This window comes from Salvia splendens, chromosome 2 (genome assembly GCF_004379255.2).
Source record: "Salvia splendens isolate huo1 chromosome 2, SspV2, whole genome shotgun sequence".
Classification (NCBI taxonomy): Eukaryota; Viridiplantae; Streptophyta; class Magnoliopsida; order Lamiales; family Lamiaceae; genus Salvia; species Salvia splendens.
Window position 1 is genome coordinate 20,009,708 of NC_056033.1, and position 72,089 is coordinate 20,081,796.

The 72,089-nt window shown below is 37.4% G+C and overlaps 4 protein-coding genes and 2 long non-coding RNA genes across 22 annotated transcripts; 5 read left to right on the forward strand and 1 right to left on the reverse strand.

Moving 5' to 3' along the window:
* The first annotated feature begins 11,339 nt into the window (after positions 1-11,339).
* Positions 11,340-15,629, forward strand: LOC121762870. 2 transcript variants are annotated; one of them, XM_042158884.1, is made up of 7 exons: positions 11,340-11,724; positions 11,897-11,953; positions 13,335-14,107; positions 14,282-15,118; positions 15,196-15,357; positions 15,440-15,514; positions 15,604-15,629. In XM_042158884.1, the coding sequence occupies exons 2-5, from the start codon at positions 11,905-11,907 to the stop codon at positions 15,241-15,243; spliced, it is 1,707 nt and encodes a 568-aa protein (XP_042014818.1). In that variant the 5' UTR covers positions 11,340-11,724; positions 11,897-11,904; the 3' UTR covers positions 15,244-15,357; positions 15,440-15,514; positions 15,604-15,629. The 2 variants fall into 2 exon arrangements, with proteins under 2 accessions (XP_042014818.1, XP_042014826.1); XM_042158892.1 differs by having other exon boundaries at positions 15,445-15,514.
* A 43-nt stretch (positions 15,630-15,672) lies between these two features.
* On the forward strand, positions 15,673-18,479 carry LOC121775554. The gene is made up of 6 exons (XM_042172645.1): positions 15,673-15,765; positions 17,003-17,125; positions 17,215-17,400; positions 17,483-17,605; positions 17,755-17,898; positions 17,987-18,479. Exons 1-6 carry the CDS (start codon positions 15,673-15,675, stop codon positions 18,236-18,238), a joined length of 921 nt encoding a protein of 306 aa, XP_042028579.1. The 3' UTR covers positions 18,239-18,479.
* A 2,702-nt stretch (positions 18,480-21,181) lies between these two features.
* Positions 21,182-25,315, reverse strand: LOC121768137 (protein FAR1-RELATED SEQUENCE 5-like). Of its 3 annotated transcripts, none has more exons than XM_042164516.1 (4): positions 24,950-25,315; positions 23,763-24,835; positions 22,477-23,210; positions 21,182-22,264 (listed from the first exon to the last, which is right to left on the reverse strand). In XM_042164516.1, exons 3-4 carry the CDS (start codon positions 22,998-23,000, stop codon positions 21,253-21,255), a joined length of 1,536 nt encoding a protein of 511 aa, XP_042020450.1. In that variant the 5' UTR covers positions 23,001-23,210; positions 23,763-24,835; positions 24,950-25,315; the 3' UTR covers positions 21,182-21,252. The 3 variants fall into 3 exon arrangements, 2 of the variants coding, with proteins under 2 accessions (XP_042020450.1, XP_042020458.1); XM_042164524.1 differs by having other exon boundaries at positions 22,477-23,238; XR_006043292.1 differs by lacking the exons at positions 21,182-22,264; positions 22,477-23,210 and adding an exon at positions 23,297-23,449.
* A 2,275-nt stretch (positions 25,316-27,590) lies between these two features.
* Positions 27,591-36,840, forward strand: LOC121790958. 13 transcript variants are annotated; one of them, XR_006048433.1, is made up of 14 exons: positions 27,591-27,729; positions 27,987-28,212; positions 29,822-29,917; positions 29,996-30,065; positions 30,323-30,386; positions 30,568-30,639; positions 30,868-30,911; positions 31,115-31,180; positions 33,512-33,665; positions 34,397-34,557; positions 35,383-35,506; positions 35,620-35,711; positions 35,800-35,895; positions 36,483-36,840. It is a non-coding gene; the product is annotated as an uncharacterized LOC121790958 (long non-coding RNA). The 13 variants fall into 13 exon arrangements; XR_006048435.1 differs by lacking the exon at positions 33,512-33,665 and having other exon boundaries at positions 30,568-30,643; XR_006048442.1 differs by lacking the exon at positions 33,512-33,665 and having other exon boundaries at positions 30,568-30,643; positions 31,115-31,125.
* A 78-nt stretch (positions 36,841-36,918) lies between these two features.
* LOC121765674 lies at positions 36,919-39,997 on the forward strand. Of its 2 annotated transcripts, XR_006042851.1 has the most exons (6): positions 36,919-37,291; positions 37,667-38,042; positions 38,273-38,424; positions 38,538-38,717; positions 39,270-39,364; positions 39,737-39,997. It is a non-coding gene; the product is annotated as an uncharacterized LOC121765674 (long non-coding RNA). The 2 variants fall into 2 exon arrangements; XR_006042850.1 differs by having other exon boundaries at positions 36,919-38,042.
* Positions 39,998-46,006: 6,009 nt separating this feature from the next.
* On the forward strand, positions 46,007-48,554 carry LOC121771231 (protein FAR1-RELATED SEQUENCE 5-like). Its single transcript, XM_042168011.1, has 2 exons — positions 46,007-46,728; positions 46,937-48,554. The coding sequence occupies exons 1-2, from the start codon at positions 46,322-46,324 to the stop codon at positions 47,055-47,057; spliced, it is 528 nt and encodes a 175-aa protein (XP_042023945.1). The 5' UTR covers positions 46,007-46,321; the 3' UTR covers positions 47,058-48,554.
* Positions 48,555-72,089: the final 23,535 nt, after the last annotated feature.

Consider the following 72,089-nt stretch of genomic DNA (forward strand, 5'->3'; position numbering starts at 1 on the left):
ATATATAATGAATTCCACTAACTGCATATATCATGAATGTTGGATATTTATAGGCAAAATTGATAGATATTGATGGATTTGGTGGTTGGAGAAATTTAGGGAAGATGGAGATATTGAAAAAAAAATATACCCCAAAATGAAAGGAAAAAGGCGGACGTTACAATCTACGGAACTTAACAAAAATTTCGTCCTGAAATTTGCTTACGTCCTTCGGATATAGAATTTCTCCATCATCTTGTCTTCCAATTTCCAAACACCTTCCGCATATTGTCTAATTAACAACTATAGTTGAAAATTGTATCTTCATAATATTCCTTGATGTCATAATGACCATCCTCGTAGAACATTGTTATCATCCCAGTGCTCCTTAGCAGGGTATGAAGATCATCTCCATCGTGTTGCCACTTTCTAGGTTACGCAAGATTTGGCTATACTAATTTAAATCGCAAGTACGATCTCTCGTTGTTGCATGGATACATCCTCTAACAAATCTTCTTGTCTTGCATCCTCTTTCGTGTTTGAAACTTTATTTCGTCTTCGTGATCTTCATCTTCTTGAAATTTTCTTCGTATTCTTTTTGATCTTATTGTTTAGGGAAAACTATAGGAAATAGTAATTATCCGCCGTATGTGTTGTTGCTCCGGCTGCCACGAGTTGTCCGACCAGAAGTTGTCCGAACAGCCACAATTTCACATCCTTTCTGAGGTTAGGCAATTTGCGACATGAATTGGAAGGGGAGATGAATTGGGGATCTTGCCTTTGAAAATTTGGAGTGAGAGGTAAAGAGAGGGGGAGAGAGAGACGCGGAGGTGCTCTCTGGAGGAGAGGGAGGAGCGGTTGGCGGTGGATGGTGATGATGGGGGCTGAGCCAGCGAGAGGAAGGGACGGAGGGCGACGGATCGTTGCCGCTCCCACAGCAGCGGTGGCGACGACGCAAAGAGGCCGACAGTGGGAAAGATAGATGAGGGGGAAAGAGAGAGGAATTAAAGAAGAGGGAGAAAGAAGAAAGAGAAAGAAAAGAAGGGGAAGAGTAGGTGGTGCGCGGGAGAGGCGACAGGCGGTGGCGCTGGAGGTGGCAGTGACGTTGCTGGAGTGAGGAAGGAGGATATCTTTTTTCTTTTAAATTAGGGTTAAGGTAAATGAAGTGGACGAAGAGTGACCGGAATGGGAGTAAACACACTCATCTTCCAAATCATCAGCTTCCAAATCATCTTCCATGTTAGCATAAATACAAACATCAGCAACTGCTTAGCCGGAATACCCAACTCGGGAAATCGGCATACGGGGGTAAAGTTCATGACTTTTCATGTAACATTTAAAGTTCACGGGAAAAACCACACTGCTTAGCTGGAATACCGACTCAAGAAATTGGCACGCGGGGGTAAAGTTCATGACTTTTCATGCAACATTTAAAGTTCACGGGAAAAACCAAACTATTGTGAAAGTTCATGACTTTAGAGGTAATTTGCCCTTTAAATAACTACAATGCAACATTTTTTTATAATATTACTACCCTTCATATCACATTTTATATTTTTAAAATATTTCATACTTTTAATAAGAACAAATTAGTAGGATTCATCATTCATTTAAGGATGTAAGGATGAAGGAGAAAGAGTTTATTGAGATATAAGTATAAGTTGAATAATAAATAGTAAGGGTATGTAAATTGCAATTCAGAGTTCAATTTATTTGTTTAAGTAAATGCTCTTACACTACACATAATTAATATTTTCTCCCATCCATAAATAATTTTCTTGTATTTCCTTTGATATTATTTTGTGTACTATAAAGTATTTTTTAAGTGCTTGAATTTTGTAAAAACTCTTCGTTTATTTTCTAAGGAATAAAATAAATTCTTTTTGTCATAATCGTCCATAAAATGATAAGGTGATCCCTTCTATCATCCCAGCCTCTCTTACTTTACCATTTTTTTCTCCTTCTCTCTTACTTTACCAATTTCAAATAAAACACATGTCGTGCACAAATGGGGCTATTTGACTAGCAAGGGGAGGAGCATACCTATTTGTCTACAAAACTTCTTTTACGAAAAATAAATATTGGCACAACCAGTCTACTTAAACAAAAGACTTTGACTTGTTTTATTTGTTATACATTTAAATGTGTAAAACAACCATTAAATAGAAGGGATCACCTAATAAATATTATAATACATCGCCTAATACTCTCTCTTATAATAGCTCTTCTCCTATACACCTCCCCCACCTTATACACCATTTGCTACCCCACCAATATAATAGTAGTGCCATGTGTATATTCTTTAAAATATAAAATTAAGGATTAAAGTTTCCATTAAATACTAATATATGTTCTACTTTACCAATACAATATTTCCATGTAGAGAATAGAAATAAAAAGAAAATAAAAAAATACCTTTAATATTAAACCCTAAAGTCATTTATTTATCATTCACCTCTAAAAACCAAACACCTAAAACTTTTAAACTTTACTGCACATCTAAACATCAAAATTGCTTCAATTTGATTCTCTAACTCCATGGATTTCCAAGGACATCACTTTAAGTGCATAGGTAAGTTAATTAGAATTAAAGTTATTTCAATGTATAAATCATTATATTATCTAATTTGTAATATGAAGTTTTGAATTTGTTTTAGTTAAATAATCTTTATTAGTTCCATGCATATGATATTATATTATTATTCAATTTTTTATGAAACACATGAAGCTTTTGAATTCGTTTTAATTAAATGATCTTTAGTTCCATGCATATAAAATTTAGATTTATTTAAATGCAAAAAGAAGATTATATATTGAAAGCAGATGCACATTTGTTTTAGTTAAATAATTTTTATTAGTTCCATGCATATGATATTTTATTATTATTCAATTTTTGATGAAACACACGAAGCTTTTGAATTCGTTTTAATTAAATGATCTTTAGTTCCATGCATATAAAATTTAGATTTATTTAAATGCAAAAAGAAGATTATACATTGAAAGCAGATGCACAAAAGGAGATTATATACTGAAAATAAATTAAACGAGAGGTAGAAGAGTATTTTTACTGTTGCAGTTTGATATCTATATTTTAAAAAAAATAAGTATCTTCCTTGCTCACATCATTTGTAGGTATGGATGAGACCATATCACAAGGCATTATTCCTAAGATAGGAATGGAGTTCGAAACAGAAGTTAAAGCATATGATGTCTATATGAAATATGCTAAGGCAACAGGTTTCGGAACATGAAAAAAGACTGTTCATAAAGATCCAATTACAGGTAACATCCTTGACATTAGTTTATGTTGGTGTAGAGAAGGTTTTAGAGCAACAAATAATAGAGGTGTTACAACAAAAAATCTGAGTCCAGAAATAAGGTGCGGGTATAAGGCTATGATGATAATTAATTGTAGATATGGAGGAAAGTTTTGAATTGTGAAGTTTGTTGAAGAGCACAATCATGATGATAAGGTTCCTTGTGAGGGAATCCTTCCATGTGCCCAAGAAATACCCAAAGTAGTGTTTGATCTCACTTTTTAGTTAAGATAAACAAGATAAGTTGAGCTAGCCACAAAAACTAGGCTCAAAATGGATTTTGATGGAGAGAAAAGAAGGTGAGAAGAAAGTGTAAAGAAGGAGGAATCCTCTTTGAGGACCTATGACCTCCCACAAGAAGATGTGGGCAACCCTAGGCTACTTTCACCCAAAGCAAATACTCCATTGTCTCCACATTCATGACTACACAACCATAAATGCATACCTATACTTGATTTAGCCAAATGAACATAAAACAAGCAACCTACAATGTAGGAATTTGGATAGAAATCTCACATGGGAGATGCTCTCAAAGGAGTCTTCATAATAACATTCATCAAAAGTCCCCAAATAAATGTCTCACAAATGGTATTTATAGCTAGGGTTGGAAACCCAAGAAAAGAGCCCAAAATAAGTGAAAAATTGGCCAAAACAGTGCCGACGCCCGACCGGGCATTTAGAACACGGCAAATCGCCCGACCGGGCGAACTTTCTGCCTCAATTCTTAAAATCGGACAAAAACGCCCGACCGGGCGTTTTCAACATCTCAAAACGCCCGATCGCGCTTTCTCTCTGGAGTCATCCGCTCTTCAGCGTGCGCTTTTCGTAAATTTGCCATAACTCTCTCCACTGAACTTCGATCGAGGCGTGGAACATACTCACGCGACCCTCTTTCGAAGATGAAGACATCGGTTGCCTTAGAAGAGAATTTGGACGTCATTTGATTTGTCAGATAACTGCTTGAATCAGACCCCAGCTACATCTTAGCTCCTTGTCATGGCCTTTTCATCGTTCTTGGACCCCAATCTACCCCAGGCTCATGGAGTACGAGTGACTCTTGAGGCTCGGAACTTGTGGTCGTATCATCCTATCCTTCTTTGGAAGGATTTGTCCTCAAATCCGAGAGTTCTTCTTTCCTATCATCCTTGGGAGGCCATCATTGGACCCCAATCAACCCACGGCTCACGTCTTCGGAGTGACTCTTGATGCCCGACATACGTGGTCATATCATCCTCCTCTCCTTGAAAAGGATTTGTCCTCAAATCCCGTCCGCGCGTACCTACAAGAGTGAACATGAACCAATCAAGTATCATGGTACGATAAAAGGGATTAAGACCACCACAACATCCAAAATATGGTATAACACCAATAGGGGGGGTATGATCATGCACAAAACCAAACGGCAAACTAACATATTCATGCTTCATCAAATTCAAGACCATGTAACAAGAAGTATGAGAACATAAATTCATGAATTCTTTCATGTCCAAAGCACAACCATATGAAGAAAAGTCTTTAGCAAGGTTTCCATAAATTATTACCACTCCATTGATTGGGTTAATTGATGCATAATAGAAACCAAGCATAAGCCAATTCATCACATTCTCAAGTCCCTTGTCGTGGATGATTCTAACATGCATATCAATATGGTCAAATGAGCCAATCTCATTCAAGAATATAAAACATCTATTCCTCTTACCAATCGACAAATGTAGGTTTTCATGCAAATAGACATTCTCAATAGCTAACATGTGACCAAGGATATTAGAACACTTCAAATAGCGATCACCATAACAAAATACATCAAGCTCATCAAGATATCCTTCATGCCAATACTCAAATAATTTCAAAATATCGGCACTAGATGTGGGTGCACATAAGCCTATACATTCTTTTGCAATGAAATCCCAAACAAGACCATTAGAAACAAAGTCTTTAATAAAAGAACCATAAAACATCCCACTTACGTTGAAAGGCTTGATTGACATGCAATAAAAGCAACTAACATGCCAAAACACACATGCCCCAAGCACTTTGTTTCTATTTGGCTCAATCATCCCTACACTATCTATGCCCAAATTCTTGAATATCTTTACAAAAGATTTGGCATTCCCATTAGGGCTAAAGGGACACAAGAAATGGTCTTCATATTGTGCATAGTTGAATATCACCAAGAAAAGTCTAAGCACAAAATCTCTAACTCAAGATCATACAAGGGAAGACCATCAATAATCATTAACACATCATTCTTGCTCAAATAAGGAATACTCTTCCACAAATTGACAAACTCTTGTCCAACACATAAAGTAGGTTCATCACAACTCACATCAAGTTTGCAAAAAAGTGTATCAACCAACAAACCAAGTTCATCAAAATGGATTTCATTCCATTGTCCCAACAATTTCAAGAGATTATCAAAAATGAGGGAGTAACGTGTCCATAAACCACTATGCACAACATGGAGACAAGACACAACACCATGCATATGAAACTTATCAAAATAGGCTCTACACAATTGCTCCAACAACTTTAGGCCCCAACTATAGAAAAAATGTATCCTTACGCCATTAAACACAACACAATCTACAAGAGACATATGAGTGGAAAAATCCTTCACAAAACGGCCATAGAACACTCCAATCCCATTGAAGGGTTTAACCACCTTGCATTGAAAACATAGCCAACACCGAGTTCTAAAGTCACTATCCATGTCACTTCCCTTCGTCCTACTATTCTCATCTACATACTCATGAAGCTCAAAGTTACCAACAAATGAAAGCTTAGGCATCTTGGCACGAAAGGAAGTCACTCCAACATTCAAGGTAGATTTCACAAGTGAGTAGTCATGTCTATCAATGCTAGTATTTAACCCAAAAGAATCAACATGTGAGGCAAAAATAGATTTAACATCCAAAGATTCAAGCTCATGAGCCCACTTTTTACATAAATCATCATTAACAAATCTATCAACACAAAGGGACTTTTCTAATGTAATCACACTCAATGAATCATCACAAGTAGATAAAGATAGTGCACTTGAACCTTGGGCAAGGAGTTCATCCACTTGCCCTCGTTCCTCTTGATCCTTTTCCGGGGGCATAGTTTCCAAGCTATGTGCAACTTGATACTTCACTTCCATGTCTTCAACTTTACTCACTACAAAGTCATCAACACAAGAAGACATACAAGTAGTGTTAGTGGGTAAAAACTTATTTTCCTCACCAAGGGCAAGAGGCAAAGGTTCATTTGGTGCCCACCCAAGGTTGGCCTTAGAATCTAACAAACACCCTTTACTCACTTGTGCTTGTGGTTTTTCTCTCATTTGATATTTTTCTTTTCTCTCACCCCAACCACTCTCTCTTGACTTTTGCACCTCACACTCTTGTCTTTTATCACGCTCTCTTGGCTTTTTAGACTCACTTTCACTCTCAAGCATTTTTTCTCTCTCTCGGTTCTCTCTTCTATCACTTTGGATTAAAATCGATGAAGATGAGGCATCCGGACGCAAATCATGAGGCACCTTTGGGGTATGGAAAGAAGAGGATGTGCCCTTACAACTTAATGAGGTGAATGTTTGGTTTATGTCCCCACCACCACGTCGATCAAAAGGACCAATCCGTACACTACATGGAACTTCTCTTTCAATTTCCCTCTCAAGCCCCGGAATTCTACAAAACTCTCCCTTTTTGCTTCTATGAGGAGGCTCTTCATAAAGCCTTGAGACTCGTTCCCTTCTAATCCCTCTATCAATTACATTTTCATGCCCCCTTGACACATAATCACCTCTACCATGCCTCTCTCGACTACATCCTCCATAGCACTTATAATATTGATGAGGTCTTTCTTGATATTCCAACTCTTGCTCTCCTCGACCCCAATTATCACAAGCTATCCTCCTTTCACTCCTCAATGAGTTAAGTTGCCAATCACAGACCTTAGTGTAAACATCCATAAAGGTGTACCTACACAAATAACAAACAATACACTAGGAGCTAGTCCAAGTGTGGTTAGCAAAAACACAACTCACCCACACAACAAGAGGAGATTTTAGTAAGAGCTCACTTCCCAAATGATAATCCCACCCCCAATTCACTCACCAATGTCACTCAGAACAAGACTTACAATATAGTGAGGGCTAGGTTCACTCACTCTCAATATCCAACTTCCTAAATGCAAGTGCTAAGACAAATCAATCAAGGTATACACTTAGGCAATAAAACCAAGCAAGTAAAGCCAATCAAGCATGTGAAAGTAAGGTTCAATGCCTAAGGAAGCTAACAAACAAACTTAGTTGAGCTGAAAATTTATGTAACACTTGGCTGATCTTTAGGAATTTTTTTGATATGGCTACCCAACCCCAAAATTGATGAAACTTGGTAGATAACAAGATTAAAAGGGTTTAGAATGAAGGAAAAATATCCCCAATATAGCAGGTTTTCGAGAAGACCCTCGATTTTACGTTTTCCCCAAATCTGTCAAACTAGGGCACAAAACAGGGCACCAACATCACACATTAATTTGACCTATCAAATGATAGAATTTTTGGCTGAGATTTTTCAGGAAAATAGTTCATATATCAAGGTTCATGCACACCAAAAATCAGCTCAATCCTACAACAATTGACCAATAAACAAGCAAAGACTAAAACAAAAGAAATAAGGAAAAATAAGGAAAAGGAAATTTCATAGAGGTTTAAAATCAAACACTTGGTAGGCACCTAGGCTCTGATACCAAATGATAAGGTTCCTTGTGAGGGAATCCTTCCATGTGCCCAAGAAATACCCAAAGTAGTGTTTGATCTCACTTTTTAGTTAAGATAAACAAAGATAAGTTGAGCTAGCCACAAAAACTAGGCTCAAAATGGATTTTGATGGAGAGAAAAGAAGGTAGAAGAAAGTGTAAAGAAGGAGGAATCCTCTTTGAGGACCTATGACCTCCCACAAGAAGATGTGGGCAACCCTAGGCTACTTTCACCCAAAGCAAATACTCCATTGGCTCCACATTCATGACTACACAACCATAAATGCATACCTATACTTGATTTAGCCAAATGAACATAAAACAAGCAACCTACAATGTAGGAATTTGGATAGAAATCTCACATGAGAGATGCTCTCAAAGGAGTCTTCATAATAACATTCATCAAAAGTCCCCAAATAAATGTCTCACAAATGGTATTTATAGCTAGGGTTGGAAACCCAAGAAAAGAGCCCAAAATAAGTGAAAAATTGGCCAAAACAGTGCCGACGTCCGACCGGGCGTTTAGAACACGGCAAATCGCCTGACCGGGCGAACTTTCTGCCTCAATTCTTAAAATCGGACAAAAACGCCCGACCGGGCGTTTTCAACATCTCAAAACGCCCGGTCGCGCTTTCTCTCTGGAGTCATCCGTTCTTCAGCGCGCGCTTTTCGTAAATTGGCCATAACTCTCTCCACTGAACTCCGATCGAGGCGTGGAACATACTCACGCGACCCTCTTTCGAAGATGAAGACATCGGTTGCCTTAGAAGAGAATTTGGACGTCATTTGATTTGTCAGATAACTGCTTGAATCAGACCCCAGCTACATCTTAGCTCCTTGTCATGGCCTTTTCATCGTTCTTGGACCCCAATCTACCCCAGGCTCATGGAGTACGAGTGACTCTTGAGGCTCGGAACTTGTGGTCGTATCATCCTATCCTTCTTTGGAAGGATTTGCCCTCAAATCCAGAGTTCTTCTTTCCTATCATCCTTGGGAGGCCATCATTGGACCCCAATCAACCCACGGCTCACGTCTTCGGAGTGACTCTTGATGCCCGACATACGTGGTCATATCACATGAATTGTGTGATTCGAAAAAATCTTATATGTTTAGATGTTTTAGACAGATGTCAGATGTTCAACAAACTTAAGTTGATGTGGCTCAAAGTTGTGGGTTGCGTCCAAAGAAAATTATCGATGTAATGGCAAAGGAAGTTGGCGGAATTCAACATCTTTGTTTCACTCATATTGATTTGAAGAATTCTTTGAGAACAAAGAGGACTTTGGAGATTAAACAAGGTGATAGTGGAGGTGTTTTACAATATTTACAAAGGATGATAAGTAAAGATCCACACTTTTACTATGCAATACAGTTGGACGTGGAATATCTGATTAAAAATATATTTTGAACCGATGGTAGAATGATACAAGATTTTGGTCATTTTGGTGATGTCGTTTGTTTCGATACTACATACAGGAAACATCGAGATGGTAGACCAATTTCCCTGTTTGTCGGCGTAAATCATCATAAACAAACAAATGTATTTGGTGCAGCTTTATTGTACGATGAAACAATTGAAACCTTTGAGTGGCCATTGTTGTAGAGCTCTTAAGAGGATCAATTGAAGAACATTATGGTTTACTCAAGAGTTACATAGCTGAACTAAGAAAAGTTGATAAAGAGGGTAGATTTGATTTGATTTGATTTGATTTGCTTTTGGGTAATGGGGATGTTTTCAAAGGACTGTACATAGGCTTTAGTTTGCTAGTGAAAGGCTTCAACATGAGTTGCAGGCCTCTGATTGCACTTGATGGCTGCTTTTTAAAGACTTTCTTGGGTGGAATTTTAGTGAGTGCCGTTGGACAAGATGGAAACAATGAACTATATCTAATTGCTTGGGCTATAGTTGAGGTAGAGAATGAGTAATGTTGGACATGGTTTCTAAAGTTTCTCATTGAGGATCTTAAAATTGAAGATGGAGCGGGATGGACATTTATCAGTGATCAACAGAAGGTATACATTTATGATTTCATTATGTTATTAACTAAAATTTTTATTAATTATTCTAAATGTTTGACTACGCAGGGGCTTACAAATGAAGTCAATACCTCAGCGCCGCTTGCTAAACACAGAAATTGTGCACGCCATGTGTACATGAATTGGAAGAAGGCACACAAGGAACATGATCTAAATAAACCGTATTGGAAGGCAGTTAAGAGCACCTATATCGAGAAATTCAAATAAGCCATTCAAGAAATTAAGTTAGAAAGTCGAGATGCTTATAAAGTCTTCATTGGCAGGGATACAAAGAACTTTCATTTCCATCTCTGCATGTAGTGACGTGATTACTAGTAACATCACTAAGTCATTTAATGTATTTATTGTTGAAGCTAAGGTTCACTCTCATGACACAACAAGCAAGCAGGTTACACAATAAACGACATCGGTTTGATTACCGGCGTTTCTGCCATGTTGGCACTTTCGATAACATTAAAACAAATTTTTTACTAGTTTAAATTATTGTTGTCTCAATACAAAAGAGGATATACTTTAATATAATTCCTACATAAATAATAAATATTACTGCAATTCATTACTTATTGGAGAATTAAAATTAATGATTGTTTTTCACTTAAAGTTCACGACATTTTGAGTTGCTTAGTAGAGTAGTATATAAAATCGAAATAATTAAAAAATTATGTTTTTGGCAGAGAAGAATACTCATGCTATAGAAAAATTCACTTGAAAAAAATAAAATAAAATGTGAAATGCTACATTTTTATTGAAAAAGTTAATACAATTATTTAGATTAAAAATAAAAAAGAAAATAAGATATAGGAAGTAGAGGAGAGAGGATGGATTCTCCATAAATATGAGATCCACTGTAACGACCCGCTAAGCCGATATTATTATAAACTATATTATTAGCTTGATTACCTATATAAGTGACTTTTATGCGATTAAGTCCGAACTACGTTAGATCGTCGTTGTTGTTTGTTTGACGTTAGGCAAATGGATAGAACATGTAGATATATTACACATATATGAATATAATAAATTTAAATAAATAAATAAATAAATAAGATCACAAAAATTTAAAATTTAATGTCCGATACATCCAACAAAATCTATTACATCCTACGTTTTAAGAAAAATCGGGTACTTCAACGGGGTCGGCTACGAACTTGAGCCGATTATACCTACACCAAATAAACAAGTAAATAAATAAATGATATATATATATATATATATATATATATATATATATATATATATAGGGTCATGTTAATGTCCTATTCTATCATTAGATTTAAGTTCCAATTTGATTTGGATCATTGGATATGCGAGATGAACGACCCGGATTTGATTAGTAATTAAGCATTCCGTACTTCATTATTTCGCCTATTTCGTGCATTATGAGGGCGAATTAGTAATTTGATATTCTCAAATCTGAGGAAAACGAGGAGGCTCGAATTTACGGGATACGCCCACTGATTTCCATCTACCTCCTCACTCATCAAAAACCGCATTTACTCCCCTTCTCTCTCCATAATCGTTCTCAAATCCAATCCGACTTGCAAAACCCTAGCCGCCGCTGACATTGTGTTCGGTGATTCAAGCGTTTTTTCAGTCGATTTGCATTCTTCTGGTCTGTTCCGAACATTACTCCACCGCATTCTAAGAAGAGGTAGGGTTTTCCGATTGTTAATGAACTGCTTCAATTTTCGAGTTTGAACAACCATTTCTCCAATAATCGATAGGAACACAACACCCACACCACAAATCACCCGATTACCACCAATCGGCCGTATTTGTTAATACAGTCTAACTCCCTGTTGGGTGGTTGAATTCCTGCGCAGATCTTAAAATGCCAAAAAGAGGACGGCCCACCAATTCGCAGCAATCCCAGCAAGATGGTGAGCTTTTGTTTTTCGCCTTCAACTCTAATTGCTTTGTATGTTTGGTTTGTAATCCCACATGGTTTACCATAATTTGCACATTATTTTCATAATTGTGTGAATTAATTTGTCAACTGTATCCATGAGTCGTATTGTGGTTGAAGTTATGTGCATAAAATCATTCTATGTTTGTTTGTTCATTACTGTAATGGGTATGCACATTATACGTGTATTTTGTCTTTCTTCCAAATAACATGTTTCATGCATAATACAACTGGAATTTGAAATTGTCGCAGAGTAGGTGAAACATGGATATTTGCTTTTCCTGTTATGATAAATGGTATACAAAATCTGTTCGAGCATTTTTTGATATAAACTCTGCATTATTTGTCAAAGTGATTACATTATTTTAATATGTGAATGCAGTTTGCTCATATATGTTTTCAATTGACAGAAAACGAATGCAATATTTTTATATTCATTTAATCACCTAGTATATGCATTATTTTAGTATGTTAATGCATTATTTTCCTATATGAGTACATTGTTAAGGTTGATGCTGTAGTTTTAGTTTGTGATTAGGTAAATAGAAAATGTGTTTGTTCATTAAAAACAGGATCTCCTCATTATTTTTAAAATGTGCCTACATTATTTTAATATGTGAATGCATTATGGTCATTTCTGTTGTAAATTGGCAGATAACAAATGTGATATTTGTCTATTCATTTATTCATATAAACACAGCATTTTTGTAATATGTCAATGCATTATTTGTTATCTGCCTTCATTTAGGCCTATAGTCCATGCATTATTTTAGTAAGTCAATGCATTATTTTTCCTATATGAGTACATTGTGAATGTTGTTGATGTGGTTTTAGATTGTGAAAGAGAAAATTGAAAATGTTTTTGTTCATTATACGACAAAATCTCTTCATTATTTTGCAAATGTGCCTACATTATTTTAATATATGAATGCATTATGGTCATTTCTGTTTTAAATTGGCATATAACAAAGATGATATTTGTTTATTCATTAATTCATATAAACAATGCATTATTTTTAAATGTCAAAGCATTATTTTCCTATATCCTTGATTTACCTGTATGAGTACATTTTGAATGTTGTTGGTGGGGTTTTAGATTGGGAAAGAGGAAAGTGAAAATCTCTTTGTTCATTACTTGATATAATATCTTCATTATTTGTGAATGTGACAAGAATAATTTAACATTTGAATTCATTATGTTTATTCTTGGATTAAATTGGCAGATAACAAATATGATATTTGTATATTCATTAATTCATACACACTCTGCACTACTTTCATATTTCACTGCATTATTTTCCTATATACTTGAATTATGTGTCTAAACCATGATGCAATTTGCTGTTGCTTCACAGGGGCTAAGCAACTGACAGTGAACATAGAGGATGCGGTAGATGATTTACTACCCGTTGGAATTGCACAAAAATTCCGGAAGCGACTAACGGAGGCATCCACAAGTAGTGCGCAAACCGAGTCTGAAGACAAAAAGAATAAAGGAAGAAAGGATGACTACTTATACTGCCGGCGTACACCAGCCGAATTCTTGGCGTGCTTGAAGAATCTAACGCCGCAGCAAAAGGCAGCTGTGGCCGAACTTGGGTTTGAGGCCGTCTTGGGCTTTGAGGCGAAGGAGATTCCAGGTCGCCTAGCCCATTGGGTGCTCAGCTCCTTTAATCTTGCGCGCTGCCAGATCGCTCTGACAGGAGGGGTAAACCTTGATTTAGATGAGAAAGACGTCCGCTTGACGTTGGGATTTCCTAAAGGGCGAACTGCTATTTCAAGGCCAACGGAACATCAAAGCCAGTTCGCGTTCAATGATATGATTGTTGCTCGTTGTGGGAAGGGTCGTTTTAAAATGAGCCCAAAGGACATCTCCCACCTGATGATGCAGAAGGTGAAAGGTGGAGATGTCTTCAAGAAACTATATATGTTCATGGTGGAAAATGTGTTAATAGAGACCCCTGCTGATGGCCACTGCAAACCGAAGATTTTGAATTTTATAGATGATGTGGACGAAATAAGACACTTGAACTGGTGTGGATACGTTCTTTCAGTGCTCGAGGCCACGTACCCAAGCTGGGCAAATCGCCAGAGTGTCAATTTTAGCGGTCCAATCTACTTCTTGGTGGTATGTTGTTTTAAATATGCATTAGATGCACATTTTGCTACATTAAACTGTACTATACTTACAATACATATGTGTAGTTATTGCATTACCCTTATTATCTTGTTCAAATCTTGATTAATTTTGCCTCTGTACTGTGCAATAATGTTCTACTTAATTTGATGTGGATTTTTTCAGGGCGCATACGTGGACCGTGTTGTGCATTGTCGAAGGAGGGTGATTCATTCATGGCCAACTATCAAGGGGTGGACATCCGAGGATTTGAAGCAGAGGGATGACGTAGAGCACGGGCAGTATGGAACAGGGAGGCTGGAAGCCCGGATTGATAAGGAAAAGTGGCTGGAAGAAAAAGAAGTAAGAAAGCTTGAAATGAGTATCAGAGGAGAGCCTGCAGTACCAGGCGGAGTCGGCGCGTACAGTTTTAGAAAACAATTTGCTGCCTCAAGCACCCAGATGGCACGCGCTATTTCTGCTTGGTTAGATGATTACAACCGTATACCGGAGGATTTGCTGGATGACGTGTGCTTCCGTGCTGGAAGCCAAATTGGGAAAAAGTTGCTGGGCATGGAAGATCAGGATGCGGTGGCGGATGAGGAAATAGTCACCAGACTCACCCAGGCACGTGATGACGAAGAAGAATTTAGCCCAGAGTGGATCGTTGAATTAGAAACAATGATGGCTGCTTATGACAAGAAGAAGACAATCAATAAGAGCACAACAAGGCCGTCTTTCGTCCTAGACGGCTTCAATTGCCCGGATCCTTTTGCAACCCAACCGTCAGATGGGTCGGGGGGGAGTGGAACTGCCGGTAAACAGGCTCCACATGTTGACATTGCACCGGAAGCCCCAATCATTGGGCAGCCGGGAGGTGAAGATGTCGAAGAAGATGTCGGCATTCCCGCGCCGTTTGTTTACAATATCCCGGATATCACACACACAGGCGCAGGCGTTATCGACCCACAGCTCCAGCAAGCAGACATCGTGGTTGGCGGGAGTTTGAGGAGCACAACCGAGGTAGGCATCCGGATACATATCATTGAGCACTGTTAATGGTTTCCGATATTAATTAATTTTAATTGTGTGCTTGACAGGAACAGGTGAATGCTTCCGTTGTAGAATCTGTCCGTGAGGCAGTTTAGGGGGTGGCAGACGCCTGCGGTGGAGGCCAAACAAAAAAAGACAACACATCAACAAATGGTCTATAGATAGGAGCATTGGGTCAGAAGGGTGGAGCTTTAACGGAAAGTGCCAAGGTTGGTGCTTCTTTAAAAAAACTTGAACTGTACAATGGCATTGGCATAACGTTCACACCATCTTCTTTGTTTTTATGTAAAGGTCAGCAACACACAACCAAAAAGTAAGGGGGACACAGCAAAGGGAAAGAAGGTGAAGGAGACGTTGACACATAAGGTATAAGTGTCCACCTTCATTACATACATCTAATTCTACATGATAAACTTATTAAAATGCATTATTTTTTGCTTCGTTTTCATTAAAAGATTCCACCCCAGACCAAGGGTAAGGCACCGATTCTTGACGAGTCTAGACCGTGTGTTACTCTGATGGAAATGGTACTTCCAACTGTGGTTCCGCAAGACAAAGGAAAGGGAAAGGCGATACAACAGCAGGGGAAGGCGATACAACAGGAGGCTGGAGATGTGGTAAGGAAAAGTTATGTTCATTTTGCAAACAAAGTTTGTAACATTTAAATATGAGATGGAAATTATTTGCTGGATTAGTTAGTGTCTTATAAACTCTTCATTCTTTGACAATGTGACTACATTATTTTAATATGTGAATGCAGATTGGTCATATATGTTTTAAATGGGCAGATAACGAATGCAATAATTTTATATTTATTTAATCATATAGTCTCTGCATTATTTTAGTATGTCAATGCATTATTTTCCCTATATGAGTACATTGTGAATGTTGTTGCTGTTGTTTTAGATTGTGAAAGAGTAAATTGAAAATGTGTTTGTTTATTATATGTCAAAATCGCTTCATTATATTACAAGTGTGCCTACATTATTTTAATATGAGAATGCATTATGGTCATTTCTGGTTTCAATTGGCAGATAACAAATGCGATATTTGTGTATTCATTAATTCATATAAACACTGCATTGTTTATTTGCTGGATTAGTTAGTGTCTTATAAACTCTTCATTCTTTGACAATGTGACTACATTATTTTAATATGTGAATGCAGATTGGTCATATATGTTTTAAATGGGCAGATAACGAATGCAATAATTTTATATTTATTTAATCATATAGTCTCTGCATTATTTTAGTATGTCAATGCATTATTTTCCCTATATGAGTACATTGTGAATGTTGTTGCTGTTGTTTTAGATTGTGAAAGAGTAAATTGAAAATGTGTTTGTTTATTATATGTCAAAATCGCTTCATTATATTACAAGTGTGCCTACATTATTTTAATATGAGAATGCATTATGGTCATTTCTGGTTTCAATTGGCAGATAACAAATGCGATATTTGTGTATTCATTAATTCATATAAACACTGCATTGTTTTCATATGTCAATGCATTGTGTTCCTATATCCTTGAAAATGTGTTTGTTCATTACTATATATAATATCTTCATTATTTGTGAATGTGACAACATTAATTTAATATGTGAATCCATTATGGTTATTCTTGTATGATGAATTTATGGTCGTGTGCCAGTCAAATGGTCAGTGTGTGAATGTAATATAGGTGTGTTCATTATTTCTTATAATCTGGTCATTATGGATATATTGAGATGCATTACAAGTATGGTGTCAACCATCATGGTGCTGTTGTTTTAACAACTTCGAAGCGCTAGATGACTGCTCGTATGCTCAATGGTTGTGACATCTGTATTTTACATATCCATCCTCTAATGTGTAGGAGAAGAACAGGACGAGGGCTAGAATCAAAAAGCCAACTCTAGCTGCAAGGTCGCCGTTCAATGAGAGGGCTGTCAGACTTACAGCCAAGGCCAACATAGTTGACAGAGAATTGTATTACTGGGTGCTAAGCACAGCAGCCACAAATAAGTAAGTTTGGAAATTTTGCTCATAAGCTAGTTAACAAATCATTAGTTGTTGTTAAATTGTTAGTTGCCTCTCAGGGACGACGTTGTCTACAAGGACAGTTTCAAAGAAACATTGCATGGGGAGTTCCAATCATTAGCTCCATTCAAGAGGGTCAGCCCTGCAATTGTAGACACATGGTCTTCTTATTTGAACAACATGGAGCAGCTTAAAGCGCCAGTGTCTAGGCTGTTCTTCTCCACGAATCCTTGTGTGAGTGATCTACGCTATAAACTCATGCGCAACCTAATGAGATACTATTAAATAACTAACTAGTTGTCCAAATAATTTCCAGAAGGAAACCATTGTCGACGCTCCGACGGAGTGGAATGCGAAGCAAAAACTAGATACATTCTGGACCAGGCTCTTTGGAGAAGCGCTAGGAATGAGTATCCTTCAGTGGGAGACATTTGATATGGTGTGTGTTCCTTTGAGCATTATTCGGCAGAAACTGTGTATTATTTGGCTGAGTATACATATAACGATATCATTATTTGTACATTATTTATTGAATCCAACTGACCCATACTGAATTAGTTGTAATGAAAATAATCCGTCATTGTGCAGATCTTTTTCCCAATATGGGGTGCAGCGCAGGAATATGTGATATGTTTTGATTTGCCCGACGGGAAAATGAATATCATAGACCATAGCTTCCCAGAACCGGATGCCTCTGTTGAAGCAAAGTACGGCAAGACACCATTTCTTCTGGTAAGTAATAAGCTTACTACAATAGGCTGCCTTATGATTGAAATAATTCATATTAGAAAGAACTTAACCATTTTATTTGGTGGTGCAGAAAAAGTTCTTTTCTGAAGCACTAACGAGGTGCAAAGTTCCTAAGATGGCAGCCCAGGTGAGAAAGTGTCGAACACACGTGTCACCATGCCGTGGAGAAACAACAACCTCATTGACGAGGGAGGGATCTATGTCATGCGTCACATGGAAACTTATTTTGGAGAAAGTGAGAAAGACTGGGAATGTGGTCTCGGTCCGAGTGGAACTAAAAGCGTCGAGATGTTCCGCATCAAATATGCAAGGACCCTCTTGACCTGTATTTACAACACTAGAGGCGGTGACAACCAAAAGAAGGCGACTCGTTTTTGGAAAGAGAAGCCCGCGAAATTCAAGTTTGAGAATTGGGTCGACCTATACGGTATTGAGTGATGTGTGGTATGCATTATAGAATTGGTGATGGGACAAATATTGGCAGCGTTTAAGCAATCTATTGAATTTTATGGTTATCTTATTATTTGTAAAGCACAGTTTTTCGAACATCCATTAGTACGATTTTTGGGACCAAAACGCGTCTGCCATTGTGTTATGTTTTTCAAATCTTGTCCAAAATAACAACACAACACTCCATAATAATATCAAATAAGTACATAATAACAACGACGCATTCCACATATACGCAATGTATGGACGTCAACTAATACGAAACATCAAGAAAGATATTGTGCATTCTTCACGAACCCGATTATTTGTCAATGCATTATTTGTTATCTGCCTTCATTTAATCTTATAGTCCATGCATTCTTTTAGTATGTCAATGCATTATTTTTCCTATATGATTACGTTGTGAATGTTGTTGATGTGGTTTTAGATTGTGAAAAAGAAAATTGAAAATGTGTTTGTTCATTATATGACAAATAATCTCTTCATTATTTTGCAAATGTGCCTACATTAGTTTAATATGTGAATGCATTATGTGCATTATGGTCATTTCTGTTTTAAATTGGCAGATAACAAATGTGATATTTGTTTATGCACTAATTAATATGTGAACCGGATTTGTGCATTGTATGTTTTACTATGTGCATTATTTACCTTTTTTCATGCATTACTTTGTGTGCATTATTTGATTTAATATTTACATTAGAGGCACTTTATAATGCAAATGCGTTTTTTTCATAACCTGTCGTCTCTACTCAGTAGGTGTATTTTTCGTACTTATCATATGCATTATTATGTTAAGTTGTTTCATCATGTGTTCAATATTACAACATTATTTAGAATCCGAATTACATTTGTTGTGATAAGTCTAAGCTGCAGTTGAACACGGCTAATGTGCAACATTGTCTTACAATAAAAATGTAATTCCTGAGTTTAGTTATTTTTTATGAAACGGAAAAATGTAACAAACCAACAGAATAAGAAAATAGACGCCTATTGAAAAATTATCCGGCTACATTAATCCATAAATTACACCGTACTCTTACCCTTCCCCAACTCTTTCTCCATCTCCCTCTCTTTAAGCACAGGACAATTTCTGGAGTCATGGTGGCCCATCTCATCGCAACCCTTACACCGTCTTTGAGGCCGACTAGCATCCTTTATAGCCTTTTCCCTTTTCGAAATCAGTCGGCTCTTTGAGCTGCTAGCATGCCCCTTGGTCTTGACAACATCCGGAGGATGAACCTCAACAACTTCAGGCCGAACCATGCCATAGAAATCTTCAATCATTCGCCCTTTTTCAGTTGCTGACGTTGTCGGATTCCCAGCTTCCAGAGAGTTACCAAGGTCTTCAACACCGCCTACAAAGGCCCTTAGCAATTCAATGTCTCCCTCAAACCGCCGGAGGAAACCATAGAACAGAGAAATGCCGTGCTTTGACAATGCTTGCCTATCATCCACAACAGACCTGGTAGGAATGTCCTCCTGTATTTCCCCATTGTAATACCCCAACTTTTTCCACCATTTTTATTGTGTTCTTGAAAGGACCGTCATTTGTGCACTGAAAATTTTTCGACCTTGTTTATTTTGTCGAGAGAAGAATTTTACTTTTGGGCCTATAACAATTATTCTTTTTCCTATCCCAATTTATTTATTCCCAAGCCCAATTCTTTTTGGAACTGTTTCAGCCCAATTTTGGAGAAGACCAAGTCAACCTTTATTTCATCAATTTTGAGCCCTTCTCCACTTCCTTTTCGGTTATCACATTTGAAGGAGAAAGACATCAGATTTTAAATGAAGGGGCTCGTTGCTTCTCACTATACAAAATGAGTTTACTCATTTTGCTTTTGGGCTGCTGTACCATTCCTTTGTTTGGGCTACTATACTAATTTTATTTGGGCCTGGAGTAATATAAATTGTGGGCTGCAACATAAGTATTTGGTGTTGAGGCAATTCAATGGGATTGAAAAGAAAGGAGATTGGATTGGAGTTAACTTGAGTCCGGGCCAACTAATTAAATGGAAGATTTGGGCCGCAGAATATTAAATCAACAGGTGACTTCATACATGCTTTTCGAGGACGGAATGGAACACAAGTTAAGGCTTTAAACGAACGAGGTGGGCTTTCTTTTTTAAATAAGGACTATGTCCTAAGTATATTTATTTTTGCGAAATATGTTTGTCATGCCATATTTTTGGGTTGCTATGGGACCTATCTGAAGTGGCTTTTGCCATGTATGGTTAATCGAATTCGGGTCTGACTAGGGAGTGAGTCCCTACTCAGGCTAGTGTACACCCCGTAGATCGTGCGCTATCTCTTTGAGTTGGCCGGTCTAGTGGCTTGGAATGTGGCCACATTCCTTGTCATGTATGTTCAGATATGGTATGGTGATGTTGATGATGTTGAGGTTGATGATGATGATGTTGGTGAAATGTTTTAGTGACTCGGGTCCTTTCAAAGTTAAAACCCCGAGGTCACTCGTTAATGGCATGATAAATATTTTTATTAAAAATGTTTTAGGCATGAGTCCACTGAGTGCATCAAGTACTCAGCCCTGCATTTCTTTTTAAAAATGTGCAGGTTGAGCGGTGACGAGCGCGGTGGGTGTTGAGCATAAAAGTGAAGAATGTCTATCAAATGTTCAGAATATGTTGTGTCTTCATACATAACATTATTCTACTCTCGAGATGCTTCCGCTAAATATTGTTTCTTTTGAGTTCGTGTATTGTTGAGATATTTTCAGTTGGAGTTGTTGATTGTTGCAATGATACTCTGATTTTATTCGAGCTATTCTAATTTGTTTCGAGCTATGGTCAAGTTGTGTTGTTTTCCCCTTTCTTCCCCGCTTCTTTAACCCTCCCTAGTCGCGATCAACCGTGTTTTATATCCTTAGAAAATGCGGGCGTGACACCCATGTACCGCCTTTGCTAGCGGAGTCTTCATCCATCTACTCTGGCAGTATTTTTCTGGTATTTTCTTCAACTCATTGTTCCTGAAAATGAAAAAAATATGTCTGCACAAATATCCATGCCTGCCAAAGAGTTTGCATTCGCAATAATATGACTCATCACTCCTATCATGAGTCACCAAATACGCTTTGTGATTGCTATCCCCAAGCTTGTATGTGTCAACAAATTCAGACGAAGAAAATCCTAGCACGCGACATCTATCATTACCCTCAACGATTCCTTCCTGTATTTTTCTGAACATCGTATCGGTGTAAAGCGTCGAAGCATGTTTCTCAAACGGCAAGGTAGTCGCCAAAATGGGCAAAGCAGTGGCATCGTGGTAGTCTAACGTCGTCCTAGTGTTACGCTGAAAATCAACAGCATGGTTGAAATTCAAGTAGAACTCGGCTATGTTCGCACGGGGCTTCAAAAATCTCTTGTAGAAACTGTTCTCCGATTCGGAAATGGATGTGGTCCTAATCATCGAACCCAGTGGAAAATCTCTAAAATATGCCGGTATCCAGAAATGTCTGTGTTTGTACAATGACTTAAACCAGTCAATGTCTTCCAACCCATGACTTTCCACAACTCTTTTCCACTCCTCTTCAAATTCGACAGGCTCAAGCAGATCGGACCAAACGCATGCACTAAATTCCTTCTTGAAAATTTCATCCCTGAGCAACCTATTTGGGACCTTGGTGGACAACTTGTGCATTATGTGCCACATACACCATCGGTGACGCGTGCCAACCAAAACCTCTTCAATGGCTGATCTCATTCCATTGTCTTGATCTGTCACGATCATCTTCGGTGCTATGCCCATGCATTCAACAAAATGTCTGAACAACCATCCAAACGCCCCTGTTTTCTCATTGCATACCAAGCCAGCGACAAAGGTTACAGAGCTTCCATGATTGTCCTTTCCCGTGAAAGGACAGAATATCATGCAATACCTACATAAACAATCGTTTGCGTGTCAACAACTAAATCCAACTAATATATAATGAATCAGAAACGGAATCGTAATGTACAAATATGTACTTGTAATGCACTTGATATAATTACCAAATAGAATAAAATCTAATCCGACTAATGCAACTGTTATGCTAATATAATGAATCCAAACGTAATTAAAATGCACTTACTATTGCAGCAGCATATATACCTGTTTGTGTTATAGGTGGTGTCAAAGGCTACAATGTCACCAAACATATGGTAGTTCCGTTTCATTAAGCCGTCACACCAAAACAACGCAACCAACTGGTTGTTTTCATTAACCTCATAATGATATGTGTACGACTCAGACATCTCCTTCTTTTTCGCCATGTCGTCCAATACCATTTGCACATCGAAACCATGCGCATATGCTTTAATGTCGTGTGACGCATTTCTGATGTCACCGACCGTACAACCTACGAGGTCAAACCCACCAAGAGTTTCTTTCAAAACCTTAAATGTCAATGTGGGTCCAATATTCGGTTTTGAACAATCAAGTATGAATTTCTGGTGAACGTCATCTAAATGACGGTTCACAGACATAAACTGCTGATGCTCGAACTCAACCATCTCATGGTTATGAACCTCGTTGAAATCATGTACCATATAACCTGGATGTCCATTATCAGAGAAATACTTGAAGGAAATACTAGCTTTACAACCACATCTCTTCGATAAGCGTCGGCGCTTCATTGAGAAACCGGAACGTGCATTCAACTGGTCATCGTCGATGGACTTCTTATGGCCCTCCCTATTGCATACGACGTAATACCACGTTGTAACTTCGTCCACCTTCCTCACACCTTGTTTGCGCGTGTCAAACCCAACGGCCCTAGCATACACATCATAAAACGCGAGAGCAAACTCTAATGATTCGAACCTCTGACCAACTACAGGCTTTATCTGCTCAGAACATGCAGGCACAACGCGTCTTGTTTACAAACACGAAACAGTATACATGTTAAGCTATAGATGCATTATATGAAATATAGTATACATTATATAACATAAAACAGTGCATTACATAAGCATAATTATACATTACATGTATTATTTTTCATAACTAATCATTCGATGTTAAACCAACGTAAATGTTTTGAATCGCATATTATACCACAACCTGGGCCCATAAATCGGCAACCCTACGGGGAAGATTGAAAGCCAATGTCACGTGAAATAACAAAAACTATAAACTTGAATAAACCGTAGCAACAACAAAACCGTTAAACGTCTAAATTTATTCAATAAACCAACACCCAAGCACACAAACATGAAACAATATTTCGCTGAGTTAAACATATTGGGTCGTGCGGCTGAATTACACATAACAGTTGTTAGAAACTGCAATATTAAACAACAAATCAACAACAAAATCATGGTCCAACAAATTTTTCCCAGATTATAACAATTGACAGCAACCAATTCAGTTCACATGGGCGAAAATTGCAATATTACCTTCTTCCATTGATACTTGAAATACCGGGGATGAACCGTATTCGTAAGATTTGGATTCAAAAAATCGATTCAACAAAGATTGATCGTCGATTAGCAGTAAGCAGTCGGCTAAACGCTGGAATATGGAGCACGCAGTGGACTAAATCTGGAAAAGATTTGCTGCAAAACTGCAATAAGCATTGAGGGAGGTATTCACGCCACTTTCCATAACTAACTACAACACAGAATTTCAATTATACCCTTCTCACGTAAATAATGCATGCAATCTGATAATTAGAATCAATTATTTAGGCCATTGGATCGGCTCAAATAAAGGGTGGAGATTAAGAAAGAGATTGGATTTAATAGGTGAAAAGGATTTGAACACAATCCTATATATATATATATATATATATAATATTAATAAACAAAAGGGGAGGCAGATCCCAAGGGCTTAATGTGTCACTTCCGACACCTCATTTAATGCTGCAACCAAAGGGGTTTAATTACCTTCACACACATCATTTAAAGCTGCAACCAAAATTTTTTTCTAAAGGACAATCATTCTTCCTGTCAGATAAAGATTAAGATGATATCTTTTGTCACTTGCCGCCATCTTTTGTATACTTAGATATACAACCAAATTCTTCATTCACCCCACATCACCATCATACAATCCATTTCTATGCACACACAACCTACGAAAGATAAAGAAGTACGAAGGAGATTTGCACAACTTTTTCACTACAATCCAATATCTTTCCACATAAAAAAAAGAGGTGAATCTCAAACCATCATTTTCCTTTACTTTTACATATAAGTATACACATATTTTTAGAATCTTCCCCTCCCTAAAAAAATTACAATCATACTGTATCTTCACTACTTATTCATCCACATAGCAAACATATACTCTTAGTTCACCAAAATCAGTAGATAGAAACCAAGTAGGATCCTACTGCCTTAACAACTAGAAAGAAGGACAGACACTTATCTTTATGAACTTGCCGGATTCCGGCAGTAAGCTCGACACTCCGTCGCCAACAAGCGACGACCTTTGCTCCGAAAGCCACTGCTTCCATATCTTTGAAAATCTGGAAAGTTTGAATGTAATTAGCAAAGTTATCAAAAATAATAATAATAATAATATCTTTAAAAAAAATATTGAAAAGAGAGGGGTAGGGGAACAAACTTTCCGACCACCCTACCTGTCGAGAAACGGCGTCGGCGGATGGGGGAGATCCTCGGCGGATCCGCAGCGGCGGTAGCGGTACGGTGAACCAAGCGAGAGAGAGACTGACCGAGAGAGGGAGGCCGACCGGGAAAGAGGGAGACGGAGCATGCAGACGGCGGACTTCCGGGAGGAGGGCGACGAAGCCGCAGCCTGGGCATGCACGACGGCGGCGGATCGGGAGAAAGACGAGTGCCGGCGTGAGGTTGAGAAAGAGAGAGAAGAGGGAGAGATGGAGAGAAGAGAGAGAGAGAGCTCCGTCGGAGCGGCGACGCTGGAAGAGTGGCGGCAGGCGGCGACGGCAGCGTCCAAGTAAGAAAAAAAAAGAAGAGGCTACTGTGCATTTTTGTGAAATGAGGGAGGAAGACAAGTGGTAGGGTATTTGAGTGTGTATAATTTCAATTGGGCTCCTGATTTAATTAGTTGGGCCGTGTAGAAAAAAAATATATTGAGCCCAACTACTTGTGAATAAATTGGGGCAGCAGAAAAATAATTATGAAGAGCCCAAATTCGAATTTAATTTATTTTGGGCATAAAATGAAATGTTTAAGAAAGATGAAATATTTAATTGTGATCCGAGTTGTTATAGTTTTACGAAAAACTTGTAGTGACGCATGGCGTATCAACTTAGTCGGAGCCGAAATAGCAATAAAGTAGTAATAAATAATGTAACCTTAGAAAAATTCTTAGTGAATGATAATAACACTAATAAAAGTAATAATATTAATTATACTAATAAGAATATGAATAATATTAAACTTTGATACGTTTTCTCATTTAATTAGAGTAGTTCAAAACTAAATTAATATTTTCCTATTGTGATATTTTCAAAAAGGGTACGTTAGCAAGTAAAGTCGGAACGAAGGATTCAAGTTAAGAAAGCTAAGCGATCAAGGTGAGCTTCCTTATACTAAAAATACAAATCGTATTGTATGGAATCACGAAAATATGTTCGTGAATTTTCTTTTAGAAGTTGTCTTGCCATAAATGTTTTTGTGTATGATGCCTATCTGTTGGCTAAGGCCAAGTGAATTATGAATAATGATACATAAGTCGAATTCGGGTCCCAGTGAGGGTGGTGTCCCGCTCGGACTAGTGTACACGGGATACCTCTGACCGTGAACGGCAGATAAGGTGACTGTGGAAGGTGGCCACCTTCCCGGCACAAGGATACCTCTGACATGATGGCAGAGAAGGTGACCGTGCGAGAACACCATCTCGACGACACAATGTGATCAGATACGGCTAAGTACAGGAAAAACGGCCCAATGTGAATATTTTAGTAAGCTCTGGTCTTTTCAATAAAACCTCGAGTATTATTGTGATGATGGCTTGACAATATTTTCAAATGTATAATTGTATTTTCCGGCAATGTGTTCACCGAGTACTTTTGTACTCAGCCCTGCATATATTTCTAAATGTGCAGGTTGAGGCGTGGAAAGGGGGAGGCACAAGTGCTGTGGAGAGTAAGCTAGTAATTAAGAATAAAACTCTCAGAGGTTCATGTCTCCACACATGGACCGCGTTCTTTTGTTTCCGCTGTGCCAGATAAGAGGCAGTGTCTATTTTACTTTTGGCTCTGATGATCGGAACTTGTATGAACAGTACGTTCACTCGATTCTGTATGATCGAGTGTATTTTGCTATAAGTATTTCCCTATTTGATTTTATTTTGTGCGTCTCATTCTGCCTTGGCTTTAATTCTCCCTAAATTCTATCCCCGCTTCTTATAATCCCTCCTTAGTCACGGCTTCCCCGGGTTATGCTATCCTTAGCTAACTACGGTCGTGACATCCACTTATCTATTTTGAAGTGAAGTATTAGGAAATGCATTATAAAGTGGTAAATTAAGAGAGAGTATGAGAAAAAAATGGATAGAGTATGAGAGAAAAACATTCTATTTTTAGAAATGAGACTATTTTTTGTGGAAATATCAAAATGGCAAAATGAAACTATTTTTCATGAACTTAATGAGTATTAGGAAGAAAGCTCATACAATAGTATATAATAGAAAATCCACCTCGTTTGATTAAATTCTTAATTGAAATTCTTGTTTGTTCTTAACTTCCTTGTCGGTATAGTCCTTTTAAAATAAAAATAATATGATGACTAAACTCAATAAAATATTCAAACTTAATTAGAATACATGTGTGTTAATATTATTTCCTATTCTTTTCTTAGAGAATTTACAACATTCTTTTGCATTAATTAAATCAGGCTTTAATTATTTGCATGAATTTAATCTTCATCCTTTGACTAGAATAACTTGATGAGTTAAACAAATATGGATATTAATTCATCTCGGAGTTATTAAATGACAACATATTTGACTAATTGACCCCAAATTATTTAAAAGTAACCCGCTTAAAATAAGCCCACCATTTACTAAATCAATCTAGACCAAAAAGTTAATCAACCCTTTCTAACCCATTAATCAATCTAGACCAAAGAATTGATCAATCAGCCAATTTAAAGAATTATTTAAATATAGCCCACTATAATCAGCCCTAATTTATTCTAATTCATTCGGCCCATCATGATATTAATCCCAGCCCAAAGAATTTTCCTTTCTAATTAAATTCAAAATTTTGGTCGATTGATTCCTCCCAAATTTTAATTACCGTTGGAAAAAAGCACCACATTCATTGACCGCCTCTCGTCTCTTCTGAGTCGCCTCGAATTCTCTGGCTGCGACGCCGCCGCCGATGCCGGCTGCTCATCGTGGCTTTAGGCGCCGCCGACGTGGAAGCAATCTCCGGTAACTTTTTCTCGCCGAATTTGCTTTCAGTTGTATGTTTATTTAGTTTTGTGGAAATGATGTTCGAAATGGGTTTGCGAAACTGGTTTAGTTAGGGGCGAACTTGTAGTTTGTGGTAATGCGTGCAAATTAAGCTAGAAAAAGGTGTGTTAATTTGTAAAAATTTCTTTGCGTAGTCTATTTTCCCATGTTTGTTTGTATTTTTCTGCTATTTTGTGTTCCTTTTTGGTAATTTCACTGTCTTTGTTGTATGTCAGTGTTTATTTAATCGATGAGGCGGAATTCACGTCACTATCGACCTTCTCACGGACTCGCCGTCTGATTTTGTTGACGCCGATTCTCGCTGAGCGGTGAGAGGCGCTCCAGGATCCACTGAGCAGTCGCTGCCGTCGGAGTCTCACTTCGGTCGGTGTCATACTCCAGCCATCTCGGCTGCATTGTCACTGTCAATTTCGTCGGACTGCTGTGGACTTCGCGGCTTAGGTAAGTTTCCACTAATTTTCCACTTTACCAATTTTATCTTCCTGTTTGGCTAGATATGTTAGGGATATAGATTTGGGTTCATGAGGTTGGGTTCTCTTCTTGAGCAAGTGGTGGATATGACTTTGGAGGTTATGGTGGAGCTAGGGCAAGTGGTGGATATGACTTTGGCCCTGGTGCTAGTTATGGTGGAGCAGGAGGGGGAATTTACGGAGGCAAAGCAGGTTATAGTGGCAGTAGTCGATACCATCCTTATTCAAGATAGATGTCTTTGAAGCATCTTGTAGGAGTTCTCACATTTCTCTTGGCTATTGCTTCTCGCCACTCGGAGTTGACTAGATTTTCAATGTACTAGCAAGGAGATGATCTGTAGAAGACTGGAGAACCTTAGTATTTTGTTGTTTCTTATTCGCTAAATTCTAAGTTTTAAGAATCTCATTGAGACACTGTTAAGCTTTCTAATCTAGACATCTTATCCTCTATGAAATGTATTTTGTTCTATTTTTAGTTAGAGTGGCCTTTTGCTTTTTTAGGTTCTACCTGCTAGAAGTTAATGTTTATCTAGAATTGAGTATACATGCTCAAGTGATCTGTGAGATGATGCCTCACCAGACATAGCGCCTCTAGCTGTTTTTGAATCTGTGATTTGTGTCCAAGCTTTCTTGTGTGTTCTTTGGAAGTTCTGGCTGGATGTATTAAAGCCTCTAGTTCAGGTAGAATCTCTTTAATGTTTCAGTTACATTGATTTTAGGTGAGTGTTGGTAGAGAAAGCTATGAAATACACACCTAGTAGTTTCGGTAGCAAACTTATCTAATTTTCAGGGATTAATCCATTGACTTAGTTAGTATGTTAAATGCTCATTCTAAGTATAGGTATAACGATATCTCATGACACTGTATTTGCATTGCAAATGCATATTTGTTGCTTTTTCATTGCAGGAGACCTGGGGTTGCTGCTAATTTTTGATTTGTTGTCATTTGTATTGACTGCTGAGATTATAACTTTTTACAGATATCTGAGTATATTAAGAAATATGTTATGGTTTCGATCTTTTTGTCAAGTATGTTCCAAAGTTAATATATTGTGTTGTCTTGCATGGTCTAAACTCTAAACCATAATTTTTTCGTTTGTTTTTTATGAGCTTTTGGTACGTCTGACTTGTTGACTAGAGTTTATATTTATAATGTGCTTGAAATGTTGATGCTGTTGTCAAGATGATAGAATTAGTCTTATATAATGAAGACAAGAGATGCTGCAATAGTTATTCATATTCAGCCTCAAGTGTGTTAGTTGATTCGTTTATTGGCTGTAATGGTCTTATTATGACCTTGGTTTGCTCCCAATTGCTTTATTAACTGTTCTACTCTTTCATTTGATTGTGTCTAAATGAAAACTGGATGTCTACTTAAATTGTCTTACTAGTGTGGTGTAGGTTTGATTACGTTTTGCTAATTTATTTACTTTGTACCAGTCTTATCAGTCTTATGATCATCCGAGAACGTCTTTGTTGATTAAAGTGATTGCAATCCTTCACTGCTTTGTTCCGTTTCAATCGGGGTATGCTGCTTGATAGTAATATTTAACAACTAATAACATTTGTTTCAATCCCAGATGAGAAGGATCTGTTTCTCAACATGTTCATTCGGTTCATAGAGGACTATTAGAAACTGTCAGATGACAAAGTGTCCGCAGTTAGCAAGAACTTATGTATGCCTGCATATAACTCTTCCCTTGGTTAATCAAGTAGTAGTACATATCTATATTCTAATACTCTGTTGCATGTAGGTTCACTGTTAAGTCATGCAGAGTCTTTAGTTGCAGGATTTTTGAATGAAGATGATGTACAACTGCCGAGGTAATTTGAATATATGCCTTCCTTCCATGCTGAAATTGGGTATTGATTATTTCTTCATGTCCTATCTTTCTTATTTTGCAATTTAGATAATGAAACATTCTAGCAGATGGTCACAATGCTGCTGCTTCTTATAGCTGCACTTTTTTTTTTCTTTAATAAACCTGCTTCACCCACCACAATTATTCATTACTCGCATGCGTGCATTCTATACTTATTGTAATTTTAAGGCTATCTAAGATTGACAATCTTCTTTGTAGGTTATTTGTAAGTCAGTTTGAGTGCCGAATCGTTCGTTCTGCATCGGAAAATTATTTAGTCCATGTAAAACCTCTCTGGCTTAACTATGGATATCATTCATCTTTTCCATAAAATGTTAAGTGCATCTATTTTTGGGGTCTTAATAGAAATGATCGTTACCTTAGTACATATATATATTTTTTTATCATAATCATATATGTTTTCTTCTTGATAAGATTTTAATGAAGTTTGTTTCTTCTTGTAGGAGCTTGGGAAGAGGTTGACTGCAGGAGCAACTAGCTTCCTATATTGGACTCCCGGCCCTGATGAAAAAAGAGTAGGTACATTTATTTTTGTAAGAAATCAACTTATGTTGTTATGTAGTACTTATTTTTTCTAGTGATGATAAAAGAAAACAAAAGAAATTCTCTTTTTCCTATAATATAAAACGTTTCCTTCCTTTCGCATACTATTTGAAAATCATGTTAATAAAAACCACGTTTAAATAACACTTAATTTGCTTGGGGTCTTACATGATAAGCAAATGATTCACACTGTTTTGTAGGGAATAAGCTTCATAAAAAGGAATTTTAATGCCAGAAAAGGAAGGTAAGACTGATCTTGTAAAGATGGCAGGAAAGATGGCAGTATATATTTAAAGAAAACAATTTAATCGATCAATAAAAAATGAATGTTGGAAAGTTTCAAAGATGATCTAAATTGACAGAGTATTATGCTTTTTATTCTGATAATGATACACTGGTAGAGGTTTGCTTTCAGCATTTTGGTATGTGACTGTGAGAAGGTACCAGGTTTCCAGCAGGTAGGACATCCGAGCTTTTATTGTAGTCGTCAAATCTTGGTCTTTGCGGATTCTGGTAACTCTGCCTCTCATCTTTTTCGGGTGTCATTCAAACCCATATATACTCAACTTGTGATGTTTCCTACTTATACATGAGTGCCTAACTGCTATTTATTCTCATTCATATGTTGATTTTTTAGAGAATTTAAATGTTGATTTTTGTAATTGACATATTATGATTAAGAGTAAATTTCCGAGAGGTTGTGCTCTCTAATATGTGCATCTCCCTAGTTTTTAATGATTTCTTACATATCACCAATTGATAAACAACGGATATTAGCTTCATAAATATCCAAAAATTGCCCTAGTACTATGCTACTTTGTACTGAGGACGAAATGCTTCCATGAACAGAGTTTCACCTCTTGCTATTTGTGTATGCATGCAAGATCTTCTCTCTATTGATTGTCACTACTTTCATCACTTTTTTATGGGTTATTAGTGTAGGCTTCATTTCTCTCAAGGGTTGGTCTGTAAACTTGTTGTTACTTACTAACTTCTGGAGAACTAGGTTTCCCGTGCTTCATATAAGGTGACAAGAGTGTTCTTTGGTGCCCGATTTCTTGAGCTAAGGAGAGAGAACTATTCCGGTTTTGAAAAATTATTTGAAAAAGCCATATGGCCGATCGACTGAATGAGAGCTTTATGAGTTGCAATCTTGTTGACATTGGTGCATAAAAATGATTTAGGCAATAGGGCAAAAAGCCTCATATCCAAATTATCACATGCCTAACCCTACATAAACCCCTAGTGAGCCAGTTTGAGCCCCAAAAGCCTAGTTTCTTTGTTGAAAATTTTGAAGTCACTATATCATCCTACTTATTATATCCATTTGTTGGCCTATATTTTCTACCCTAGTCACTAAAATTAAAATGCTAGCACATTCTTGGGAGTGTATTTATGGTGGCAAGAAAAAGATGGAAGTCCTAGAACATTCTTGGGAGGGTATTTATGGTGGCAAGAAAAAGATGGAAGTCCTGGAACATTCATCAGGTGGTATTCATTTATACTGAGATACAAAGTGAAAAAGCTGTGTCTTCAAACAAAAATAAAATAAAAAGGCAGCCTTTAATGTGTAAAAAAAATCCAAGGCTAGAAAAAAAAGGCAGCCTTTCATGTGTAAAAAAAAGCCAAGGCTATAAAAATAAAAGGCAGCCTTTCATGTGTTAAAAAAAAGCCAAGGCTGGTAAAAAAATAAAAATAAAAGGCAGCCTTTCATGTGTAAAAAAAGCCAAAGGCTAGAAAAAAAGTGAAAATAGAAATCTGCTCAAAGGAATAAGATGACTTTGTTTAGATGGTAGAAAAATTCAAGTTTGGGGTGTTGAGCTGTCAGAATTTTGCACGCATTGAGTGAGATGTGAAGGATGTTGTGAAGGATGCTATGATGGATGTGCTAGTATTTTAAGAATGTGATAAGCTACTTAACCAAATATGATCACACCTTTACCAAAAGCCCTATTACATCCAAATGAATAAGACCTTTCGATTTATGCATCATATTGACTTGTGAGCGATGAATTTTGCTTGAGTTTGGGAGAAAGATCTTATGTGCTTAAAATAAAGAATAGCTGGAAGAAATTCTCTTTATGAATTAGTGACGATGGTTTGAGACTCCCAAGACATAGATCGAACTTACATTGAAGCATTGGGATGCCTAGCTCTTAGGGAATTAGTTCGTGTACAATTCTTGTTCTATAGTCTTACCCGCGAGTGAATTCGGGGTCAACCTAATTTCTCTAAATGATTTGTGTGATTTGACGTGACTTGAAGTAGAGGATTATCTAATGTCTTGTGAATGTGCTTACTTGTCTAACTTGACTTGAAGTAGAGCAAGACTTATGTATGGGGGTATTTGATGTGTGTGTGTAATTGTTTAACTTGTTATTATACAATGGATGGAATGGAGGGTAGTGTACTATTGCTCCAGTTCAATTATGACCATCTCACTATTTATTCCAGTGAGTTGAAGGGTATAAAGCTGCAACCAATATTTGCTTCAATAGTCAAACATTTATTTTTATAAACCTAATTTTAGTTCGATATTTAGTGTGTCATTTCATGCTAAAGCCATCAATGAAGAACTACTGCAAAATCTTTCTGATGCTCTACACTTGTCGGTACTTGATAAAATTGGGGCTGTACTTGCTTTTGTCTAATTCTGAAGAATAAGATATATTCACTATGCCTGAATGTGTGGTTAGTTATTCTCTTCTTTGTACATACATTTAAATATAATTTTTTGTTAAGTTGTAGGAAGTGGAATACATACAACAGTTTATAATTTTTATCTCCTTGGAATTCTCCTACATGTTGCACTAAACCTGTAACCCTTTTATTGGTTGTATTCAGGAAAGTCTTTGTGTTTGAGTCAGATCATAGAGCAATCATGCTGCGTTTGAGGCTACTGAGATAATTCAACATATTCTAGTGTTACTCGTAGTCGATTTGAAGTCTCTAAGCATTTAGATTCATTCTTGCAAATGCCATCTCTTGTGCAACTAAGGTGTTTTCCGTGATAGTTCCTATTGCATAAATAGACTAGAAAGTACTTAGTCAATCTAAAGGTCGAGGGTGGTAGGGGGCGACTGAGTTCTTAACATAAAAGAAACGGGTGGAAAGGATGGAAAATTGAAGGCACAAGTCTATTTATTGATTTTTGATCTTGCTTTGCTTGATAATTTGCTTTGTGGTTGTTGCACCTATATTTTTCTGCCTATTTAATTCATTCTTTGCTGCATTTTGCAGATTTATAATTAATATGTTAAATATATTATATTTTTGTGAGTTATACTGTGGCTGACGTTTTTCTTCTTTTTCTAATCCACAGTTTGCTGTCTTGCTGCTCTATAAATAACACATACATAGTATCCTATTTTTCTTTATCTCATATGCCTGTACAAATATGTGCTATATTAGTGTTTCTTTGGTATATAAACCCCCATTGATTGTCAAATCTTGGCATCTTAATATATGTTTTTACAGGCTCTTTCCCAAGTACATACTAGACACATTTCCTTTTTACTTTGGCATTAGGTTTGCTGAACTTGCATCTAAAAAATAAATGGCCTTGGAAGCTGGTTGAGTACTCAATAGAGTCTATAACAAATGTATATAGTATTTACAGTACAATAAGAATTGCAATATCTACACTTTGAGAAGATTTTTCCTTTTATACATGCAGTTTTCAATTTCTCATTTTGCCCTGCTGTTAACTTGGGCATTTGTTTTGTATAGGTTCTTGCATTGCTGAAAAAATGTTTGGTATAGATTCAAGAGAGTTAAATGCTCCCACCGAGGCAAGTTACCCGAAGGGCCAACTGGAACGTAATACAAAGTGCTTGGCAGATGTCGTCTCAGATGCTTCAAATTTTCGGTCATTCATTATGATAAACTTTGTAAGCTTTCCTTCAGTACAACTAATTTTAAAATCTTATATAATGCTATAGATTTCATGGTAAGGTTTCTTAGCTTTTCATGATTGAAGGTCGACAAGACTCAAAGCATGATACCTGAGTTTCTTAGAAAATGTCTTTGCTTATGTGAACACACTAATGATGTGCTTGAAGAGATTTTGAGATCAAATTGCTTGTTTTAACTAATGGATGCTAATTTTATGAAAGTTACTTTCAAATGAAAAGGTGAGAGTTTGAGCACCTGCAATAACTTAGAATTGATGATCACCTCCATGCTTATCTTATCTTAAATGTTTGTACTATATAGTCTGGGGACAATCTTATTTGTATTTTGCATGTTATTTGCAAGTATAGTGTGTGCCTGTGGATCTAGTGGCAAATTTCTGAACTTAAACCTAACCAACTAATTTTTTTTTGCTGGTATTTTGTGAAATGGAATAAAGAGGGCTTCCCAAACTGTAGTTGCTATGTTCACAAGTCACTTAGTACATAGAATGAGTTTGTAAGTTTACCAGCATATTTTTGTCATCTTGATTGTCTAATTGAAAAACTACCACGAACTGTTCAAGTGACTTCATTTCCTCATTTGGTTTTTGTCATTGCAAAGAGATACAAATGATTAGTAAGAAGAGTTTAAGCTATTTGTCAATGCATGATGGTTAGTTATTTGTTTTATTTGACGTTTTATGTCTCAAGAGTCAAGAGTAAATGGAAATTGATATGCTATACTGTACACATCAATTCAATTCTTTTGATTCATCAATTGTTATAATCTTTTCTCAATGAAATCGTGCATTTTTTTTTCAGACTCTACAAATGTGTTCCTTTAGAGGGAAGCTCTAGCAGCAATCTTTCTATTCCCTCATGGAGAGTTTGTATCTGGCTGGTGATCGTCTAATGTTCTAGTTTGTGAAGAGGATGCACCATTAGAGTATGTATTATCTACATCATCTCAATAATTCTTATTTCACAAAATTAGTTAGTTACAACTATTGCATGGTGTCAATGTATATGAACACATAAATTTGAATTCACACCTTGCAGTGTACCTCGTTCATCTTATGCTCATTAGAAAACGACTTTGTTGATTAAAGTGATTGCAAACCTTCATTGTTTTGTTCCTGATGTATACCGGGGTAAATGATTTAGTAATTTTCGGTTTCAATCAGGGTATGCTGCTTGATAGTAATATTTAACAACTAATAACATTTGTTTCAATCTCAGATGAGAACGATCTGTTTCTCAACATGTTCATTCGGTTCATAGAGAAGGACACTGTCAGCATTTTGGTATGCGAGAAGGTACTAGGTTTCCCAGCAGGTGGGAAATCCGAACTTTTATTATAGTCGTCAAATCTTGGGTCTTGTGAATGTGCTTATTTGTCTAACTTGCTTGAGGGCGAGCAAGACTTCTGTTTGGGGGTATTTGACGTGTGTGGGTAATTTAACTGGTTATTATACAATGGATGGAATGGAGGGTAGCGTACTACTGCTCCAGTTCAATTTTGACCACTTCACTATTTATTCCAGCGAGTTGAAGGGTATAAAGCTGCAACCAATATTTGCTTCAATATTCAAACATTTTTTTAATAAACTAACTTTAGTTCGATATTTAGTGTGTCATTTCATATTTAAGCCATCAATGAAGAACTACTGCAAAATCTTTTTGAGTACTTGATAAAATTGGGGTTGAATCTTTGTCTAGTTCTGAGGAACACTATATCTTCATGATACCAGGATGATGTGTGGTTAGTTATTCTCTTCTTTGTAGTTTGTACATACATTTAGATATAACATTTTGTTTAGTTGTAGGATGTGGAATACACACAACAGTTTGTTATTTTTATCTCCTTGTAATTCTTCTACATGTTGCACTAAACCTGTAACCCTTTTCTTGGTTGTATGCAGGAAAGACTGTGTTTGAGGCAGATTACAGAGCAATCATGCTGCTGCTAGTGTTACTCGTATTCGATTTGAAGGCCTCTCTAAGCATTTAGATTCATTCTTGCAAATATTATCTCTTGTGCTGCTATGTTGTTTTCTGTGATTGTTCCTAGTTCATAAATAGACTAGATAGTACTTAGTCGATCTGAAGGTCGAGGGTAGTAGGGGCCGACTGAGTTCTTAACTTAAAAGAAGCGGGGGGAAGGGTGGAAAAATGAAGGTATAATGATTTTTGAGCTTGCTTTGCTTGATCTTCTATTTCTTGGTTGTTGCGCTTATATTTTTCTACTTATTTAATTCATTCTTTGCTGCATTTTGCAGCTTTATAACTAATCTATAATATATATATATATATATATATATATATATAAAATATTATATTTTTGTGTTAACGATGTTTTTCTACTTTTACTAATCCACTATTTGCTATCTTACTACTTTATAATTAATACATAGTATTCTATTTTTCTTTGTCTCATATGCCTGTACATATATGTGCTATATTAGTGTCTTTGATACATAAACCCCTTTGATTGTCAAATCTTGGCATCTTAATGTATGTTTTTACAAGCTCTTTCCCAAGTACTTACTAGACATATTCTTTTTGGTTTTTACTTTGGCATTCGATTTGTTGTACTTGCATCTAAAAAAGAAATCATGGGCCTTGGAAGATGGTTGAGCATTCAATTAGTGTCAAGTAAGATACTTTCTACAAGGGTAGTGTTTCCACTGCTGTGGCAGGGTAACCAATCTTTCTCATATTTTAATATGAGGTTAGTAAATAATTTAATTACAATTTATGGAATCTAGACTACTCTGTTTTCTGTATATTTGATGGCATGATTTTTTCCGTTGAATTGATCTGTTTGGTTAAGTTCCTCAACACTTTTTATTGACTTAACATCTCTTATATGCCAGTTAGGTAGTTTTATACATAGTCTACTATGTTTAAGTTTGTTATCTTTACATGTCCGTTTGATAATTATGATTGCTGCAACAAATTCTGGTTTACTGAGTGAACATGATCCCATATAAATAGTGTTGTAAAATACTGCTCAAACTAACTATGTTAGTTGTAATGTTACCCTGTTCTAAAAATTTTTTAGCTTGCCTATATTGTTTATCCTTTGTGAATACTTCTGCTTCAGGATTCATTAAGCATCAACGTGTGACTCACCTTACGTGGGGTATTGCTTTACGAGCTGTTTTAGATGCTTTGAGGAAGCCTGCAGATTCAGAATTTTGTTCCCTCCTAGTTTATCAGTTAATGTTATTATTGTGAATTTCAGTATTACATTGGATTTATGACATTCTGATGTTTTCGTTTGGGAGTATGGCAATGGAGCAGTTTGTGGACCATCTCATTGAGTGGCCACAGTATACCGTCATATCCTGCACTTTGTAGCATTTATAGATAGGGCACTCAACAGTATTTCGGCGGCTTATACTGAACCTGATGTTGGCCATACTGCCAATACTGATCACCGAAATGGTCATATTGAATCTTCAGCTCCACATATAGAGGTATTAAACATGTAATTTTATCTTCCTATTAAGTCGTTGAACCTGCATAGGAGAAACATATGAGAAAACATGAAAAAAGTGCTATGTCGATGTCATCATTCAAATCGTCTTCCCACATGCCTATATGAGGTTTCTGGTCTTACCTTGTCCATGTGGTTGTGGATAATACTTCTACTCCAAGTGATTTGTGTGAACTCATGATCACTACAATTTTGTCCTTCTGGTTTCAGACTGCAGGCCCACCATTTTCTTTGATCGGACCTAGCAGCAATTGTCTGGATTAGCAATTCCCTCTTCGATCCCACTGCAACAGAGACCACCAAGTTCTCTGAGTTCACTCCTAATTACATGAAGCCATCACAACACACCTACCCTTCCTAAGGTAGGTAATAGTGTCTTTGTCTACTTTGATGTAGTTGCCTTGATACTTTTTCTATTTTTACCTTGTTTTGACTGTATTTTTGAGAGCTAATCTACTCAAAACCCACAATGCAGTCACTCGGTGGTGCTTTGCCGTCAATACAATTTGCCTCGTCGGATTTCCATGGTCTTCTAGATCAACCTCAGCAAGTAAATAATCAGGTTTAACTGTGCTACTCTCTCTCACTGTGCGCTTTATGGATTACATTAACATGGGGACTGGTTTTACAACTATGAGAAGAGAAACTCCCAGAGGTAATTGGATGTAGCTGTCTTATCATTTTTATTTCTCTGTTTACACTTTGTCTTGATCCTTTTGGTTTTCCCATGCTTTTACTATGAGGATTTTCTTCCTTGTTATGAGTTAGCAATTACAAGTTCTATTAATAGCACATTTAACTTTATCCCACAGGTTAACTAAAATCTCACACTTCTAAATTCTTTCTTAACTCTCGATTACTTTCTCGTTTTCCTTTTCCCCTTTGGTTTCTTTATTATTTGTTTTCTTCCCTGTGCAATGGAGGCGTTCTGATTCTGGTTCAGGCCGTCATGAACTTAAAGTTATCGTGCTCAGACAATATTTGCTCATACATGGCTGTTATCTTCTGCCTAAAATCTAAAGCTTTATCTATCTATTGTGAGTGCACTTTCTAATTAAGATAAGTTGATATATGTCTTTAAATCTTACAACTGTTGGTAAAGTTAGCACACCTTAAAAATTTTATGTGCTTGTACTTGTGCTTGGTGTGGTTTTATGAACATACCTCCCTTAATTCTTTAAAGTAAGTGTGATTTTTTCTGTTGCAGCTTTTGCAACTCTGTGAAGCTGAAAGTGTATCATACCTTGATGAGGTGGCCAGCAACACAGCAACTCAGGATACGGCCAAGTAGTTGGACTCTAGGTATTGGTTTCTAAAATCAAAGCATCATGTTGTTTTTGTCATAACTCTAGAGAGATACATGTTCATTGCATTTATAATAGAAAAAGATTTCCCAGACCCTTTAAATCTATTTTTACAATTACATTTAAAAACCAACAAGTTTTATACTCTGAAAATAAACTGAATTATTTTCCAAATTTTTCTTGTGATTTTTAATTACTTATTAGTAATGCCTAGTCGTAGTTGGGTCTATAACATTGTTTATAGTATACTGTACAATAAGTATTACAATATCAGCACTTTGAGAAGATTTTGCCCATTATACATTTGATCAGTTGTCATTTTTTTCATTTTTCCTTACTTGGTGCTATCATGGTCATTTATTTTGTATAGGTTCTTGCATTGCTGAAAAAAGTTTGGTATAGATTCAAGACAGTTAAATGCTCCCTCCGAGGCAAGTTACCGAACGGGCAACTGGAGCTTAAGACAAAGCTCTTGGCAGATGCCGTATCAAATGCTTCAAATTATCTGTCATTCATCATGAATTGTGTTTATAGTGGTTCTATTTTGTGTATTGTGTAGTGTTTTTTTGTATGCATGTGTAAAGTGTGTCATTCATCATGAATTGTGTTTATAGTGTTTCTATTTTGTGTATTGTGTAGTGTTTTTTTTTGTATGCATGTGTAAAGTGTGTTTGTGTAGTGTAGGTATTTTTGTGTATAGTGTATGTAGTGCAGTGTGTTTTGTTGTGTGCGGACACTATGTGTATTTTGTGTATAGTGTGTGAATTTTACGTGTAGTGTATTTTGTGTATAGTGTATGATTTTTACGTGTAGTGTATAGTATGTTTAGGAATACTGTATGTATACTTTGTGTGAAGTATGTGCAGTACTTGTATATTGTGGGTGTAGTGTACATTGAGTATATTTTGTATACTGTATGTATGTGTAAAGGGTGTTATTTATTTTTTGTAGTGTGTTGAGTTTGTTTATTTGTGAACGAGTGTATATTTTGTGTATAGTTTAAGTATGATGTACATTATATGTAGCGTGCATCTATGTTTGCAACGCATGAATTTTGTGTATAGGGTGTGTAGTAAGTCTATAATGTATGTATAGAATGTGTGTTGCATAGTGCGTGTTTTTTTTGTGTAGTGAGCATGTGTGTTGTATATATATTGTGCGTGGTGTATATACTTTGTGTACAATGTGAACTTTGTGTTATGATGTATAGCATGTATATAGTACGCAATGTGTATGAAATGTGTGTTATTTTTTGTTTAGTGCGTAGTATGTTCATTTTATGTAGTGTGTATGTATGTTTTATTAATGTTGTCTTTGTGTATTTTATTTATACTGGGGTTAATGTTTGTAGTATGTGCAACGTATATATAAATTGTGTATTTTATGTGTGCATGGTATCGTGTATAAAAAGTGTATTTTGTCTATATTATGTGTGTAAAGTGTGTTATTTTTGTATAGTGTGTTTGGTATGTTTATTTTGTGAATTGTGTACTAGGGTGTATTTTGTGTATAATGGGTGTGGTATGTGCAGTCAATTTAGTTTGTAGTATATTTTATCTATATTGAGCGTGTATTTTATCTATAATGTGTTTAATGTTTATAGTATGTGGTATGTATGTATAAATTGTGTATTTTATAGTATGTATAATGAGGTGGTGTTTTTAGATTGTTTGTATTCTCTTTATTTATTTTGTTTATAATGTGTATGTATAGTGATTGTTTAGTATGTATGTGTATAAATGGGGGTATTTGAGTGGTGTAATATGCTATGATGTATAGTATGTATACCGTATCTGTTATTTTTTTTATATTATGTAGTATGTTTATTTGTGTGTAGTGTGTGCATGTGTTTTATTTATTATGTTTGTGTATTTTATTTATACCGTGATTAATGTTTGTAGTATGTAACACGAATGTACAAATTGTGTATTTAATTTGTGCATTTGTTGTGTAGTGTATAAATAGTGTATTTTATGTATGTATTTGCAGTGCCTGTGCTATGTGTGTGTAGTGCGTGTGCTATGTGTGCGTGTTTGTATTATTTGTTGTGTTTGTGCATTTTATTTATACCGTGTTTAATGTTTGTATAATATAACACATGTATAAATTATTTATTTTATTTGTGCATTTGTTGGGTAGTGTATAAATAGTGTATTTTATGTATGTATTTGTAGTGTGTGTTCTATGTAGGTAGGTAGGTATGTATGTATGTATGTATGTATGTATGTATGTATGTATGTATGTATGTATGTATGTATGTATGTATGTATGTATGTATGTATGTATGTATGTATGTATGTATGTATGTATGTATGTGTGTGTGTTATGCTTGTGTTTTGTATGTTTTATTTATAGTATGTTAAATGTTTGTAGGATGTGCCGCGTATATATAGTTTGTTTAGAATATTTATATTTAGTATTTGTATAGTGTGTATTGTGTATTTTGTCTATATTGTGTGCTAGTGTTTATTTTGTATATAATGCGTTTAGTGTGTATAGTCTATTTTATTTATATTGTGTTTGAACAATGTGTTAGTTGTTTTATATGTATTTGTTTAAAATGTGTATTTGTGTAGTTTTGGTAGTGTATGTGTCTTGAGTATAGTATGTGTAGTGTGTATTGTGTATTTTGTCTATATTGTGCACTAGTGTGAATTTTGTATATAATGCGTGTAGCGTGTGCTGCCCATTTATTGTGTAGCCTATTTTATTTATATTGTGTTTGTATATTTATTTATACGGTGTTTAATGTTTATAGTATGTGTGGCACGTATGTATAAGTTGCATATTTTATATATACATTTGTTGTATGGTATATAAATAATGTATCTTGTGTTCGTAATTGTAGTGTGTGCAATGTATTTATGTATGTTTGTAGTACAAGTATTCTACGTATGTTTGTGTATTTTATTTATGGTGTGTTTAGTATTTCTAGTATTAGGTGCGTAGGTATACTGAGTGTAGTGGTTTTATAAGATTTATATTTTCTATATATATTTTGTGTATAGTGTGCATATGTATAAACTTTGTGCGCAACGTATAGTGTGTGCTATGATGTATAGTGTATATAGTGTGGTGTGTGTCATTGTTTTTATAGTGTGTAGTATGTTTATTTGTGTATAATGTGTGTGTGTGTTTTGTTTAGAGTAAAGGCCAAAATTGATCCTGAACATATAGCCATTTTACAATTTTGGTCCTAAACATTATCTTTTGGATTTTTTGGTCCTGCACATATGGACATTTGATCATTTTGGTCCTGCACATATGGAAATTTGATCATTTTGGTCCCCCGTCAACATTTTCGTTAAAAACTAACGGTCAACATTATCTTTTGGATTTTTTGGTTCTGCACATATGGAATTTTGATCATTTTGGTCCTCCGTCAACATTTTCGTTAAAAACTAATGGTCAACGGCCGATTTTTTACTAAAACAATGGGTTGGGTCGGGTCGTGTTTGGGTAGGGTTTGGGTTACACGTTAAGAAAAAAAATAATTATTTTTTATTAATTAAAAAATTATAAAACTTTAATTTTTAGTTATTTTTGTTGATTAAAAATATTATAACGACTAAAACATGATGTTATTATACGATTTAAACATGATATTACACAATAAAATAAAAAATTACCAAATTAAAATAATCATTTTTTAATCAAAATAATAAAATTAAAGTATATTAATATTAAATCTATATAATAAAATTAAATAATTAAAAAATTATTTTTAATAAAATCTAAGCATAATATTTTCTTCAAATTCATGAAAAAATTAATTAAAAATACTATACTTTAATTTTATTAATTATTAATTAATTTTTTAAGAATATTATGCTTAGATTTTAACGAAAATATTATGCTTAGATTTTAAGAAAATATTATTTTTTTCTTAACGTATAACCCAAACCCGACCCAAACACGACCCGACCCAACCAATTGTTTTAGTCAAAAATCGGCCGTTGACCGTTAGTTTTTAACGAAAATGTTGACGGAGGACCAAAATGATCAAAATTCCATATGTGCAGGACCAAAATGATCAAATGTCCATATGTGCAGGACCAAAAAATCCAAAAGATAATGTTGACCGTTAGTTTTTAACGGAAATATTGACGGAGGACCAAAATGATCAAATGTCCATATGTGCAGGACCAAAAAATCCAAAAGATAATGTTTAGGACCAAAATCGTAAAATGGCTATATGTTCAGGACCAATTTTGACCTTTACTCTTTTGTTTATATTGTGTTTGTGTATTTTATTTGTACCGTGTGCTGCCATTTATTGTGTAGTCTATTTTATTTATATTGTGTTTGTATATTTATTTATACTGTATTTAATATTTATAGTATGTGGCACGTATGTATAAGTTGCATATTTTATTTATACATTTGTTGTATGGTATATAAATAATGTATTTTGTGTTCGTAATTGTAGTGTGAAATGTATTTATGTATGTTTGCAGTACATGTATTCTACGTATGTTAGTGTATTTTATTTATAATGTGTTTAATGTTTGTAGTATTTGGCGCATATGTATATTGAGTGTAGTGGTTTTATAAGATTTGTATTTTTTATATGTATTTTGTGTATAGTATGCATGTATAAACTTTGTGTGCAATGTGTAGTGTGTTATGATGTAGAATGTGTATATAGTGTGTAGTGTGTCATTTTTTGTATAGCGTGTAGTTTGTTTATTTGTGTATAGTGTGTGTTTATTTTATTATTATTGTGTTTGTGTATTTTATTTATATTGTGTTTAATGTTATAGTATGGACCACGTATGTATAAATTGTGTATTTTATTTGTGCATTTTTATGTAGTGTATAAATAGTTTATTTTATATATGTATGTAGTGCGTGTTCTATGTGTGCATTTGTGTATGTTGTGCATGTGTTTTGAATAGTTTATTTATAGTGTGTAATGTAGGTAGCATGTGACATGTATGTATAGTATGTTTGTAATATTTGTATTTAGTATTTTGTGTACAAAGTGTGTAGTGGTTGTTTAATATGTATGTGCTTAAAGTGTGTATTTTGTGCGGGCATTGTGTGTATTTTGTATATATTGTGAGTAACGTGTGTTATTTTGTAGTTTGTTTGTTATGTTTATTTTTTGAAATTGTGTACTAGGGTGTATTTTGTACTCCCTCCGTCCATGGGATTTTATGTAGTGTTGTTTTGTGAGTTAATGAAGAGAGAATAAAGTAAGAGAGAAGAAAAAGTAGAGAGAGTATTATTTCCATTTTTAGAAACGTTTCATTTTTAATGGGACAGACCAAAAAGGAAAACGTTTCATTTCTAATGGGACAGAGGGAGTATATTATATTTGTAGTATGTGCAGTCCATTTAATGTGTAGTATATTTTACTTATACTATGTATACTGAGTGTAGTGTGTGTGTATAGTGGTGTAGTTAATGTGCACTTTGTTTGGGTAGTGTGTGTATTTTATTTATATCGTGTTTGTGTGTTTTATTTATATTATATTTAATGTTTGTACAGTATGTGCCACGTATGTATACTGAGCATAGTGTATTTATCATATTTGTATTTTTGTTGCACGTATTTTGTGTAGTGTCTAGTGTTTATTTTATACTTTACATATATATATAGAGAGAGAGAGTTGTGTTCATATCCTTTTCCCATACTCTCTCCTTTCTCCTTCTTGATCTCATGAGTTCATTTAATCAAATCCTATGGTCTAAATAATTTGCTGAATTCATTAAATCTAATCATTTTTTAATTTGAAAAGGGCAAAATAGAGAATCAATAATGTGGGTTGTTACAGAAAATTCCATGATTTCCTCCCTTGAGTATCTGTGCAGTTTTTTCAACAAATTTGATTAGGATTCGTTATCTTTCTTCTCCATCACTGCACGATTCTGTCGTTTCTGTCGCCCATCGACAAATTAAATTTCACAGCGTCGACGTCTTTGAAACTCATACAGAATTTGATTTTCAAGTAACTGTTTTTTGCTGGCTTTGCATCACCTGTTGATTTTTGATTTTAATAATGGAAGAAGGTAATCCAGCGTTGACTGGTCATGCTTATTGGTTTGGATGTTGTCAATTTTTTTGCAAATCAGTCGCATATCCCAAACGATGTAGAGCAGGAAATTCATTTTTCATTTTTGGCGTGCCTTCTTACGTTTTTATGGAAACATGCTTCGACCGTTTATGATAATCAGGTTAGGGTTCATTCATTCCCCTAGGGTTGTTCATTCCTCGGACCTAGGGGTTTAGTATTGTATGATGCATTCACATGCAGTATGTTGATTTTTGCCTTGACTGGGGATAGGTTGTAGCATGGTTTAAACAAGTTTGGCAGTGTTCCAACTTGTTGGGTCTATGGTTCATTCATTTCCATAGGGTTGCTCAATTCTGGGGGCTAGGGGTGTGGTATAGTGTGAGATACAAAACCTGTACGTAGGACCGCGAGTTAGAGCCATCCTTATAGCGTGTGGTTTCATATTGGCTTGTTAGTTAGATTAAAAGGTACATGTAATGTATAAGTATAATTGTATAATGCACTATATGTGATCGGCAATGTACAATATATGTCATATAATGCTTATTAAGCTTAACATGTGTATTGTTTTGTGGTTATAAACATTTAGCGTTGTGCCTGAATGTTCTGCAGAATTAAAGCCCGTCAGAAGTTCCAATCATTAGATTTTGCATTCGCGTTTTATGATGTATATGCCCGCGCTGTTGGTTTTGATACGCGCAAACAAGGGATGAGGAAGGTGGACGATGTTACAACGTGGTATTATGTCGTATGCAATAGGGAAGGCCAGAAGAAGTCTAACGAGGATGACCAATTGAATGCACGTTCTGGTTTCTCAATGAAGCACCGACGGTTATCCAGGCGCTGTGGTTGTAAAGCGAGTATATCATTCAAGTACTTCTCTGAAAGAGGACATGCATGTTATATAGTACAGGATTTCAACGAGGTTCATAACCATGATATGGTTGAGTCAGAGCATCAGCATTTTATGTCCATTAATCATCCTCTGGATGATGTTCATCAGAAATTTCATACTTGATTGTTCAAAAGCGAATATTGGCCCCATACTTACATTTAAGGTGTTGAAGGAAACTCTCGGTGTGTTTGACCTTATCAGTTGTACGGTTGGTGATATTAGGAATGTTTCACAGGACATCAAAGCATACGCACATGGATTCGATGTGCAAATGGTGTTGGATGACAAGGCTAAGAAGAAGGAAATGTCCGAGTCGTACACATATTACTACGAAGTTAATGAAAAAAACCAGTTGGTTACTCTGTTTTGGTGTGATGGCTTGATGAAGAGGAATTACCACATGTTTGGTGATATTGTAGCCTTTGACTCCACGTATAACACAAACTGGTACACACATTTTGCAGTATTATGTGAATTATAATGATGTTTCCATACATTACCATATGGTAATAGATGCATTATTTGCCTGTGATTATCCTATACTTTTTAATATTATTATGTGCATTATAAGGATGTTTTCATACATTACTAAACTGTAATAGATGCATTTTTTGCCTGTGATTATTTTAATAATGCATTAATTTGTGATTCGCAGGTATTGTATGATCTTCACTCATTTCACGGGAAAGGACAATCATGGTAGACCTGTAACTTTTGCGGCTGGATTGGTGTGCAATGAGAAAACAGGGGCATTTGGCTGGTTGTTTAGGGTTTAGGGCATAACACCGAAGATGTTATGCATGGGCATTCAGACATTTCGTTGAATGCATGGGCATAACACCGAAGATGATCGTGACAGATCAAGACTTGGGCATGAAAGCAGCCATTGAAGAGGTTCTGGTTGGCACGCGACACCGATGGTGTATGTGGCATGTAATGCATAAGTTGGCCACCAAGGTTCCAAATAGGTTGTTGAGGGATGACGATTTCAAGAAGGAATTTAATGCATGCGTGTGGTCAGATCTCCTTGAGCCCGACGAATTCGAAGAGGAGTGGAAAAGAGTTGTGGAACGTCATGGGTTGGAAGGCTTTGACTGGTTCAACACATTGTACGACTATAGGCAATTCTGGATACCGGCGTACTTTAGAGATTTTCCTCTGGGTTCGATGATTAGGACTACGTCCATTTCCGAATCGGAGAACAGTTTCTACAAAAAAAATTTGAAGCCACGTGCAAACATAGCCGAATTCTACCTGAATTTCAACCATGCTGTTGAATTCTAACGGAACAGTAGAACAACGTTAGACTACCACGATGCCACTGTTTTGCTCATTTTGGCCACTACGTTGCCATTCGAGAAACATGCTTCGACGCTATACACCGATACTATGTTCAAGAAAATACAGGAAGAAATCGTTGAGGGTAATGACAGATGTCGCGTGCTAGGTTTTTCTTCGACAGAATTTGTTGATACCTATAAGCTTAGCAATCGCAATTCGTATTCGGTGACACATGATAAGAGTGATGATTCATACTGTTGCGAATGTAAACTCTTCGGTAGGCATGGATATTTGTGCAGTCATATCTTTTTTCTGTTCAGGAACAATGAATTAAAAAAATACCAGATAAATACCGCCAAAGCAGATGGATGAAGACTCTGTTAGCCAAGGCTGTCCATGGGGAGTTTTATGATGGCCTTCCTACCAGGTCTGTTGTTGACGATTGGCAAACTCTGTCAAATCAAGGCATTTCGATGTTCTACAGTTTCCTCCGGCGATTTGAGGGGGACATTGAAGTGGTTCGGGCATTTGTAGGTGGTGTGGAAGAACTTGGTAATTCTCTTCAAGCTGGGAATCCTACAACGTTCGCATCTGAAAAAAGGCGAATGATTGAAGAGTTTTATGGTATGGTGCGGCCTGAAGTTGTTGAGGTCCATCCTCCAGATGTTGTCAAGACCAAGGGCCACGCAAGCAGCTCATCGAGCTGTCTGATTTTGAAGATAGAAAAGGCTCTAAAGGATGCTAGTAGGCCTCTTAGATGGTGTAAGGCATGTGATGAGATGGGCCATCATGACTTTAGAAATTGTCCAATGCATAAAGAGATGGCGATGGAGAAAGAGTTGGAGAAGGGCAAGCGTCCGACTTGATGTATTTTGTTGTTTTCTTTAGCGAGACTGTCTTATGTTTTTCGTCGTTTTTCGTATGTTGTGCTGTGTTAGACTGTCATATTTCATTACACCGAACTAAAATCAAGCATTGATGGTTTCTATAAAGTCCCTGTTGCACATTTGTCAATTACAGTTCGTTATTAGGCCGAGCATACACAACTGTAATCATGGAAGCAAATAATGCTATAAAACAAAAACATAATGCAAAATACTAATATAATAATGCATATAATAAGGAACATAAAATTCACTAGTTTATAATGCCTACAACATAATGAAAAAAATAAAACATATTGCGTAAAGAAATAAAATCAAATAATGCACACCTGAATAATGCATTTATCCATTAAAGCGCTTCGTGCATTTGCTTGGTTGGTATTAGACATATTACATAGCGTGTATATGTACTGCTTGGTTGTTCACTATTAAGTTAATAATTTTGTAAGTTATGCATATTATTTTCCTTGTATTGTTCATTATGAATAAAATACATGAATGTATATGCATTAGTCTCCACCTATTTGCCATTATTATGTAGCGATGTTTCATTTGTTTGTAGCATAGAACAAATACACTAGTTGTGTCATTGTAAAAATTCATAATACATGCACAGGCGTTTTGTTCGCAAGAAGCATACTAGTAGATGTTCGACTAATTGCACTTTCCAAAATCAGTTATCCAAAAAATTCGAGAGTTCAAATAATTCATTGCTGCCATTATTTGTCCCTTCAACATTTGTACGATGCTTACGATAAATCACTCCAGCCCGTATTGGTCGACCCAATGTTCAAAGTTGAACTTTGCCGGCTTCTCTTTCCAAAAACGTGTGGCTTACTTCTGGTTGTCACCACCTCTGTGGTTGAAAACACAGGTCAGGAGAGTCTTTGCAAATTTGATGCGGAACATCTCCAAGCTTTTTGTTCCATTTGCATTAAGCCCACACTCCCAGTCCTTCTCCCTTTCCCCAAAATAAGTTTCCATGTGCCGCATGACGTAGATACCGGCCTCGACAGTGCAGTGGTTGTTCCTCCAAGGCATGGTCACCACGTGGGTTCTGCATTTTCTCACCTGCGTTGTCATTTTCGGAACCTTGCACCAGGCAAGTGCTTCGTGCTTCAGCAAGGAATTTTTTCTGTACAACAAAAGAAAATTGTGCAAGTCTTTAGTGTAATGTGCATTCTGTTTAATATATTGCAGCTTATTGTGGTAAACATATTACTTACCAGAATCGACGGTGTCTTGCCATACTTAGCTTCGAATGAGCCGTGTGGTTCTGCCAAAATGTGGTCTATAATATTCATTTTGACATCTGGCAAATCAAAACAAATCACGTACTGATGCGTTGCACCCCAGATGGGGAAGAACATCTGCACATCGACATGTTAGTTTTGTAACACATGATACATAACGTGTAAATGTTATTCAAGCATATCGCGTGTTGTACAAGTTCAATCAATTAACCGAGATAGTAATTTTATTCAAACATATACTGGAGTTCGGTTGTATTCCTATTTGCTCATGTAGTTATATATTGAAAAAAACTTAGGACATAATGCACAAATCTACAATCCGTAATGTAAAGTTACAGTCAAATAATGCAGTAAGACCTAAACTTGAGAAAAAGTTTCAACTTAAAGAACAATAATATACAGATTCGGTCAAATAATGAACAAAGCAACAAGCATTTACCATATCATAGTTCTCCCATTGAAGGTTTCCCATACCCAGCGCTTCTCCGAACAGTGTGGTCCAGAACGTATCAAATTGCCGCTGCTCAATCCATTCTGCTGGAGTGTCGACAACGGTGTGCTTCTGAATTTTATTTATTAAACTAGTTACATATTTTTAATTATTTCATTAATTTGTACATGAGATTATAACTTAGATCACTCACGCAAGGATTTGTGGAGAAGAAGAGCCTTGAAACAGTCTCTGGGGCTTTCAGCTTCTCCATGTTGTTCAAGTAAGAAGTCCAGGTGTCTACAATTGCCGGGCTGACCATGTTGAAGGGCGCAAAGGATTGGAACTCACCCTGCACTGTTTCCCTGAAGATGTCTTTATAGACAATGGAGTCCCTGAGAGGCATTAAATAGTTAAACAACAATGAATGATGTGTCAAAGAGCACAAGAGCAAAATTACCAAAATTACCAAACCTACTTATTTTTTTCTACCGTACTTAGTACCCAGTAATAGAGCTCCTTGTCTACAATGTTAGCCTTGGCTGTTAGTCTAACAGCCCGCTCATTGAATGGAGACCTGGCAGCCAGACTTGCCTTGTTGACTCTAGATGCTGCCACGTTCAACGCATATACATGGAAGTGTGGATATGTAAATGATATTTTCAACAGACTTGAGCATACAAACAGTCCATTAACTCTGGGAATCAGGGACAACAACAGCCTCATGATGCATGAAACAATATATTTAATCCATATCAATATTTACATTTATAAACATTTATTAACGAAAACCAGTGACAGCACTCAAGGATATGTATCTGAATGCCTACCTCAGTAGTGCTCCGCAATTCCCCGCCAGGTGCCAACTCTGATGCCGGGAGTTGTTGTCCAGCAACACCCGCACCAGTTTTGATGATATCCGGGACATCATAAACAAATGGCTCCCAACACGGAAGCACTCATCATCTAGCAGCTCCACTGGAATTTAATTGAAATCGTCCACCCAAGCCGAAACTGCACGGGCCATCAGGGCGCTTGAAGCGATAAATTGTTTTCGGAAACTATACGCCTTGTTCCGGCCTGGTGCTGCTCGCTCTCCTCTGGTATCCGATTCCAGCCTCCTTCTTTCCTCTTCTTCCAGCCATTTCTCCTTATCCAGCCGTGCTTCCAGCCTCCTAGTGCCGTATTGGCCATGCTCCACGTCCTCCCGTTGCTTCATGGCCTCTGCCCGTCCAACCCTTGATTGTTGGCCAGGAACGGATTACCCGCCTTCGACAATGAACCACCCGGTCCACATAAGCACCCTGACAATAACAACCGCATAATGAAACAGAGCAGTAATGCATATTAATGAAGACATAATTCTGAATCAACGGCAATATAAATCAAGCAATGACAACATTTACGAATTTTGTAGAAGACAATAATTGTAATGCAATTATTACTGCTATATAATGTACTCAAAATACTGCATAATGTAGGAAAATGAGCATATAATGCATTTATTAAAGCGCTTACCAGCAAAAAGTAGATTGGCCCGCTGAAATGCACGCTCTGGCGGTTTGCCCAGCTAGGGTATGTGGCCTCGACCACGGACAGGACGTAACCACACCAGTTTAGGTTCCTAATTTCATCGACATCGTCAATGAAATGTAGAATCTTGGGCTTCCAATGGCCATCGGCTGGAGTCTCTGTCAATGCATTTTCAAGCATGAACATAAAAAGCTTCTTAAATTCCTCGCCCCCATCCACCTGCTGCATCATCAACTGGGCTATGTCCTTTGGGGTCATTTTAAAACGACCCTTCCCACCGCGAGCAGCAACTAGGTCGTTGAAAGTGAAGTTGCTTTGATGTTCCAGTGGGCGTGCAATGGGTGTTCGTCCTCGAGGAAACCCCAACGTCAGATGGACGTCTTCCTCATCGAGGTCTAGGCTTCGACCCCCCGACAACTCAATCTGGCATCGAGATAGATTAAACGCGCTGAGCACCCAGTAAGCCAAGTACCCTGGAATCTCCTTGGCATCAAAACACATAATTGACTCAAATCCAATTTCCGCGACGACTTCCTTTTGCCGCGGCGTTAGACTCTTGATGCATGCCAAAAACTCAGCAGGGGTACGTCGACAGTACAAATGATCGAGCTTTCTACCCCTATGTTTTTTGTCCTCAATCTCATTTTGAGCTGAACTAGTTGTTGCCTCTGATAGTCGTTCATGGAATTTCTGCTCGATACCCACAGGCAGGATATCATCGACTGCCTCTTCGATGTCTATCCTTAGCTGCTTCGACCCTGTGCAACATAGAATGTAATAGCATACATATTAGTTACATAATGTGTATACCCTAATCATGCTCACAATAACTCTTTAATCCATGTACAACATTAGACACTTGATATGGATTGTAACAGGTATATAATGCACAAAAATAGGTTTCTAATGTATGAAACAAATCACATATAAATGTGTGCATTCGCACCTTGAAGGCTTCACATTATCAATCACATTATGTACAAAACATACAAATAGTCCATTCACTCTTTGACCATATACAACAACAATAACATGCATCATGAAACATGAAATATAATGCATAGAAAATAGATATATAATATACAGATACTTTCAATTAATGAATATAAAACATGAATTCACTATTTTACCAACAACAGTCACTTGATGTTTCTACCAATGAACATAATGCATTCATATAGGCAAATAATGCAGAGATTATATTAGGTAATGAACAAACAAATATTCCATGTACTCTTTGACAATATAAAACAACAGTGACATGATGCAAAATACAGGATATGTAATGCATAAAAATAGTGACATAATGTGCAGATTCATTCAAGTAATGAACATAAAACTATTGCATCTACTATTTTTCCAATGTCCAACGGCAGTTGCTTGAAGGTTGTACCAGTGAGTATAATGCATTCATATAGGCATATAATGCAGAGATGATAACAAGTAATGCACATAAAAATATAACATTTACTCTTTGACAACATGATGCATGATCCAGGATCTTTAATGCATAAAAATAGTGATATAATGTGCAGATCCATTAAAGTAATGAACACACTAACATTGCATTCACTCATAGACTAATGTCCAATAGTAGACACATAATGGCTACATAAGGGTAATTAATGCACAAAATTAGGTAAATAATGTACAGACTTGATTAAATACTGCGGGAATCAAAGTTGCTATAAACCCAAAATATTAGGCACAGAATCAGTCCACTAGTCCAGGTATTCGACATGCAAATGAAATTGATTGCTCACCCTCCGTCTGCGACTGTAGTGAAGTCGAAGGACATCCTCTTTTAGACATTTTAAATCTGGGGAAGACACCAAATAAACATAACCCTATAATATTTCATCTACAAATTCGCTCACCACAACTTTATGTGGAAAATGGGTGAATCGTCATGTGGGTGGTGTGTTAGGAGCGAAAATCGGGGAAAACGTTTGATGGAACTCAGAAAGTAAACCAGTAAATGAAATTTCGACGAACCCTACCTCCTTGTCGACCGCAGAAGCTACTTGCACCAAAAGGGAAGGGTTGTTGGACAGTCAATCAGACGACGCTTGAAGTTCCGTTGAGATGGGCGGAACCTTGAATAGGCTGCTAGGGTTTTGAAATGGGATGGAAATTGGGGAGACGAAGCGGGTAGAGAGATTGAGAGTTGATACGTTTGGAGTGACAAATGTGTAGAGTAGATGGAAGGTCGTGGGTATATCCCGCTTAAATCTCACACATGCCGTTTTCGGGAGTTTTTGAGTATATAAATTTACTAATTCACCCCCATATCTATGCTTCTAATCCGGATCTTCCATCCATCTAATCTAACGCTCCAAATGGAGAACGAACTTAAATCTAAGGGGAGAAAATGAGATTAACACTACCTTATATATATATATATATATATATGTATATATGGGTGCGTTAAGGTCCTTCGCAGCTTTTCAGTCCAATGTTTTTTTTATCACAGCCCTTGGATCCTTGAATTGGATGGTTGTGATGATCTGCATTATTTGTCGAAAAATTTGCATTAATAGTCGGTGTGCATTATTCAACTGAAAATTTGCATTATTACACTATAATGGTGTATTATTAGTCGGTGTGCATTATTCAACTAAAAATCTGCATTATTAAATGACACGTGGCATCAATCTAACCGTCGGATGACAAAATCGTGGGGGCTGAGATTAAAAAGAACAATAGAACAAAAGATACAAAAAGGAAATGAATACATCCATATATATATATATATAAATATAGAGTTGTGATCAATGTCGAACCCTTCTTAAAGACCGAACTAGTGACCAAATTAGGACCCTTCATTTTTTTAATCTCATGGTTAGGATTAATTTACAATTAACTTAGTATTTTATTCAATAAAAACTTGCTGAGGGGTATTTTAGGAAATTAAACATTAACATAAATAACATGATTCTCTGTGATTCTCTTTGTCTCAATCCTCACACGATCATCACACAATTTTCTCGTAATCTCTATCAATTCACGATCTTCTTCAATCTGTCGTCCGCGATCTGTGTCGATCTTCTTCAATTCATGTTCAATTCACGATCTGCCTTCAATTCACGATCGCGTTCTGCCTCAATTTCTCAATATTCCGTCTCTCATGGAGAATATCGACAGATTAGGATCTACATCAACAAATTCCGCGGTTGAAGACTGATTAGGATCTACATCAACAGGATCTACATCGATCAATGATGGATCGATTATGAATGATCTAAGAAATCCAGGAGGCTCTCTTTTTTATACGGATTCAGATTCAGGTTCAGATTCAGAGCCAGAATCAGATAATACCGCAGTTGAAGGTTCATAATGTTTTTTTGGCAAGGCAAATGAAGTGGCAGATGCCTTGAGCCAGAAGAGTCATTCCCAATTGGCCACTTTGCTCACCAAAGAAGAAAGCCTGGTCCGCGAGTTTAGTAAGATGCGTTTGGAAGTGGTGAGAGCACCAGAAACAGTGTAAGCGCAAATCGCCAATTTAGTTGTTGAACCTGACCTAAGGTCGAGAATTATAGAAGCACAACGGATGGATGCGAAACTAGAGGAAATACGCGTAAAGGTGCGAACTGGCGAATCGGGGGATTTTCACGAGGAATCCGACAACGCCCTTACCTTCAAATGGAGACTTTGCGTACCAAGTGACGAAGAACTCAAAAACGAAGTGATTAGTGAAGCACATGAGACTCCTTACACCGCCCACCCAGGAAGTACGAAGATGTATCAAGACTTGAAGAAGTCCTTCTGGTGGAATGGTATGAAGAGGGATATAGCGGCATTTGTAGAGCGCTGCTTAGCCTGCCAACAGGTGAAGGCTCTACATCAACGACCTTACGGGAAGTTGCAACCACTAGAAATCCCCGAGTGGAAATGGGAGCACATTGCCATGGACTTTGTGACAGCCTTGCCAAAGACGCAAAGAGAGAATACTGCCATATGGGTAGTTATAGACCGACTCACCAAGAATGCACACTTCATACCGATACCCATAACCTATGGATCAAACAAGCTAGCTCAAGTGTATATAAAAGAAATAGTGCGACTGCATGGAGTCCCCGTGACGATCACGTCTGACCGTGACCCGAAATTCACATCGATACTCTGGATCAGTCTACAACGTGAGCTAGGCACTCGACTGAACTTCAGCATCGCTTGTCACCCGCACACGGATGGGAAACCCGAAAGAACGATCCAAACCCTCGAGGATATGTTAAGAGCCGTGGTGTTAGACCGAGGAGGGAGTTGGGAGTCCGCACTCCCATTGATCGAATTCACCTACAACAACAGTTTCCAGGCAACGATAAACATGGCTCCGTACGAAGCCTTGTACGGGAGAAAGTGTAGATCCCTGCTCTACTGGGACGAAGTTGGTGAGAGAAGGGTACTCTGGCCCGACGCAGTCGAAGAAATGGTTAGAATCGTTCGACAAATTCGTGCGAGGATAAAAGAAGCTCAAGACAGACAAAAGTCATACGCGGATGTACGACGAACCGACTTACAATTTCAAGCTAGCGACAAGGTTTTTCTCAAAGCATCCCCGTCGAAAGGGATAACGCGTTTTGGTGTCAAGGGAAAGTTGAAACCGCGATTTATTGGACCTTATGAAATCCTCGAAGGAGTGGGTCCTGTTGCTTACCGTTTGGCGCTACCCCCGAGCCTTGGGAACTTGCACAACGTCTTTCATGTGTCGCAGTTGCGGAAATACGTGTTTGACCCAAAGCACGTGATTCACTACCAAGAAGTCGCGTTGAACCCAGACTTGAGCTACGAGGAGAGACCCCAAACGATTCTAGACCGAAGGGTCAAGAACGTGAGGAATAGACCAGTTGCGTACGTGAAAGTGCAGTGGAGAAACCATGGGCACGAAGAAGCCACGTGGGAGCTTGAGGACAAGATGATGGATCTATACCTAGAACTCTTCTCATGAGAGTACCAAATTTAGGGACGAATTTTTTTTAAGAGTGGTAGGATGTAACGCCCCACTTTTCGAACCCTAATTTTGGAACCCTAAGACGTTGCATTTATTGCTTTGATTGTCACGAATTAAATGATGAATTGTTATGTGATTGATTCGATGACCTAATTTTGATTTGACCTAGTCAATTTCGTTGATTTTATGGCGTGGCTTAAATTAATTGATGTGGAATGAAATATATTGCGGTGAATTATATTTTTAAGGGGAGTGAGATTTAAGATAGAATCATAAATAATTACCTTGTCCTTTTATTGTGGAAATATTGGCCACTACCAAAATTATTGGAGAGGAATTCTATTTCTTGGATTTAATTATTTATTTTGGGATAATTATCCAAATTAAATCCTAAAGCCTAATTACCTTACTTCCTTCTTGATAAAAATCGGCCCCTATTATTTTCTTAGGGGGATTCGAAATCTCCTAATTTGTAGGAGAAGGAAATTATTCATTATTTATTTTGATCCCTTAATTATTTCTTTCCATGTTTTAATTGGAATGTCCTAGCAAATCTTTCCCTACTCTATTTTATTAAAGATTTGGAAATTATTCCTTGTGGGAGGAATATTTCACACGCCTACTATCATATTATTTGGGAGGATTTTTATTAAGTTTCCTGCTCCGTATTATTTTATTCTGCTCCGTGAAAACACCCAATTTAAATCAAAGGCTAATTAAATAGCCATGATTTTCGAAATATCCTCCTTATTTCTCCATCAATTACACGCCAATTATCTCCATCAAATCTCCCCAAATCTCTCTCATCTTTATTGTGATTATTCTCCAATTATTCTCTAATTAATTGGGAGATATTCTATTCCCTAAACTCTATAAATAAAAGACTCCTAAACCCTACCTCAAATCACACGCCTCCCACCTCAATCACACGCCCCCTCCCTCTTCTCCACTCTCCCACACTTGTTCTTCTACTCTACTCAAGATCCTTTGATTTTTCCAAGAGATTGTTGAATAAGCAAGGTTTTTATTCGTTCCTATCGTTTGTTTCGTCCAAGAGAGGTAAAAATCAGACCCTATTCTTCATTCCTCCCCATCTAAACATTCTTTGACTCCCTCATGCATGTAGAGAGTGTAGGGATTTCAAATCTAAGGGATTCAATCGGTGGGAATTTGTGTGTGTATGTTTGATTGCGCTTTGAATGAATTTGTTTGATGAATTAATAAATCTATGGTGAATGATGTATGATGTTATGAGAGCATGAGTATAAGGACCCTTTTGAGCATGTTTGTGTGTTAAACCCATGAAAAGGTTGATTTTGAATAAATAGGGATAAACCGTAATTCGAATTTTTAAAGGCATGAAAAGCTGTAAGTTCGGACAGTATGTTCCGACATGCATTTTACCGACCAAATGAACTCCGATTTGATCGATTCATTTTCCTGAGTACATTTCTTGATGTCTTCTATGTTGTGTGTGATTTTTTAACTCATTTGGATAAAATATGAATTTTTGGTGAATTTTTAAAGTTGACTGCGCATTTCTGGCAGAAAATGTTTTCTCGACCAGTGGGTTACGTTGTCCTTTTTGACCAACCAAAAAGGGGTATTTTGATATGAAATTTAAACTGGAAGTTAGTTGATGAGTCTACTGCATTGTGGTAAAGTTTTAGCCCCAACGGAAGTCGGCTGAAATTTTAATAATTTTTATAAAATGGTTGCGCAGTGCTGCCAGATTTCTATCTTGACAAAAACACTATGTTGTTATAAGTGAATGACTTGATTGATATATGTGATGACATGATGCGCTGTTCAAAGGGGGGGGGAGGGAAAACGATAGAGACATGCATAATATTAAGTCGATGGTTGTGACTGATAAGATATATATATATTATCTAAAGGTAAAAACTCGTGCGCGAAGCGTGATAACAAAGGGAAAGCAGTAGTCGAAATCTAAACGGTCGAGGTGGGCTTCTTTTCTACCCTACATTTTTGTGGGTTTTCTTTTACTAAAATCTTTTACGTATGACTGTGGAGCTATAAGGGTGGTTTAAAGCGATTATCATGTCATGATTTGTTTTAACGTGCCTATCTGATGTGGCTGTTGCCACTGTTATATAAATCGAATTCGGGTCCTCGTAGGGTAGCAAACCCTACTTGGATTAGTGTACACCTATGCTAGACTGTGTGCTAGCGTACGGGCTGGCCGGTCTAGTGACCTGGTTTGCGGCCGCATTCCTTGTCATGTATTGGCAGATATGGTTGATGACGATGGGGAAAAATGACTGCGCAGTAGCTATTTTGAACAATGGAAAATATTTTGGTGCCTCGGGCCTTTATAAAGCTCAAACCCCGATGGTTACCTACTTATGGCATGATAATATGTACTCTTATTTAAAATATTTTCGGCATGAGCCACTGAGTATTTTCAAAAGTACTCAGCCCTTCATATGTTTTCTCTATGTGCAGGTTGAGCAGCGACGAGCGGTGGGTGGTGTTGAGCAGGAATTAATAATAAACTATGGTCGTTTTGAAACTCCGAGTGTCGTCGTGTCTTCACACATGACGTCACTCTTCTTTTGGATGCTTCCGTTGTGATGTTTGCTTTACTTACTCTTTATTTAAATTCAAAAACTATTTCATTTGGGATATTTGCAAACTCGTTACTTATTTTGAATAAATGCTAAACCCTTAGTCATTTACTTGTTGAACATAAATACTTTTGGTTGTTTAATTTATTAAACTTAAATTTTTGGTCAAACTCTTGTTGAAAACCAAAAAAAAAAAAAGAAAAAAAAACCCTAGTCTTCTATGCCTGTCCATTAAGCCCCTTTAAGTCGCGATCGCCTGCTTTTATTAACCCTAGGGGCGGTCGTGACACAAAGTCATGCTTAAAAGTTTCTCATAAACATGTTTGCACATAGACTCACACCATTCACCAAATATTCCAATCCAACTTCACATGAATTCAATTAAAAACACATAACTATCAAAGTTCTTATGAAATTACACTTTCCCACCGTTAAATTTTGCGATCTATCAATCCTACACCCACTACATGCATGTAGGACTCAAGAACATGGTTCAAACGAAAAGGATTAGGGAAAGTGAAGCAATTATACCTTCTTTGACGAAAACGGATCGGTAGGGACAAGAGACGATGCAATTCATCGGAGACTCTTGGAAAATAGGCTTCAACGGATGCAAGAACAAGAATTTGATGGGGGGTCTTTGGAGAGATTGTAGAGAGGGAGGGGAGAGGCGTGTGAGAGTGAGGGAGAGAGGGAGGAACGATTTTTGTGAGGGAGAAATGGGGGCTAGGGTTTGTTTAGGTGGTATTTGAAGTCTAGGGTTATGTTTAATATTTAATTAATTAAGTAATTGTGGGGAAAATACAATTAAATAAATCCCACAATTAAAAGAATAAAATAGGCTTGTGGGGAGGGAGGAATTTTGAAAATTCCATGTAGCACACAACAAGGAATTTATTTGGTATTTACTTGGAGAATATATTCATAACTTTGGAAATAAAAATAATGAATACAAGGAAACAAATAAATTAAATCTCCAAGTAGGAAAATAAGGTGGGGCCGAAAATAACTAGAGGAAAGCACAAGGAAATTATTTAAATCCTCAATTAAATAGAATAGGATTTGAATTTGGTAATTTCTTTATGGGAAAAGACTCCCATATAATAGGTAATAATTAAATAAATTTCCACAAGGAAAAATAGGAGCATGGGGCGTGTGATATGGGTAAGAATTAAAAGGAAAAATTCACATCCCCGTTTAATTAGACATAGGAAATTAGTATGGTATTTAATTGAATAAAAAGGGATTCCACAAAATAGGAAACAAATAAATTCTCCCCTACAAAATCATGAGGGGGCCGAAAATTTGGCTTAAAAGGCCAAGGAATTGTTTCAACTCTTTATTTAAGTTGGGAGGAGAAATAAAATATGACATGATTTAATTGGATTCAATTCAAAGGAAGGGAGTCAACAAAGCACCTAATTAAATCAAAGAAATTAATTCATCCTCCCATTTTAAATAGGGGATTTTCGAAACTCCCAAGATGAATAGGCTAGAGTTCAAATTTCATGTGATACAATTTAGGGATCAATTTTTTTGGATTTAATTTGGATAAGAAAAATCCCAAAACAATTTATTAAATCCAAGAAATGAAATACTATCTCAATAATTAGGAAGGGCCGAAAATTTCAATGAATTGATTCGAAAAAGAATAAATGCATGATCCTATTAATTTATTTTTTTCCTCAATGGAAAAAAAATATAAAAACTCAAGCTCATCATTCCACATCAACCACGACAATTTATTTCACGTAAAGCACTTAATCACATAGACCAAAAGTCTCATATTCGAAAATTTCAAAAACATAAATAAAAGAGCCACAAAAGTTTGGGATATTACATCTTTGTTCTAGTAGACCAGTTGTGGGCTGCGCTCAATTTAAGGTACGCGGTCAGTTCTGAATAAAGAAAAATAAGAATTTCATAACACAGATAGACCTAGACTACCTATCGTGAAAAGTTGAAATGTCAGTCCGATTATTTCTAAGCCTTATTGAAATATGATGACGTTGGTGTGGTATAGCACTAAATGGATCTAACAGCAAGACGAGTCTTTATGCTATCTACTAAAAGACGAGGTCTTGATAATTAATTTCTTAATCAATGTACATTAGCATTGAGTATACGATATTGAGTATCTACTACTTTGACTTACCAAAGGTGCGGGTTTTTTGGCACCCAACGATCCAGGTATATTGGGTAGTGGTGATCATTGTCTAGCAGTGCTAGGATTGCTATTATGTTGAATCGTGAGCGAGGAGAGTCTCGTTTGATAACATCCACAAGAGGAGCTCGAAACAAGGTTTTATTATTCAGAACCTAACTAGTTGGAGTTTAATTACTCTATGAATAATAAATAAGAGTTTCTTGCTAAGTCCACTCTTGGAGAATAAAATATGTTAATTAATTAAGTCCATAGCAGACATTAATTAATTAATGGATGTTTCTATCTTAAGCGCGGGAAATGAATTAAACAAATAAAAGGAAACCCGGAATACTTGTAATTTCGGATTTGGAAAAGCAGTGCAATATTACTTCTCTAGTGGCTGCTTGTAATATTCCAATATAAGCTTATATTAAATTGTGGGTTCAATTTAATTAGTAAAAAGCTAATTGGGTGAGGCCATGTCCAAATTCTTCCTTAGATCCCTGACTGGGCTCAATATATTACTTAATATAAATAGGAGAATAAAGGAGCCAGAAAAAATAATTATTGTAGCAAGAATTTTCGTCCCCCTCTAGAAAGAGAGAGAATTCGAAAATTGCTCTCTCCTTGAGCTGAGTTTTGTCTTCGTTATTCGAGTCCTAGTATTCTGGTGAGATTTTCCCACACAAATATTGGTATACAGTCCGGGACACCAGTCAGAAGATCAGTGGTCGAGTATTGAAGATCTTCACGTGGAGACGGAGCAAGCCATCATCGATTCTTGATTGAATCAACGAGGTAAATTGGATAATTCCGTAGTGAGCATGTTTTAGGGATTTTATATGCTAAAGCATGTTTTAATTCAAGTTATGAGCATGATACATGTGATAATTACGCGAATAGAATTTGGCTAAATAATCTGCTAAATAGATCAATTTTATGTGATCGGATCTCGTGCACGCTTCCGCGGCTAACCCCTTCAATTGGTATCAAAGCCAGGTTTTTGGCTCTGATTATTTGGATTTAAATTTCATGAAATTCATGTACGCATGTATTATTTGATTGCGAAGCATGTTCTTGGTGTTTTGTTTAATTTATTATGCATGATGAACTCAAGAACTATCGAATCAAAGAACTTGAATTACTCGATCGTACGAGACGTGGGATCCGTCGGTGCTCGCGCCGAGGCGGATTTCACCACGCGCGATCGTGAAATAGGGTTGTCAATTGAGTGGGAGCCGAGGGATCGCGATCACGGGGCAACGCGCAGTCGAGCGTGGGCTCGAGCGCGACGCCGGCCGAGACCGCAAACCCCAGGCGGCCCCGCACCAAGGCCGACGTGAAGGCTGGCACGGAGTGGTGGTTCATCCGAGAACCACCGAGACACCAGGCGCCGAGAGCTGGAACCCTAGGCGGAAGGAAGGGTGGTCGGAGCTGGCCGAGAGCGAGCGCGCCACCGTGCGCGCCGCTGGCCAAGATCGAGCGCCACCCCGAGGGCTCAGATGGCCGAGGCGGGCGTCGAGATGCTGGCCGAGAGGCGCACGCCGCCGCGTGCACGCCTGGCCGAGAAGCGTCGACACCCGACGGATCAGCGCGCCGAGACGGGCGGGGCGTACCTGGCCGAGAGGAGCGACACCGATTTGCAGGCTCCTGGCCGAGAGGATGCGACACCCGCCGAGCCGTTGGCCGAGACGCTGGCGCGCCACTTGCGCACTGGTGGCCGAGACGCTTCGTGCGTCGTGGTCCTACGAAGAACTCGTCGGATTTTCGTCATTCATCGTTCGTGCGAACCTCGTACGATGAGATAACGGTGAAGGATTATTTTAATGATTATTTAATTTTTTAATTAAAAGATATCATTAAAATATTATTATTTAATGGAAATAAAATCTTTTTGGAAGATTTACCTAGATTTTAGGAATATTTTTATTATTATCTATATCTATGGAAATAAATAATTTTATTTTATTCTTAGATGATATGGATGAGAATAATTTAATAGTTTCCTAATATTTATCTAGATTTTAGGAATATTTTTATTATTATCTATATCTATGGAAATAAATAATATTATTTGATTCCTAGATGATATGGATGAGAATAATTTAACAGTTTCCTAATAGTTATATATCTAGAATCCTAATTAGGATAGATTTGTATGAATACATTAAATAATAAATCTTCTCTTCCTAATCTTGAACACAGAAATAATTTGAATTTAATTTTTTATGTCTTATTAAGAATTAAATAATTTCATTATTTTAGATATATCTTATAGTAGACATGAATAAGAATTAAATATTGGAACATTATTTTCCTAATGGAAGACGCCAATTAAAGGATTCAATTATCCAACATATTAAATACCAACAGAATTTAATTAAGCCTTAATCTGCCTCAAGGCTAAGGATAATTGAATAAAAACCATAACCCAAAATATCTAAGATGTAATTACGAACTCAACGTTTGTATATGGTCTCCACCAATTGGTCTGCAATTTATGAAGTTGTTTCCAATATTATCGCCACCTGCACTGTGGGGACAATAATTCTAGGAAATAGCGAGTTCATAAGGCGGACTTCTCAAATATGAATAGTATGAACTAGAATGTGGTTTCCAATATTATCGCCACCTGCTCTGTGTGGACAATAATCCTAAGAAACTGCGTGATTCAAAAGTTCACACAGGATTTATGGGGTAGCTTGATCTTGTTAGCAGCACATAAGCATTGTTATGGGAGTGTGTTGTAGAAATGAGACTCTGTAATGCTAAATTCGGTGGTCTTGCTTAGGCAACATTAGGCGGCCATGCCACTCTGTGGTCTCTGGACTATTCGTCGGTGTTGTGACCAGTAAAAATTGTAAGATTTTAATGCGTATTAACTTCCTCTGGAGGATACAAAATTTTAATTTTACTGATGTAAGATTTTGAAAAGTTTTATGGTTAATCTAATCAAACTTCTTACATAAGTTTATGACAAATGGTAAATATTCTGTGTTGCAGTGCAAATCAAATCGGCAATATGTCGTTCAATCCTCTTTCTGCAATACTTAAAGAAAACAAACTCGAGGACCAAAATTACATAGAATGGAAACAAAATGTGGACATCGTTCTCACAGCAGATGAGTACATCTTTGTACTCAAACCCCCGCGACCTCCAGTGCCACCAGCTAACGCTGCAGCAGGAGTCAGAGATGTACACAGACGGTGGCATAAGGTGAATGAGATGGCTAAGTGCTATATGTTGGCATCTATGTCATCAGTACTCAAGCATCAGCATTCAGCCATGGAAACTGCCGCCGAGATCATGCAGAATCTCAAGAATCTTTTTGGTACTCAGAATCGAACGGCTAAGTCTCAAGCCTTTCGGAGTATCATGTCGAAGACTATGAAGGAAGGCTCGTCTGTGAGGGACCATGTCCTCGAGATGATGGGCCACCTCAACCAAATTGAGGTCTTGGGAGGGACGATCGATCCCGAGTCCCAGGTGATTATTATCCTTCAAAGTCTTCCCCCTAGCTTCTAGCAGTTCAAGCTCAACTTCGAGATGAACAAAAGGAACTACACCTTGACAGAGCTGTTGACTGAACTTCAGTCGGTAGAGGACCTTATGGTCCAGGCTAAGGCGGCCATGATGACTTCGGCGCCTCGTTCCTCTGGCTTCAAGCCTAGCGTGGGAAAAAGGCAGGCACCGAAGTCAGGACCGGCCAAGATAGCTAAGGGAAAGAAGAAGAAGAGGGCAAACAAGAAGCACACGGGGAAGTGTTTCAAGTGCAGAGAGAAGGGGCATTGGAAGCCAGATTGTCCTAAAAAGGGCAAGGCTAGAGGTATGCACCAAGCTTTAGTAGTCGAGTCATGTTTGGCTTCGAAGTCTACTTGCACTTGGGTTATTGACACTGGAGCCACTGATCATATTTGTTTTGATCCTGACTTAATGCAGGTGACAACACGGGTACGTGATCGTGAGATCGAGGTCCAGCTGGGCAACGCTACAAAAGTGGCGGCCGTAGCAGTGGGAGACATTTATTTACGTTTTAGTAGTGATAGATTTTTTATTTTGAAGAATGTTTTGTTGATACCTTCTTTTAGAAGAAATTTAATTTCAGTTTCTAAATTAGTTTTTGATGGATATTCAATTTCTTTTAATGACAATTGCGTTATTAAGAAAGATGGTTCTTATATCTGTCGTGGTATCATGGAAAACAATATGTACACAATCACATCTACATAGTTTAATGATCGCAAATCAGAACTCAATACAACATCGAAAATTTTAAAGAAACGAAAAGAACCTTCAAGTTCAATGAACGAAACATACTTATGGCACCTTAGACTTGGTCATGCCAATGAAAGGAGGATCCATTTTCTTGTCCAACAAGATCTTATTAAAGATCTAGAGGAGGAAACTTTTCATAAGTGTGAGTCATGCTTAGAAGGCAAGATGACCAAGAGGCCTTTTCAGGCTAAGGGCAATAGGGCCAAGGAAGTACTTGAGCTCGTTCATTCCGATGTATGTGGACCAATGTCTACTGAGGCAAGAGGTGGTTTTCGATACTTCATCACATTTATTGATGACTTCTCGAAAATTGGATACGTCTATTTGATGCGCCACAAGTCAGAGTCTTTTGATAAGTTCAAGGACTTTAAGACTCTTGTGGAGAAGTATCATGGTAAGAGTATCAAAAGCCTACGATCTGATCGTGGAGGCGAGTACCTCAGTGCTGAGTTTTTGGACTACTTGTCGGAGTCGGGAATTGAATCCCAACTGACTACACCGGGCACGCCCCAGTAGAACCGCGTGGCTGGAAGAAGGAACATGACCTTATTAAACATGGTCCGATCGATGATGAGTTATGCATGACTACCTACTTCGTTTTGGGGATATGCATTGCTTTCTGCAAGCCATATTTTAGACAATTTACCATCAAAGTCCGTACCTACTACTCCTTATGAGTTGTGGACTGGGCGCAAGCCCAATCTAGCACATCTCAATATTTAGGGTTGCCCGGCTCATGTATTGAAAAAGGATCCAACTAAGCTAGCATCAAGGACGGAGGTATGTTTGTTTATAGGGTACCCCAGAGGAACGAAAGCTTATGAATTCTTTAGTCTCCGGGATAAGAAAGTTATTGTGAGCACTCACGCCACATTCTTAGAGGAAGACTATGTAATGAATCATAAACCCAGCAGTGAAGTGGATCTTGATGAGCTAACTTCTGTCATAAATTCCATTAACCAAGAACGAGTACCAAGTGTACAAACAATTCCAGAACTTCAACTTCTATTCCAAGAATTGTAGTGCCGCGCCGCAGTGGGAGGGTCTCACATGAACCCGAAAGATACATTGGTTTGGGGGAATCTATGGATCACTCCTCAGACAGCAATGTATTAGATACCTGGAACTTTGCGGAAGCGCAGGCAGATGTCGATCATTGCGAATGGGAGAAAGCAATGGATTCAGAATTACAATCTATGACGGACAAAGACGTCTACAATTTGTCCGTCCTACCCGAAGGCTGTACTGCCATTGGGAGCAGGTGGATATATAAACGTAAACGTGGACCCGATGGACGAGTTAAAGTCTTCAAGGCAAGACTAGTGGCTAAGGGGTATACCCAAAAGGAATGTGTCACTTACGACGAGACTTTCTCCCCAGTGGCCATGCTCAAATCGATTTGGATACTATTGTCTATAGCAGCTTATATGGATTGGGATGTATGGCAGATAGACGTTAAGACTGCGTTTCTAAACGGCGGTATTGAGGAGACCATCTACATGGAACAACCCGAAGGTTATGCCATAAAGGGCAAGGAACACATGGTTTGGAAGCTTAAGAAGGCCATTTATGGACTTAAGCAAGCATCTAGATCATGGAACCAGTGTTTCGATCAAACTGTTCGCAAGTTTTGATTCGAAAAATGCCCAAGTGAAAGCTGTGTGTACAAGAAGGTTGAAAAGGGGAATGTAGTGTTCTTAGTTTTATATGTAGATGACATTCTTCTAATTGGAAACAATAAAAAGATGTTGTCATCAGTACGAACATGGTTGTCAAACCAATTCGAGATGAAGGATATGGGAGACGCGGGACACATCTTCGGGATCAAGGTTCTTAGGAATTGAGAAAAGAAGATGTTGTGCTTATCTCAAGAACCTTACATTGAAACAGTACTTAGTCGCTTTAGCATGCAGGATGCCAAGAAAGGTTTCTTACCTTTTAGACATGGCATCCATCTATCTCAAGAGATGTGCCCCAAAACGCCGTCTGAGATACAAGCAATGAGAAGGATTCCATATGCTTCGGCAGTTGGAAGTCTCATGTATGCTATGCTTTGTACGAGGCCTGATATTGCTTCTGTTGGAATGGTGGCAAGATATCAGTCGAATCCGGGCAAAGGACATTGGACTGCCGTAAAGAACATACTCAAGTACCTTAAACGGACTAAGGACTATGCTCTAGTTTACAATGCAGTCGAGCTCTGTCCTTTGGGATATTCTGACTCAGACTTTCAAGCTGATCAGGACTCGAGAAAATCTACTTCAGGATATGTGTTCACCTTAGGAGGTGGAGCCGTAATTTGGAAGAGTGTGAAACAGAAATGCATCGCTGTAAAGGCATTGGCGATCAGAGAACACATAGAGCGGAAGTATCATATCATAAGGGATATAGTGCAGAGAGGAGACATACAAGTAGTCAAGATTGCGTCGGAGAACAACCTGGCAGATCCTTTTACAAAGGCATTGGCGGTAAAACCGTTCGAGGGCCACGTTGAAGGGATGGGAGTTCGACTCATTCAAGACCTCAACTCGCTTTCAGTATAAGTGGGAGAAACTTGACGTGTGCACACTATTTTGTATACTCGAAAGCTGTTTTGAGTATAAGTGGGAGATTGTTAGGGTTTGTATACTAGAAATCACCTTTCGAGTGATTGAATACTGCAAAACTCTAATAATTATTTCCAATAAATGCAACAGATTATTTTTGTCATAATGTTGTTATGTTTTACATTTAATGGGTGTTTATTGCATATTTAAATGTATAAGCGAACATAATATAAGTCTAAGTCTTTGTTCTAGTAGATCGGTTGTGGGTTGCGCTCAATTTAAGGTACGCGGACAATTCTGAACAAAGAAAAATAAGAATTTCACAACCCTGATAGACCTAGACTACCTATCGTGAAAGGTTGCAATGTTGGTCCGATTATTTCTAAGCCTTATTGAAATATGATGACGTTGGTGTAGTATAGCACTGAATGGATCTAACAGCAAGACGAGTCTTTATGCTATCTACTGAAAGACGAGGTCTTGATAATTAATTTCTTAATCAATGTACATTAGCATTGAGCATACGATATTGAGTATCTGCTACTTTGACTAACCAAAGGTGCGGGTTATTCGTCACCCAACGATCCAGGTATATTGGGTAGTGGTGATCATTGTCTAGCGGTGCTAGGATTGCTATTATGTTGAATCGTGCGCGAGGAGAGTCTCGTTTGATAACATCCACAAGAGGAGCTCGAAACACGGTTTTATTATTCGGAACCTAGCTAGTTGGAGTTTAATTACTCTATAAATAATAAATAAGTGTTTCTTGTTAAGTCCACTCTTGGAGAATAAAATATGTTAATTAATTAAGTCCATAGCAGACATTAATTAATTAATGGATGTTTCTATCTTAAGCGCGGGAAATGAATTAAACAAATAAAAGAAAACCCAGAATACTTGTAATTTCGGATTTGGAAAGGCAGTGCAATATTACTTCTGTAGTGGCTGCTTGTAATATTCCAATACAAGCTTATATTAAATTGTGGGTTCAATTTAATTAGTAAAAAACTAATTGGGTGAGGCCATGTCCAAATTCTTCCTTAGATCCCTGACTGGGCCCAGTATGTGACTTAATATAAATTGGAGAATAAAGGAGACAGAAAAAATAATTATTGTAGCAAGAATTTTCGTCCCCCTCTAGAAAGAGAGAGAATTCAAAAATTACTCTCTCCGTGAGCTGAGTTCTGTCTTCGTTATTCGAGTCCTAGTATTCTGGTGAGATTTTCCCACACAAATATCAGTATACAGTCCGGGACACCAGTCAGAAGATCAGAGGCCGAGTACTGAAGATCTTCACGTGGAGACGGAGCAAGCCATCATCGATTCTTGATTAAATCAACGAGGTAAATTAGCTAATTCCGTAGTGAGCATGTTTTAGGGATTTTATATGCTAAAGCATGTTTTAATTCAAGTTATGAGCATGATACATGTGATAATTACGTGAATAGAATTTGTCTAAATAATCTGCTAAATAGATCAATTTTATGTGATCGGATCTCGTGCACGCTTCCGCGGCCAACCCCTTCACAAAGATGCAAAATTTTGAGAAGTTCCACTTTATGGTGCAGGAGGGGATTGTTCTGGGACACGTTGTCTCGTAAAAGGGTATTCAGGTGGATAAGGAGAAGGTATACGTAATCTCAAGACTTTCGTACCCTACAAATCATAAGAAAATAAGGGGATTTCTGGGCCATGCTGGATTCTACCGAAGGTTTATCAAAGACTTTGCAAAAATCGCACAGCCACTTACCCGCCTCCTGCAGAATGACATAGACTTCAACTTTGACGAGGCATGTCAAGGGGCCTTCCAACTTCTGAAAGAAAGGCTTGTATCAGCCCCTATTATCCGAGCTCCAGACTGGAATTACCCCTATGAGGTAATGTGTGATGCCAGTGATTATGCAGTCGGAGCAGTCCTAGGTCAAAGAATTGAAGGGAAGAACTGTGTGAATTTCTACGCATCAAAGAAGGAGTCCAAACCAAGACTGATCTGATGGGTATTATTACTTCAAGAGTTCGACTGGGAAGTGAAAGACAAGAAGGGTACCGAGAACAAGGTAGCTGACCATCTCAGCAGGATCTTCCAAGGAGAAACTGAAGAAGCTATACCAAATGCATTCCCGGAGGAACATCTATACTTTACAGGGGAGACCTCGAGTCTTATTCGTTGGGATAAGGTGATGGCCGCAACTGGGGCTGGAGTTTCTGACAAAGGGAAGTACCCGCTGAATGCAGAACCATGGTTTGCTGATTTAGCAAACTACTTAGTCACAGGGGAGCTACCCAGTACTCCAGAGATTTCCCGGCCCAACGGATGAAAATCAGAAGCGAGGCCTAAGAAATGACATGAAGTTTGAAAATTATAAAGACGAACCCATATTCCCAAGAATGCTTAAACCGTTTTTGTAAATATTGTGAGTATTCTTTTTATGTTCTCTCAAGAAAACCCAAACAAAAAAAATCTTTTAACCCTAAAATATTTTTGAAATATCAAATAACCCCTGGAAGGTCAGTTGAATTTTGAAATGTCTTCTATTTAACTTCCTTTGACCTGGGAGTTCGATGTTTCATTCTCTTGCTTAACGTGTTCTTAAGTCATGTGGATGAGGGAACAAGCCGGTACACGGTTGTTAATTTAAGGGGGAGGAACTTTTCGACAAAATGGGGGGAAATTTTCAAATTTGAAATTCGAAATTCAAGTTATAAGAAAAATATTTTTCAAATCCCGTTCCAGAGAGAGTACGGTCGCTCATGTCACCACGCAACCGTCCCTCCGCCTTCTTTTGTTTTTATTTGTTTCTTTTTTTATTATTTTATTTCCCCTACCTCATTTAAGACTTCTCCCCCACGCTTGTCCCTCTCACACACTTTTCATACTTTCGAAACTCAACTTCAAAATTCCTAATTTTTCTGTGTGTAAGCTTCTGGCGGTGCCATCACAAGTCGCCAAATTCTGATACCATGGACACCCGGAGAGGATAAAGCACTAAAAGAGGAAAAGTTGTAGACGGTAGAGCAGCGGCAAAACCACCGGTGAACCCTGCTTCTAAACGACAGTCTACATCTCAACCCGAACTTACCGATCCCCCAACTGCACCCACTAAAAGAAGGCTGGAGATGCCTATCGACCCACCAACCACATCTGCCGCACTTGCAGCCAAGGCTGACCAAGAACAAATCATGAGAGAATTCTTGCAAAAGTTTGGTTGAGGGGCGAAGGCCGGTGCGATCTATGCCCGTCTGGCAGAGGTTTGCAGAGCAGGAGAGACAACCACTACACCATCTCAGACAACCTCCCTGCAACCTCCTATCTGCGACACACCTGCTCTCCACACTGAGTCTACACAAGCAAGGTATCCCGCAGAACCACAATTGGCCATGAATCCTGTTGAAGAATTTTCTTCCCCCTTGACGCACGCCGATCCTTGGGCGACGATATTACACCCAGCTCCAGATTCGACACATGCAGACGAGATAGGTGGCCATGAGGAGGACAGGAAAAAAGAGATCCACGATGAGGGGAACCAGGATGTTGACGGTGAACCAGATGAGGAAGGAGACTATTTTGCAGAGGATGTGGGTTTAGTGGAGAGTGACACCGACAAGGGCAATGATGCAGCAGGGGAAAGCGAGGAAAATGAAGAAGCCATTGGAGAAGGTGAGGGACTGAAAAGGAAGTGATCGAAGAAGAAGAAGAAGAAGAAGAAGAAGAAGAAGAAGAAGAAGAAGAAGAAGAAGAAGAAGAAGAAGAAGAAGAAGAAGAAGAAGAAGAAATTGAAGAAATTGAGGAAAGGACCGAGGAACTAGAGAGTGAGGGAACACAACATAACAGACAGATGGATTGTAACATCCCAAAAATTTTGTGACCTTTATTTAATATATGTCGATTGGAAATTTCATTTATGAAATTTAAATTGTTG

Bases quoted from the DNA above. Each gene is read 5' to 3' on its own strand.
- LOC121768137 (XM_042164516.1), bottom strand. From the start codon at position 23,000: ATGAAGCGCCGACGCTTATCGAAGAGATGTGGTTGTAAAGCTAGTATT. The intron at 22,265-22,476 runs GTATATATGCTG...TTGTTTATGTAG, and splicing joins ACCACCTATAACACAAACAG to GTATTGCATGATATTCTGTC.
- LOC121771231 (XM_042168011.1), top strand. From the start codon at position 46,322: ATGATATGGTTGAGTCAGAGCATCAGCATTTTATGTCCATTAATCATC. The intron at 46,729-46,936 runs GTACACACATTT...TGTGATTCGCAG, and splicing joins TCCACGTATAACACAAACTG to GTATTGTATGATCTTCACTC.
- LOC121775554 (XM_042172645.1), top strand. From the start codon at position 15,673: ATGGTACTTCCAACTGTGGTTCCGCAAGACAAAGGAAAGGGAAAGGCG. The intron at 17,126-17,214 runs GTGCTAAGCACA...TTAAATTGTTAG, and splicing joins ACAGAGAATTGTATTACTGG to TTGCCTCTCAGGGACGACGT. The intron at 17,899-17,986 runs GTAAGTAATAAG...TTGGTGGTGCAG, and splicing joins GCAAGACACCATTTCTTCTG to AAAAAGTTCTTTTCTGAAGC.
- LOC121762870 (XM_042158884.1), top strand. From the start codon at position 11,905: ATGCCAAAAAGAGGACGGCCCACCAATTCGCAGCAATCCCAGCAAGAT. The intron at 11,954-13,334 runs GTGAGCTTTTGT...GTTGCTTCACAG, and splicing joins GCAGCAATCCCAGCAAGATG to GGGCTAAGCAACTGACAGTG. The intron at 15,119-15,195 runs GTAGGCATCCGG...TGTGCTTGACAG, and splicing joins GTTTGAGGAGCACAACCGAG to GAACAGGTGAATGCTTCCGT.